This window comes from Panthera onca, chromosome A1 (genome assembly GCF_046562875.1).
Source record: "Panthera onca isolate mPanOnc1 chromosome A1, mPanOnc1 haplotype 2, whole genome shotgun sequence".
In the NCBI taxonomy this organism is placed as follows: Eukaryota; Metazoa; Chordata; class Mammalia; order Carnivora; family Felidae; genus Panthera; species Panthera onca.
Window position 1 is genome coordinate 240,516,695 of NC_138339.1, and position 67,761 is coordinate 240,584,455.

The 67,761-nt window shown below is 46.1% G+C and overlaps 1 protein-coding gene and 1 long non-coding RNA gene across 3 annotated transcripts; both read right to left on the reverse strand.

Annotated features, from left to right (window-relative positions):
• Positions 1–32,559: 32,559 nt before the first annotated feature.
• Positions 32,560–46,907, reverse strand: LOC132680616 (peptidoglycan recognition protein 4-like). The gene is made up of 8 exons (XM_060634249.2): positions 46,862–46,907; positions 43,020–43,108; positions 42,014–42,228; positions 40,491–40,609; positions 39,096–39,248; positions 37,360–37,558; positions 34,052–34,170; positions 32,560–33,004 (listed from the first exon to the last, which is right to left on the reverse strand). Exons 1-8 carry the CDS (start codon positions 46,905–46,907, stop codon positions 32,826–32,828), a joined length of 1,119 nt encoding a protein of 372 aa, XP_060490232.1. The 3' UTR covers positions 32,560–32,825.
• Positions 46,908–49,768: 2,861 nt separating this feature from the next.
• LOC132682319 (uncharacterized) lies at positions 49,769–54,828 on the reverse strand. 2 transcript variants are annotated; one of them, XR_009611614.1, is made up of 4 exons: positions 54,495–54,828; positions 53,939–54,029; positions 51,970–52,122; positions 49,769–51,244 (listed from the first exon to the last, which is right to left on the reverse strand). It is a non-coding gene; the product is annotated as an uncharacterized LOC132682319 (long non-coding RNA). The 2 variants fall into 2 exon arrangements; XR_013557016.1 differs by having other exon boundaries at positions 49,769–52,122.
• Positions 54,829–67,761: the final 12,933 nt, after the last annotated feature.

Genomic DNA, 67,761 nt, shown 5'->3' on the forward strand with positions numbered 1-67,761 from the left:
TGATCTTCAGTGTACACGGATATCTCTGGAGTTAGGAAGACGGAATAACATATCAGAGTCGAGTTGGCCTCTAAGCATCGGTAGACCAAATGAGAACATAGATAGAACACCCCAGGGGTTGAACATGGGTTGTATTCCTCTTTAAGGTTATATTTCTTCCGTAGAGAGAGGTACCATTCATACCTTCAGGGACCGTACAGGTTAGATTGTCGGCATTTGTGAGATGGATCCCAGTGGCCAGGGATCCAATTAAGACAGAGGTGTTGGTTTTGAGAATTTCAGGAGATTCCCAGGTCAAAGGGAGAGGAGTGGCTAAGTAAGCCCTCCAGCTGAGGGGCAAGCACATCCAGCAGGTTTGGGTGTGATTGTCTATTTTATGGAGGACTTGTAGTGTTGACCCAACACTGGAGTGGGGAATTGGTAAGCATCTGATTTAGGGCTGAAAGGTTCAAACCCTGGGAGTCTGCTGGGGGAGTGGTCACCTTTATGGCTTGTATTACCTTGTCCTGGGTATGCTTAATAAGGACTATGCCCTTTTGAAGGGCCCTGTCTTGCCTCCCTCCCCTGTCCAATATCCCTCGAGATCCCCCATTGAGGAAGGTAAGTGTAGCAAGCACTCTGGAGGCCCTTGTTGTGACATGGGTTCCTGACATTTTGGGTTATCTTTACAGTCCAATACTTAGTCCTTGGGGCACCAGGTGACTGACAGAGAGTGGCTGTTTTTCCCTTGTAGCACTCTTTGTGGAGGGAGGTGAAGGCACTGAATGCCCTTGACCCCCCTTATTGTCGTATAACAATCCTGGGGGCAAAGTGGGTAAGTGGCAGTTGTGAGGGTGAGACAGGTTATAATATACAGGTAATACTTAATAATCCTCCCATCCAGAGGAGGTATGTGAGACCCGGCATGCATCTTTGTCCCATGCCCAGCTTGTTGGTGCAGTCTCTATCAACCCAAAAGCAAGAAGATCAGGGCTATGACACCAGTAAGGGACAAGGGCTGGCAGAGTTGCATCCAAGCCCCTGGGCTCCGTCCATATGTTGATTCCTCAAGCTTCTGCCATGCGCAGGCCAGCCAGCTTCTGGGGTGTGACTGGAGCAGGGCTGGAGATCTCAGGAGCCAGTGTCTTTTTGAGGGTCAGTTTAAGCGGGTTGGCTGGATGTGGATCACTTCGCCAGGTTGAGGGTTCCTCTGAGTTGGCCTTCTTAGCTCTGGAGTGATGGACCCATGGGGTGTTACCTGAAACTGAATCCTCTATTTGGTTGTATATCTGTAAAGTCCACTTCCAAGTCTTCGAAAGGGGCGGGTTTCTGGTAACTGTCAGATCAGGTTTAGGGAAGATATGGTTTGCATATTTAGAGATCCATCCTGTTTTCTAGTTGTTTAAATAATCATATGCTCATGGGGTCTTATTATTATCCCCACAGAATAACAAGCATAGAAGATTGCCTATACATGAAATACTGTGACAATTTTCTGAAGTTTACCTCAAGTTGTCTAGTTTAGGCAAACAACAAACATTTAAATGCAATCATAACTAGAATTTAACATCCATAATGGTGCATTGTTGAAACATAGTTGTTCTCTCTAAACACTCCCCCCCCCCCCCTTTCCAGAGATAGCCAAATTGAGACCAATGCATTTGTAGACCAAATGCAGTCTTAACAAATCTGGCCTAATTATTTACATAAGCTCAGCAAGAATAGCGATTGATCATGAGGATCTCTTAAAGTTTACTTTGTTGGAACCTTTTATAAGGAATCTCCAGGTTGAACTTTTAGTAGCCTCTCCAGGCCAGAAGCCAAGCCAAATACTTCTCATCAGACAGGCCTGCAATACCTGTAGAATTGGGCGAATTCCTCTTCATGAGGTCCCCAAGATATCCTGAAGTTCCTGCACCTGCCAGGAAGTGACCTTCTTTACCTATCTGGTGAGGCTGCTGGGAACTCTGTAAGCAAGGCACCAGGCCCACATTTCCAAGGGGCTTTATGGCTCCATGTTTTATAAAGCCAACCCTAATTCCTTAAATCTGTCTGGTCATATCTGAGTCTATGAATGTCATCCTCAAATATGACATTCCAGTCAAAGCTTTGGTAAAATAACCAGTATTTCCAGTGGTGACCTGTTACAAGATGAACAGATTCTTACTGAACTTATGCAAACAATTGTAATTGCCATGAAAGAAAGAATACTCATTGAGAGTTTTGAATTTCAGGGGAGTTATGTAGAGAGAAGAGATAAATGCTTCAGTTTACAAATGCATACTTTATGACATTTTTGTATGTCATAGATATCTTAAGAGAAAGTTTTCTTAATCTGGAAGATGAAATATTAGAGAACCAGCAATATTTTCAACAAGAATCACAAAACTATAATCTTCCTCAGTTCATTTAATCCCATGTTCCTAATTCTTGTTCAATTTGAATGCAGCTTTTTAGTTCTGGAAATTTTTACCCATTTTAGTATTAATCTTAAAGATGTCAAATACCTGTATTTATCCCCAAAGTTCTTTTTATAAACACGTTTTGTGAGAGAATAAGAACAATTATAAATGGCAAAATCTCGGAAATAGACATCGTTAAAGATCTGAGAGTTCATTATGATGCAATTGACAAAGAAATTCGGTTATTTCTGTAGCACACAACATCTCAAGTAATCAGAATATTAAGTGATGACCTTATATCAAAACACTAAAATTTTAGGAATTGCATATATTCGGGCAGTTACAGAATTTACCTGTGCAATCTAAGGTTTACTATTGTATGACAGCTTTTCCAAATAACTTAACATCCCAAATAAAAAGACCTAATTGGTCAAGAAGACTTCATTTACCATTTAAATCCTGAGAAGTTTGTTAAAGCCCCAGAAGTCATAAGTGCATCCTAAATAGGATTACAGATCATTACAAATCTTAGCATTTTATATATTCAACCAAAGTGGCAATAAAAGATCCCAAAGGTGAATGTATAGCATTATACAGTTGTTATCAAAACCTAGCTCCTTTAACATTCAGAAGTTTTAACTAAGTAATCAAAGACCTGATAGAGATGAGACCTAAAACTTTGATTTTCCCGGAGGATAAATCTTTGTTTGCATTGTCTTAACAAGAGCAGATCAACAGGTCAAGAAAACTTTGTTATTTGAGCAGAGAGAAAAGCAGGACTTCAACCTTATACTAGTGTACTTTTAAAATTCCATTCATCTCAACCTTCTATAACTTTCTTTTGCTTCTAAAATTTGGCCCAAAGCTATTTCTTTCCAAATAACCAGTCCCATTTAGGACAAAATTACTTTCTTCTACCCTCAACGAAACTGTATTTCCATTCCTTATATTTTTCTTATATATGTCCTATTTTCCTACATACAGAGTTGCTTTCTTTATTTTCATCAGTCTTAAGTACATTTAGCAGAATTTTAACTCTTAGGAAGCCTTAGTCTCCAATTGAGGACTTAGTAACCAGTTGAGAGGTGTTTACATCAGAATTTTTTTAGATGGTAAATTCATGAACCAATTAAGTACAAAGCATGTTTTCCAATAGGTCCAAATAGCCTTAATTTCTCAGCAATAAGAAGTTAAAAACGCAAACCTATGTTCAATAATCAAAGCTGTAGCATTCCATCCTATTTGGAAAGTTTCAGGTTACCAAGGACCTTGAAAGTTATCTTAACAATTACCCATAAAAACTTTGAGACAAAATTAAGTATCATTAGCAAACTGCAACAGAGATAACATGAGCTTATTTGACCTTTGCTGATAACTTTAAAGACAGGTCCCATAAACTTAAATTAGTTTAAACATCGAATATGTTTCACCTGCATCCACCTAAAAGTCAATCAATTTTTCCCCATTGTCAATTTTCATTTGGGCACCAGTGGAGATATCTTAAATGGGTGGCCCAAGGGGGAGGTACACTTTGCTCCTTGACTTGGAGGGTGGGAGGAGGAACCAATGGTACCTGAGACACTGAGGATGGTATAGGACCACACCCAAGTTGGTGCAGAAACATGAGGGGGAGGGGAAGGCAGAAGCAGCAACTGCTTGGGAATATTCCTTAAAGTCCCTGTCCCGAGGTAGACTAACCACAGTTGGCTCCAATTATAGCTGTTAACCTGGGAAATGAGGGAGAATCCCTCACATTTATTAAGCAGAGGAACAGGGAGAGTCAGTGTCCCCTTTTAGTCTGGTTCTATCTCAGCTAGACCAATAAGGTCCCCTTCTCCAGGTTCCTCCTGATCTCCGCTGGCTTTTTGGGACTTCCCCTGGTTGGGACATTTATTCTTTTTAATGTCCTTTCCCCTTGCAGCTGGGCATATTTATGGCCTTCTCAGCCACCTGCTCTGATCCTCCTGATAGCCTCTTGATATCAGCGGATGTGGACGAGCATCTGCAGAGTGCCTGCGCCTGGCCTTGTGGGGGAGGGTCTTTTGGCCTGGAAGGGGAGGAGAAATGGGCAGCTGCCCTGGCAGCACCCTGGCAGCAGCAGCGAGTCCACCGGGGGAGGATTTTCAAGCTCAGGGGAGAGGGGAGGGATCCTAAAGAGTCATGAAGTGGGGAACATTAGGGGAGCTGTGAGTCGCTTCTTTGGCTCCCTGGGTGAGTCTCTGGATAAAGCAGTTAAAACCTTTGCCTGGCTCTCATGGCTCCATCCTGACCCCACAATGCTCCTGTGAGGCAGAGTCACAAAGACAGAGGGACAGGGACGCCCCCTCCAGTGAGGAGACCAGCCCGATGCCCACCTGGCAGTGTCCTGAAGGAACCCAGGCGATGCTCAGCTCCACAGGTCCCAGCCCTGCGACCCATGATCAGAAACATTCTGATATCGCCACAGACCGAGCCCCATCCATCATGGAACCACAGATGGGCCCACTCAGACTCTGTAGCCCCCTGGGGACCCCAAGGGCTCCTGCCTGTGGAGCCACAGAATCGGACTTAGCAGGCAAGCTAGACCAAGCCGCATATTCACATTCACATCCACACCAGAGGTTATTATATTTCCTACCATAGATTCCCTACCTGTGAGACTTCTGAAGTATCAGGGAGTGATCAGGTCCGCCTTCCACCCTTGGGAGTGGGCCTGACTAGATTGGGCCCCAGCCTTACCGGTTCCAACTTCGGGTCCAGGTCCTTATATGCCAAGTCTCCTCAAGTCCATCAGGAACGGCGGAGCAAGGCCGGCCTGAAGAGGACAGAGAAGGTGACTGCCGAAATTTAGGCAGGGTGCGTGCTCTCCCTTGTGATCCCTCATTCCATCACCACCTCGCTGTTCTCCCAAACCAGTGGCAACAATGGGCCAGTGCGGTTGGGTTTCCCAGTCAGGGAACCAAGTACGTTAGGGAACCAGGCTGGAATGCTGGTGGAAAAACCAAGCGGCACTCGAGATCTTGGTGGATTGGAGATTTATTTTACACCGGCAGGCTCAGAGGAGACTGTTTCTCCAAAGGTCTGAGCCCGGAATGGGGAGGGTAATTTATAGCTGACACCTCCATATCTGTGGGGGTTTTCACGCACACAGCAAACAAAGGAAGAAGAACCCGGAGGAGGGGTCTCTAAGCTAGAGACCAGAGTTTGTTTTAGTCCAATCAGCCATCTTTGGTGTACTTTATCCACTTCTCCAACAATGTCAAAGGTCCCAGCCCCATTCCATTTTCACCTGAGGTGAACAACTTTGGTCCTCAGGGTGTTTCTTCAGATTTATTATTATTATTATTATTGCTATTGTTATTGTTATTAATAGTGTGAAGACCGGTTATATAATATGGGTTTGGGGAAGGTAAAGTCAAAAGGCAAGTTTACAAGGGGACTTTCACATGCTAAGCACTCACAGATTAGTGGAGGCCTAGCTATGTTGTCAAGCTAAATTTGTTTTGTTTTTCCCTGTGGCAAAACATTAACATTAAGACAGTAGAGAGTTCCTGGAGAAGCATTTTACTCTGACAGCCTCAAGTATTTGTCAATGGGCTGCAGGTGACAAGGAAATTACATTTTAATTTTTTTTAATTTTTATTTCTTGAGAGAGAGGGGGAGAGAGTGAGAGAGAGAAAGAGAGAGAAAGAAAGAGAGAATATGCACCAGGAGAGCAGGAGAGAGAGAGAGAGAGAGAGAGAGAGAGAGAGAGAGAGATATTATGAAGCAGGCTCCAGACTCTGAGTTGTCAGCAAAGATCCCCACATGGGGTTGGAATGCAAGAACTGTGAGATCATGACCTGAGCCAAAGTAGGAGGCTTAAGGGATTCAGCCACCCAGACACCCCAGGAAATTCAGTTTTATATGCCATTTCCTTCTTGCCTTTGTTCCTCCCATCACTATGGAGGACAGGGTGCTGTTGGGGCTGTAGAAAACTGAGTCTATAGGTTTCTGGATATTAGCCCTGCATTTTTCTTGTAATTTACTAAGATACTTGTAAATTAATGGAGGCTCTATCAGTTTACCCATTTGTTTTCTGCCCTTTCCTTTGTCCTTCCGCAGCCAGGAGTGCCTGAGGAATGTCACACATATCCCTCCTGGGGTTGGGGCAGGTAATGCTAGCTTGTGTTTGGTCCTCAGATTTCCTTCTGCTCCCTCATGAAGCAGATGGATGTTTCCCATTTACCTAGGCCACGTGTGTTTTTTCCTTCAGAAAACAGTGAGCTTGCCAGGAGATTGTGCTATTCTCTTTATTCCCAGAAGTATCCCATTCTCACCTGATAAGATCTTTAGCTTTCTGTGTATCCATTCCCATCCCCTTGCTATTTTTAAAAATAAGTCCCCATGGTGGGGAATTCAAGGACAGACCTAAGAGCAATGTCCCTTCATTTTAATTGGGGGGCTTGGCCAAGTCATCCTGACTCTGGCATAGATTGGACAAAAAGCCCCTTGGAACTTTCCTCTTAGAAATATTTTGACAATAAAAAGACAGGGCACTTGAAGCTTGCCAGACAAAATGTTGGTGTATAGGCAAAGCCAGAGAATTGGGAGGAAGCATCCTTACTTGTGGGGAGAAGAGCAGCAGAGCTAGTCACTTTCTTCTCAGTTTTGTCCCATTCTCTGCTGAAATGAAGGCCTTTGACCCATCATGTATCCATTTTGATCCCCTAGCTGTTTTTCTAAGGAGGACTTGAGTCACACTGAGATGTGATAGGGCTTTCACTCACATAGCGTATGTCCAGGAATTGGTGGTCAGCTCCCACTCCATTCATATGGTAGCCTAGGGCAATCAGTTTCTGATTTTGGGGATCCAAATAAAGATTAACTACCTGTTCTTGAGAATGTGGGGCTTGGCATTGATGGTTACCCAGTGTGCCTCCATCCCCTGGCTGCTTGAGAAAAGCAAAAGATTCCCAGATGGTCATTTAGCTCCCAGAACTGGCCAGTGCATTGCCTATTCCAGGAATACTTCCACAGAGCCTGATTCCAAACACATAGGTATCAAAACCCATTACATCAAAACCATTGGTGACTATCCAATGTAGAGCGGAATAAGAAATCCACTCAGTGTCAGAAGCTTCTCAACCCTTTCTGAAGTCTCAATGAACAATTCTTGCAAAGCTGGTTGCCAGGGTAGCCAATGATGGTGTCCTTTGCCCCAGCCACGAGGTTTTTCTTATTCTCAAGACCTCCAGCTTGCCAAAAGAATGTTCTGGTCACTTCATTCTCATATTTATCCCATTTGCATTTGATAAGGAGAACTTTGGCACTCCATGTATCCATTTCCATCATTTTACCCTTTATCAAACCAGGTCTTCCCAGTGAAATATTCACAGACAGCATCCACGAGATATCTCCTTGGCTTTTAACTGGAAGTCTCATTGAGATTACCTTACTCAGCCATAGGTTGAGCAACGGGGCCCCTTGAGACTTGCCTTTCCTAACTATGTTGACAAGGGGAGGCCTAAGGGTTTGGAAGGTGCCCAGAACAGAATTTCTGCCCATAGGCCAAGTCCAGAGGAGCTGGGAGGGAGCTGGCCTCCCTTATGGGGCCAGAAGAATCTTACCTACTCATTTCATTCTCAGCTTTATGCTATCCTCATTTGCAGTGAAGAACCTGGGCCATTGATGTCTCCATTCCTATCCCCTTGCACTTTTTCTACCTAGGCATTCACTGTGGGGATTTAGGGCCAGGATGTAAGAGCAATGTTCTCTCATGTCACGTGGGGAGTTGGGCCACGTTCTCCCAACTTTAAGAAAAGTTGGACAACATGGGCCCACCCACAGGGCTTGTCTTTCAGCCTTACCGTTGGCCACAAAAGACATAAGGTATCTGAAGGAACCCAGCACAGAATGTTTGCATGTAGGCAGGAACAGAGGGGTGGGATGGAGCTGGCCTCAGTTCTGCAGAAAGGGGAAATGAAGCTAGGCACCACATTCAAAGTTATATCCTATATCTCTCCGAAAATAAAGAACTCTGGCCCTCCATATATTACCATCCTCTTGCAGATTTTCTAACAAGGTCTTGGGTCACACTTAGGAGAAATGGGGTTGTCACTCACATAAAAGCACTCAGGGATTAATGGAGACCTTCCCCTCACTGCCTGTGCTAGCCAAGAGCAATCAGTTTCTGACATCCAAAGAGAAAATTGCTCTCCTTTGACTGAAAGTGTGATGCTTGACAGGCTGCAGGTGGCATGGTAATGTTTACCCTGATTGTGTCCCTCACTTGGCTCACTGAGCTGCCGTCATTCTGAAAAGCAGAAGGCTCTCAGATGGGCAGTTTACTCCCAGATATGAGTCAGTGCAGAAAGAGCACAGTCAAGGACTCCTGCACCAGAGACTTGTTCTAAACACTTGAAGGTCAGCAGGGAGACCATGAATCACTGAATGAATGTTGCATCTATAATTGATGGAAAGGGCAGGAGAAAAGGTAATGGCCAGAAGAATTCCTGGCTTACCAAATTTCTGCATGAACATTTTTTGCAGTAGGGGCATCATGTGTAGTCAATATACATTTCCCTAGGCCCAAACCATTGGTGTGTCTTACACTTGAGATTGTGCCAGTCACTTTTTTCTTTGCTTTATCCTATTCTCCTCTGTAAGAAAGAACTTTGGGCCTCTGTATATCTATGTCCATTTTGGATTTTTTTTTCAAACTAGGTTTTCTCTGATAGGCATTTGGGGCCAGATTTTAGGAAGAATTCCCTCTCATTTAACTGAGGACTTGGGTCAAGTTCTCTGGACTCTGGAATACTTTGGGCTAAAACTTGTGTTTTAGAACTATGCATATATGAGGAAACCTAGGGCATTTGAAGGTGCCCAGCATGGAATGTTTGCATGTAGGCAAGCCCAGAGGAGTTGGGAGAAAACCAGTCCTGCTTATGGAACAACGAAACACTGAGCCATACAGTACATTTTCAGTTGCATCCCATTCTCATTTGAATTTCAGATGGTTTCCTCTGGAATGGGATTCCAGGTAAAACCAGTAGTATTTTCTCTTCCCCCAGTGCAGAGGTGCTTCCTATTCTGAAGACAGCCAGCTTCAAATAGATTATACTAGTCACTTTATTCTCAGCTTGATCCCAGTCTCAAAGGAAGAACTTTGGCTCTCCATGTGCCCATTTACATTCCATCACTGGTTTTCTTTCCTTTTTTAACTTTTAAAAAACATTCATTCTTTTTTTGAGTGAGTGAGAGAGAGAGAGAGAGAGAGAGAGAGAGAGAATGAGCTGGGTATGGGCAGAAAGAGGGAGGCAGAGGATCCAAAGCAGGTTCCACACTGTAAGCACAAAGCCTGATGCAGGGCTTGACTTCACAAGTGTGAGATCATGACCTGAGCAGAAATCAAGAGTTGGCTGCTTAACCAACTGAGCCACCCAGGTGTCTCATCCCTTGCTGTTTGTCTAATTATTTCTTGGTTCCCACTAGGCACAGTGGGCCTGTCAAGAATTCAGTGAAAAACCAGGGATTGGTGGAAAGCTCCCATGTTGCTCCCATGCTAACTGAAAGCATTCAGTTTCTGATACATAAAAGGATTCATTGAGCCCCTGTCACTGATAAATTGATACTCGAAAGCCTGGAGTTGGCATGGTAACAGTTAGACAGCAGAACTCCAACCACTGGTTGCTATCAATGTCTTCATCTGAAGAGCAGACAGTTCACCCATTTGCAGTATTCTTCAGGACCTGCAGAATGTGCAGAAACAGCCCATTCAAGGACCAGTGCTCTAGAGCCGCTTTCCAAATACCTGAGGGTCAGCCACAAGACAGAAACTGCTAACTATGTATTACGACTGCCTCAAAGAACAGGGCAACAGAAAAAAATCCAATGCCAGAAACTTTCCCCCTCCTTCTGAAGGAGCAATGCAGGAGGTTTCCCTTGGTCCTAACCCACACAGTGTTCTTATTCCTGAGACAACCACCTTGCCAGGAGATTGTGCTAGTCGCTTCATTTTTTTTGCTATATCCAATTCTCTTCTGTTAATAAAGCACTTTGGCCTTCTGTGTATTCTCCTCCATCCCGTTGCTGTTTTTAAAGCTAAGTTCTCCCTGTTGTCCATTCAGGCACAGTGTCCCAGGGCCATTTTCTCTACTTTTAACTAGGAAGTCTGGCCAAGTTCTTGTCACTCAGGGGTATGCTGGTACACAGGGTCCCTTAAAAATTGCCTTTCAGTACTATGTTGACAAAGAAAAGCCCAGGGAATTTCATGGTGCCCAGCAGGAATGCTCGTGTGTAGTCAGGGTCAGAGGTTTCAGGAAGGAACTATCCTCACTTCTGGGACAAGAGGAACATGGAGCTAGACAATTCATTCTCAGCTTTATCCCATTCTCAGCTGAAATGAAAACCTTTGGCCCTGTGTGTAGCCATTCCAATTCCCTGGCTGTATTGATAACTATGTCTTGGGTCCCAGGCAAGGCTAATGAGGCTGTCCCCCACATAGTGAGTGCCCGGCCATTCCTAATGAGCTCTGACTCTGGTCTGTCCTAACCAAGAGCAATCAGTTTCTGATATCCCAAAGGAAAGATTGCCTTCCTGGGAGTACTTAGTGTTTGCCTGGCTGATAAAAGAAATGATGGTTAGCCAACTTGCCTCCCTCTCTGGCTGTTAAAGATGCTTTCACTCTGAAGAGCAGTTTATTCACCCATGTGCAGTATTCTCGGTGACCTGTTTACACAGAAAGAAACCATTCAAGAACTACTGCACCACAGCCCAGTTCTTTTTTTTTTTCTTTGACTTTTGATTTTACTTTTTTATTTCTGTTTTCATTCCTTTCTTAAAACTTTTTTTTTCAGTTTTACTGAGACCACAGCCCAGTTCTAAACACTTGTGCACAAACCCACTACTCTTTTTTAAAAATATAATTTATTGTCAGATTGGTTTCCATACAACACCCAGTGCTCATCCTAACAAGTATCGTCCTCAATGCCCACTACTCTTGAATCACTGCTGCCTCTATCCACTGATAGGATGGGAAGGGAAAACAATGAACTCCAAAAGCTTTCCCTCTCTTCTTTCTCAAGTAGGCATACAGGCATCATGCCATGAGGGCTCCCACTGTAAACGATGGCATTTTCCCTTTGCCCTAGCCCATATGTGTTTCTTATTCCTGAGACAGTCAGTTTAGCAGGAGGTTTTACTAGTCATTTCATCCTCAGACTTATCCCATTCTAATATTTCATAGGAACACTGTCCCTCTGGGTATCTTTCCATCCTTTTACTGTTTTTTAATGTTTATTTTTATTTTTGAGAGATAGAAAGAGAGTGAGAGAAAGAGTGCAGGCAGTGGAGGGTAAGAGAGAGAGGGACAGATGATGCAAAGCAGGCTCCGTGCTGACAGCAGAGAACCTGATGTGGGTCTTGAGCTTGCAAATGAGATCATGACCTCAGCCATAATTGGATGCTTAACCGACTGAGCCACCCAGGAGCCCCTTCCTTTTTCTCTTTTTATTTTTTTCTTTTTTAAATATTTATTTAATTTTGAGAGAGAGAGAGAGACAGAGTGCGAGTGGGGGAATTGCTGAGAGAAAGGGAGACGCAGAATCCAAAGCAGGCTCTAGGCTCCGAGCTGTCCCCACAAAGCCTGAATTCCTCTACCACAAAAGTGTGAGCTATTAGATATTTGTAGGTTTGTTTCAAGGTGTGTGGATAATGCTGTCAGAGAAATGGATAACTAGCAGTCTACTAGGTCCCAGCATCTGCTCTATGCTCCGCTTCCTCCCTGCCTCTCCTCTCCCAGGATCCCACAGCCACATTTTCCACTTTCCTAAACAAAATCAGCATCTTTATGTGACTGATATGAAGGCAGTGGCCCTTTAATGTTCCAGGATAAATCTCAGGAGCTACAGGCTCCAGGGCTGTGCAAGGGATCTCAGGCTTCTGCCATTTCCCTTTCTCTGTTCATCCCTGGTTAATTCTCTGGTTCATCCTCTTTACTCATGAGGCATCCTCATGTCAGCTGGGACAATGACCCTCTATTTCCAAATGAAGACCCTGTGGGTCCAACAAGGAGTGGCATTGTACTTGGACTCTAGACTCAGTGTACAGTGCTCTGACATGTCCCAATCCCAGGTCCCCTATCCTAGGTCCTCACCTATCCCTAGGTCCTCACCAACCCAAGTCCCCAAGCCTCTAGGCTCTCAAAGATTTCTAGCAAGTATAAAGCATTTCTCTGGTATCTCAGAACACAGTGAGTCACTGATGTAGAACCAAGGCCAATTGACGTTTGTGATTATATGGAACTCTGGAGAAACCTACTTGTAACGTAACACTCTATGGGAGAACACTGAGGCCTTTTCTTCTGTAGCTATTGTCTAACCTAATAGGAGTTACTCATCCTAATTCCAGGTACCCAAAGAGTTGGACTGCAGGACCCTAGTCCTTTCCTCTGGAGGCTGGACCAAGGATGGCCCTGGGTCCAGCAGAAACCTATGAACATTAGGAAATCCTTGCCCATCTTTGGGTCTTTGTGCATGCAGCTAAGAAAATGCATGCTGCTGTCCCGTGGCAGAGCGTTCTCTAACTTCTTTCTTCTTTCTCTCTTGTCACTTCTCCTGTGTCTGCTCTTTCTTGAACACAACTTCAGTATGTGTGTGCCAGTGCACATGGGGATTTGGATAGTAAAATGACCCCAAATGGAGAGCAAGTGGGCACGATTCCTCCTCCCAGAATATTAGAGTCTCTCATTTCTAAAGCAAAGTAGATGGGGGAGGGGGGTTTGAGCCAGGGCCTAAAAAAAGGCAGAGCCCAGCCTTATCCTCTGGACTCTTCCAACCTCTTGTGATCTGGGCCAGTCTTAGTCCCTTATCATTTCAGTCACCCCACTGATTCTAAGAGGGTGCACCTTTTACCAAAAGAACAGATTTGGACCACATGATGGCCACTGAAATATCCATCAAGGATCCCTGGAGTTGACCATGGGATTTCTAAAGCCTGAAAGGAATTTCAGAAGGGGATCTGGGGCCAAGTGCTAAGCATGGAACACATAATGGACTGTCCACTGCACCCAAATCCTATGCCTGTCCAGCCACTAACAGTGGCACCCAAATATGCCCTGCTGGGAGATCACTGGACTGGTGAAATCCACATGACCTAACTATAATCCTAGTCAATGCTCTTTCCTGATGGGGGTACAATTCCTTGGTCTGAGAGCAGAATGGTTTTGGGGCCCATAACTGGTGCAGGAATATTCAGCATGGGATTTGGAAAATCGCTATGCAATTTCCAAAGCAGAGAAGGAAATGCTGACAGGGGATCATGAGGTCAAATCTAAGCTCTGACACACACAATGCCAGACTTTGAACTCAAAGATTAAGCCTGACCTGCACCCTACAATGCACACTCAACTCAGCCCTCTGGGGAGACCACTGTACTGCTGGGCATTCAGGCCCTGGTGCCTCTTGAGACCTAACCTGAACTCCTGGCAGGGCTCTGGCCCTAGGAGGGCCCCACATGGAGGTCTGGGAAAAGAACAGATTTGGTCCCAGTGGCCAATGGGGAATATCTCAGTGTGGAAGACAGAATATTGCCATGACATTTCCACAGCCAGAATAGAGATGCAGGAAGGGATCCTGAGACGTTGCCTAACCCTGGCCCACACAATCTTGTGGCTCTTAAAACCAAACTCTAAGCCTGACTGGTGTCAGACCATGTGCCCTCAACCTAGCCCACCTGGAAGACCACTGTGCTGCTGGTGGTTCAGCCCCCAGTGCCTCCTGGGTCCTAACCCTAACCCTAAACAGGGCTGTGGCCCTAAGTGGGCCCACCATTGAGGTCTGAGAAAAGAATTGATTTGTCCCAGTGGCCAATGGGGAATATCTCCGCGTGGAAGCCAGCATTTCACCACGACATTTCCACAACCAGGATGGAGCTGCAGGAGGAGATCCAGTGTCCTTGCCTAACCTTGGCACACACTATCTTGTAGATCCTGGATCCAAACCCTAAGCAGCTTAAGCAAACCAGGTTACATTTGCCAGTAGCTTGCTGTGCTATTTGGAAAGACAAAATAAGGATAATGAAGAAAATAAAAATCCTGGCATTCAAAGACAGTCACAGCCTATTTTTCTACATATGAGCACTATTTTCACAGAGTGGAATCACAATGTGAATTTGGTTATTTGGTTGGATAAACTGTTTTTGTGTTTGTGTTTGTGTTTGTTTTGTTTTCATTTTAATGGGGTAAACACAAGTCCATATATTTAAATATCCATTTATATTGGTTTTCCACCTTTTTTACTCTAGTTATCATAGGGAATAATCTTCACCTGCAGACAGTGACCTAAATAGTTCACAGAAATGAGAGCAACAAGTAACCATAGAAGGAATGCTAACATTTTCCTTAAAACAAACAAACAAACAAACAAACAAACAACAAAAAAAACCATAACAGAGTGCCTGCACCAGTTTGCATAAGGGGATCCTGTATTATTTTGAGAGAGTGGGAAAGGTATTGGAGAAGAAGATTTCTGTACAGTAAATATTCAGAAGATTTTATTCTTCTGACCTTTCAAGGCAATGCCAATTTTCATTTCTTCCTGTGATTTCATTAAAATAGCTTCCATGTTTGAACCAGTGAGTTTCCTCTTTTAAAAAACATCTGAGCTCTCTCACTACATTGACTGTTGGAGTCATAACTAAAGACTTTTAGGAAAACTTTTGCAAGAAGTTGGTTCTTAGGCAACATGGCTACTGGAGTTTTTCAATTCAGGTGAGAAGCTAACTTAGAAGTCTTTCCTGAATTGTGCTAATTCTACCCCACACATCAATTCTAAAGCCACAGCCCCTGACTCCATTTGTTTTGCCTCCATTTTCTGCTGAAAGCAAAATCTATTTTCATTGACTATGGATAAAAGAGGATGAACATACACACACATATACACATACATCCACACAGCTCAAGTTCAGCTCTTCTGGTCATTTTGTTTTCTTCACTGTGTCTATTCATTTGGAATGCTTTTACTTTTTTTTGGCTACCCTTCTCTTGGTCTCTTGCCCTGTGTCCAGAGCTCTCATTTCAGATACACAACAATGTAATAACAACAATGACAATTTACAAAGCACCTTCCATGGCTGCTTCCTATTTGACTTTTCACTCCTGTGAAGTAGACAGAGTGGAAATTATGCCATCTTATCAATGAAGAAACTGAGTCCCAGAATAGTTACACTCATTTAGCTAAGGTCACTGCTCAGGGCCAGAGTCAGATCTAGAGTCCTGGATGAGGTGATCTGGGAGACCCAAATCCCAGTGCAAATTCAAATGGAAGTCACATGTCCTCATACAACTTGCTAGGTGTCATCTCTGAACCTAAATGTCCTAGTTGTAAGAAAGAAGGGATAAACTAATCAGTAGCCCTAAATCTTTGTGTGTATATAAAAATTACCTGGAGTGTTAATTTTAGGTACATATTCCCAATTTTCACCTCTCAGAGAGTATGATAGACCTGAAGTAGAACCTAGGAATTTACATTTTAATGATTTCCCAAGGTATTTCTGATGCAGATGTTCAAAGTGCATTCTTTGAAAAACAGAATTATATTTTATCCGAGTCCCTCCAGCTCTGACAGTGATAAATTCTATGATATGACCATCACAAGGCAGGGCTGTAAGTTGTACTAGTATTTTGTGATTTGGCGACCAAGGTAGTCAGACACAGAGAACAGCACCCTGAACATGTCAATTTCCCTAAATTCTGCCATCTCCTTTCTCACACACAAAATGTAGATAATAATTCTTATGTGGGGGCAGGGAGTGGGGTGGGGACTGAAATCTCCAACCCTCTGTAATCACAGGGTTTGTGCCCCTGGCAACCTGCCCCCATCCTCAGGTGCCTCCCAAAAGTTGCCTCACTAACACATTACAAAAGACATCTTTATAGGTCTCTTCATAGTAAATTCCAAGAGTTTTAGGAGAGCTCTGTGCCAGGAACAAGGATGAAGACCAAATATATATTACTTATAAATGACAATACTAACTATCATCTAGACTGCTGTGGACTGAATTATGTCCCTTCCAAATTCATATATTGAAGCCCTACTCCTCAGTATGATGATATTTAGAGTAGGGCATTTGGGAGAGAATTAGATTCAGATGAGGTCATGAGAATGGGCCTTCATGATATTGCCCTTATAAGAAGAGATGTGTTCTCTATCTCCTTGCTATGTGAGGACACAGCAAGAAGGCAGCTGCCTGAAAACCAGGAAGAGGCTCTCAGCAGAACCCAACACTGCTGGTACCCTGATCTGACTGCCAGACTCCAAAACTGTAAGAAAATAATTATCTGTTGTTTAAGCTACACAATCTATGGTATTTAGCCCAAGATGACCAAGACATGGATTTTTTGACTACTCAGTAGATAACTAGCATTTATTTGATAAATGAATAACATAAGCCTTCTCTAAATTCTGCATCCAGACCCAGAAGAAGCAGTAACACCTGGACAGTTTCCTTCAAAGTTATATGTATGTGTGTGTGTGTGTGTGTGTGTGTGTGTAATGGAATATTACTCAGCCATCAAAGAGAATGAAATCTTGCCATTTGCAACTATGTGGTTGGGGCTAGAATGTATTAAGTGAAATAAGTGAATCAGAGAAAGACAAATATCATATGGTTTCACTCATATATGGAATTTAAAAAACAAAACAGATGAACATAAGGGAAAGGGGGGAGAGAAGAGAAGGCAATAACCCACAAGAGACTCTTAATGATAGAGAACAAACTGAGGGTTGATGGAGGGATGTGGGTGTGAGATAGGCTAGATTGATGATGAGTATTAAGGAGGGCACTTTTGACGGGCACTGGGTGTTGTATATTAGGGTTGGATCACTGAATTCTAATCCTGAAACCAATATTACACTGCATGTTAACCAAAATTTAAATAAATATAAAACTGAAAAAAATAAGCCAAAAACCCCCTAAATAAAATGAAATAAATCATTGTTTTTGTTTTTGTTTTTTTTAAATCTGCTCTCTCTGCTCCTGAAGAAAGCATTTCAAGGTGGGGAGTTCTCTGTTGCTGGAAAGTCTCACAATATTCTAGTGTGTGTGTGTGTGTGTGTGTGTGTGTGTGTGTGCATGTGTTTAAAATTGTCTGACCTACCAGTGTGATGTGCCAGAAAGAGCCCAAGATGTGCAGCAAAATAATCGGATTTGGGGACACAAGTTTTGTAAGCCTGTGTGACCGTAGATAGATTATTCAACCTGAGTCTCTGTAAAATAGGGGCAATAAAGTCCATCTCACATGACTGCTGTGGCACTCTTAGTTATAAATCCCTATCAAGATAGAAGGAAGTCATTGTTGCTGCTTTACAATTTCAACCTACTTGAGAGTCCCTGACTCAGTGTTCCTGCTTCCTGCATCCCACACTGGTGAACACAAACAGACCCTCCTGCCTCCTACTAGTAAGCAGTAGCCCTGCACCTTCTCTATATGTCATTTGGAGCGAAAGTTTGGAGGTTTCCTTCCTAGACCTGCAAGCGTTTGCCTACATTTGACACTTTACAGGTACCCTTGTGGTATTTTCTGACAAGGGCTCACAGGTCTTTGTCATAGTTTCCACAGAAGAGTGGTAGAGTACCCCTGTATCTCAACTGGACGTCAGATTAGAAAAAAGTACGCTGGCTTTGAAGTCAGATGGGCTTGTTTGCAGAACCTAGTCTGTTCCCTTACCAGCTGGGCCATCTTGGGCTCCTCATTGGCATTTATTGAGACCCACTTGGTCATTACCTTTATGAAGCCACTTTCTTTTTTTAAGAAAATACAAAAATATTAAGAGAAATAAATTGTGTTAATTAAGACCAACAAACAATTTCATACTACTAAAAGGATTGTCATTCCATCACTGTTGTAAACAAAATGAATCTCCCACAGCAACTATCTTATAGATACAGATGAGGAAACTGAGGTTCTGAGAGATTAATCTATCCTGAGACACCAAGTTTATTTTTATTTCTATTATTTTTGTTGTCTATTTTAACATCACCTTAGAATTGAGGAAAAACCCATCATGGTAGAGGAGGAATGGATAGGTGTAGGGACAGGGGTTGGAGGGAAAAACCAGGAAGTCATTCCCATGGACTAAGGCAATTCTGCTTCAAGGAACTTCCAGCAGACTCCTAGATCTTTTTGCTGGGATCTAACCCAGTCTGATCCCCTCACACTCTAGGATCATCCATGCAATTTTAACCTGAGGGCATCCTTTTACCCTTATTCATGGGCTCATTTTCTCACTTTCCTGCTCAGTCACACAAACTATTAAGCAATTACCACATTCAGGAATGGGCTCTACCTTGAAGACACAAAGATAGATGGACACAGGTCCTAGCCCTTCTGGAACTCAACTTCTAGTGGAAAAACAAATAGATAACAATACCATTAGTTTATGAACCATGGCACAGATGTTTATTGATCCCTTATAAGCTGGAGGAGCATCTCAAAATAATACAGAATGTCACCCGCCTCAAAGCCCACAACTTCATAGGTGATATTGGGAAATAAGGTAAAATCCTAACACAGAATGAAAAGCAAGAGTTCCCAGGGTCTCAAATCAAGGACCTCTGTCTTAGAGGATGGAGGAAGGATAAATAGAAGATGTGATGTTTGTGCTGGGTTTTTAAGGACCATCAGGTTATCAGGCAGAGGAGCAAGGGAAGGAACACCTAAGGAGATGGAACAGCATGTTCAAAGGCAGACCTGAGCATGGGTCTGGTATATTCAGGGAACAGGTGTGTTGGCTTAGTCAAGAGAGAATCAAGGGGATGAGGAAGGAAGGGAGGGAGGTCTGAGAGCAGAGAATGAAATGCCTGGTATCCCAAGATAAGAAGTTTTTATATCATCCTATGGGTAACAAGAACCCAACAAGGGCCTGACAGGTCACACTTTGTTTCTTGTTTGATTGCTTTCTTTGTTTTAAGAAAGGTTGCACCATCAGCACTATGAAAAATGAGGAGGCAATAACGTGCCTAATGAAGTACTTGGTTGAGAAACAATGGCATTAACTCAGGTGTGGGAAAGGAAAGGAGAGTTTAGAGTCAGGAGACATTTCTGAGCTCAAAACCAGAAGACTACAGCTAATTGCTTGTAAGCACTTCATCTGCATTATCTCGTGACGTCCTCATAATAACTTGGGGCTTAGATGTGGCCCCAGTGTCAGTCCAGCTCCAAACTGTACACCCTGAATCGGTAGCAGTACTGCCTTCCATACTAGCTGTGGATGAAGAGGAGGAGGAAAGAGAGCCATGGAGTTTTCCATCTATGGAAAGGCTTTGGGGGAAAGGAGGTACACTTACTGCTGGACACTTGAAAGCTAGGATGGTCATTGCTCAGTCCATTGCACAAATGGATCTGGAGCTCAGAAAGGGATCACCATCTATCATTAAGGAATTGCAAACTAAAACAGTCATGAGAGGGGTGCCTGGGTGGCTCAGTCGGTTGAGTGACTGACTTCGGCTCAGGTCATGATCTCACGGTTTGTGAGTTCGAGCCCCGCATCAGGCTCTGTGCTGACAGCTCAGAGCCTGGAGCCTGCTTCAGATTCTGTGTGTCTCTCTCTCTCTCTGCCCCAACCCCACTCATGCGCTGTCTCTCTCTGTCTCAAAAATAAATAAAACATTAAAAAAATAAAGAATAAAACAGTCATGAGATACTACTACATATCTGTTGGGTTGCCTAGAATCTGAAAAACAAAACAAAACAAAACTGAGCTGGAGAAGATGAGGAGCAACAGGCACTTTCATTCACTGAATGCTTTGGAAACACAAAATTGTATAGCTCTTTTGGAAGATAATAATCTCATAAAGTTAAATATAGCATTACAATATTAACTAGGAGTCATGCTTCTAGGGACCTGATTTGAAAACTTATATACAGACAAAAACTTATAGCAGTTTTATCCGTAATCTCTAAAAACCAAAAGCAACCAAGATGCCCTTTGATAGGTGGCTATGTCACCTGTGGTACGTCAGTTACCCATCAATTAAAAAGAAATGGACATGGGTGGCCCTTAAATGCATATTGATAAGGGGGGAAAGCTAGTCTGAAAGGGCTATCTACCATATGATTCTAATTATATGGCATTCTGAAAAAGGCAAAACTACAGAGATCGTAAAAAGATCGGTGGTTGCCAGGAGTTCAGGGTTTGAGGGGAGGGTTGTGTAGGTGAACCAGAGAGGATTTGGGGAGAAGTGAAACTATTCTGTGTGATACTGCACTTGTGCTTTGTCAAAACCCTTTGAACTATACGGTAGCAAGAACGATCCTAAGTGTATGAAACTAAAAAAAATAATTTAGGAGGTAAGAAGAATTCCAAAATAGAATGCATAGTGTAATTTTTAAATCTAACTGTATTACAAATGGATGAAACAGCATCACTGAAAGGAGTGTGTGTGTGTGTGTGTGTGCGTGTGTGTGTGGTGGGGGAGGCCAGTAAGGCTGGAGTGAAGTGAGAGAGAGGAGAGGTAGTAGCAGAAGTGGCTGGAAGCAAAACAAAGCCAGTTTGTGTAGGATCTTTGAGGCCATATAAGAACTTGGGCTCTTACTCTGAGTGAAATGGGAAGCTTCAGAGGGTTCGGAGTAGAGGAGAATTGTGATCTAACTTGGATTTTAATAGATCTCTCTGGCTTATGTGTTGAGAATAGGTTCCAGGGATGAGGACAGCATATTCAGCAGATCAGTTAGGAGACCAGTGCATCATTCCAAGTGACAGATGGTGGTGACCTGAACCAGAGTGGCAGTAAAGGAGGTGCTGACAAGTGGCTGAATGCTGAATGCACTTTGAAGGTAGAGTTAGCCAGATGAAGAAAATGAGAGAAAGAAAGGTGTTTCCCAAGGGCTTTGGCCTGAGCAACTAGAAGCATGGTATTTCCCTTCACTGAGCTGGGGAAGACTGGTAGGAGAAGTTTTAGAAGTTTTATCTGGATCTCAGTTTCAGGCATGAATGTTTATGATGCCATTAGATATCCAAATGGAGAAAAGCACAGATTTAGAATTGGAACTTTGTGTTCAGGAAAGATGTTTTGTCTATAAATACAAATTTGGGAGGTAAAGTGATGAGTTAAAAAGATCCCAGGGGCGCCTGGGTGGCTCAGTCGGTTAGGCGACCAACTTTGGCTCAGGTCATGATCTCACAGTTTGTGAGTTTGAGCCCCGCGTTGGGCTCTGTGCTGACAGCTCAGAGCCTGGAGCCTACTTCAGATTCTGTGTCTTTCCCCCTCTCTACCCATCCCTTGCTCACACTCTGTGTCTCTCTGTCTCTCAATAATAAATAAATGTTAAAAAAATCAAAAACAAAAAGGAGGATTCCAAAGGAGCACAGCAGAAAATCAAGGGAAGGTGTAGAAAGTTGGACCTTAATGAAGAGGGGACTCATCACCCCAGAGGCTGATGTGAAGAGAACTTTGGGAATGGGGTTGCAGGCATATTTGCAAAGTTGCAGGAAGGTGACAGTAAGAGGGTGGGGAGCGAATCCTGGAGAAGGCAGTGGAATGTGGGGCTGTTTGTGAGGGCCCAGGAAGCAGAAGCCAACCAAAGCAAGCAGATTTGCCCCAGGGCAGTGCTGGGAACCCACCAGGATGGCAGGCAGGGCTCCCCTGTGACCTCCATCTCAGGAAAGGCCACCTTGCCACTAGTCATCTGATGTGCCAAGAAGTTTTGTGGCCACAAGTACGAGATGCCAACACGTGATACACCGTGATAGGCCCCTGTAGCAACTGGCCCAGGAAGTCTGCACGCATCTCCAACCATTCTCCCTTCCTCCCTGTGCCTGCGCCTGTGCCTGCCAGGACCCTTACGCTGGCTCCAGGTACTCCAACTCCACACCCACCAGGGCTGGCATGGCCCCTGCCCTGGCCAGGGAGCCAGCCCGCCTGCACCCCTTCCTGGTCAAGCTGGGGCAGGATTCCAGCTCCCTTCTGCTGTTGTTCCCTCACCCACCTTCTACCCTAACCTCTACTGGAGTCAGAGCACACACTGGGACCCTTATAACTGGAAAATACCGGGGTCACCTAATTCAACCTCACAGCTGCAGAGAAGATACCAAGAATATTCATTCATTCCACAAATACATGTTGGACTGCCATTATGTGCTACTGTACCTGACACTGTCTCAGGAGCTAGGGATACACTGGGGAGGTCCCTGGCCTCGTAAAACTAATGTCTAGTGAGGAAAACAGTATAAAATGAAGATCGCAGAATTAAAAATATAGTCCCAAATCATGCAGTGTTGGAAAGTAGCAAGTTCTGAAAGAGTATGTGGTTAGTGGATGGTAGGGAGAGAGTTCCTCTCTGAAGACATGATGTTTAGACAAGGAACTAAAGAATGTATAGAAATTGGCCAGGCCAAAAAAAAAAAAAAAAAAAAAAAGGAGGAAGGTGTGGGAGAACATTTCAGGCAGAGAAGGCCCAGAGAACCACAGCCCATGACCAGTAGGATCCTGTCTCAACTCATGTCACTTCCTTAGTGTATCCCCCCTCCTCCTACCTCCAGATGGAAACCTCCGTAAGTGAGGTTACTCAAGTGTGAGAATATGTGTTTTATATTTCCACTTAGTTGTAACATTGCAAGTTCTTCCTCTTTTCTCTTTTAAATACCAACCCAGAGAATTTCATTACCTAAATTTGACAGAATATTTGTTTTTCAGGTGTGGACTTTGGTGAGTTCTTTATAGATTTTGGATACTAGCCCTTTGTCTGATATGTCATTTGCAAATATCTTTTCCCATTCTGTTGGTTGCCTTTGAGTTTTGTTTACTGTTTCTTTTGCAGTGCAGAAGCTTTTTCTCTTCACAAGGTTCCAATAGTTCATTTTTGCTTTTAATTCCCTTGCCTTTGGGGATGTGTCAAGTAAGAAATTGCTGTGGCTGAGGTCAGAGAGGTTTTTTCCTGCTTTCTCCTCTAGGGTTTTGATAGTTTCCTGTCTCACATTCAGGTTCTTTATCCATTTTGAGTTTATATTTATGAATGGTGTAAGAAAGTGGTCTAGTTTCATTCTTCTGTGTGCTGCTGTCCAGTTCTCCCAGCACCATTTGTTAAAGAAACTGTCTTTTTTCCACTAGATATTCTTTCCTGCTTTGTCAAAGATTAGTTGGCCATACTTTTGTGGGTCTAATTCTGGAATCCCTTTTCTATTCCATTGGTTTATGTGTCTGTTTTTGTGCCAATACCATGCTGTCTTGATGATTACAGCTTTGTAGTAGAGGCTAAAGTCTGGGATTGTGATGCCTCCCACTTTGGTCTTCTTCTTCAATATTACTTTGGCTATTCGGGGTCTTTTGTGGTTCCATACAAATTCTTGGATTGCTTGTTCTAGCTTCGAGATGAATGCTGCTGCAATTTTGATTGGGATTGCATTGAATATGTAGATTGCTTTGGGTAGTATTGACATTTTAACAATATTTATTCTTCCAATCCATGAGCACAGAATGTTTTTCCATTTCTTTATATCTTCTTCAATTTCCTTCATAAGCTTTCTATAGTTTTCAGCATACAGATCTTTTACATCTTTGGTTAGGATTATTCCTAGGTATTTTATGCTTCTTGGTGCAATTGTGAATGGGATCAGTGTCTTTATTTGTCTTTCTGTTGCTTCATTATTAGTGTTTAAGAATGCAACTGATTTTTGTACATTTACTTTGTATCCTGCTACTTTGTTGAATTCATGTATCAGTTCTAGCAGACTTTTGGTGAAGTCTATTGGGTTTTCCATGTATAATATAATGTCATCTTCAAAAAGTGAAAGCTTGACCTCATCTTTGCCAATTTGGATGCCTTTTATTTCCTTTTGTTGTCTGATTGCTGATGCTAGAACTTCTAACACTATGTTAAACAACAGCGGTGAGAGTGGACATCCCTGTCGTGCTCCTGATCTTAGGGGGAAAGCTCTTAGTTTTTCCCCACTGAGGATGGTATTAGCTGTGGGCTTTTCATAAATGGCTTTTGTGATGTTTAAGTATGTTCCTTCTATCCCAACTTTTTCAAGGGTTTTTACTAAGAAAGGATGCTGAATTTTGTCAAACGCTTTTTCTGCATCAATTGACAGGAAATAACCCAGTGAAGAATGGACAGAAAACATGAATAGACACTTCTCTAAAGAAGACATCCAGATGGCCAACAGGCACATGAAAAGATGCTCAACGTCACTCCTCATCAGGGAAATACAAATGAAAACCACACTCAGATACCACCTCACGCCAGTCAGAGTGGCTAAAATGAACAAATCAGGAGACTATATATGCTGGCGAGGATGTGGAGAAACGGGAACCCTCTTGCACTGTTGGTGGGAGTGCAAACTGGTGCAGCCACTCTGGAAAACAGTGTGGAGGTTCCTCAAAAAATTAAAAATAGATCTACTCTATGACCCAGCAATAGCCCTGCTAGGAATTTACCCAAGGGATACAGGAGTGCTGATGCATAGAGGCACTTGTACCCCAATGTTTATAGCAGTATTTTCAACAATAGCTAAATTATGGAGAGAACCTAAATGTCCATGAACTGATGAATGGATAAGGAAATTGTGGTTTATATACACAATGGAATACTACTTGGCAATGAGAAAGAATGAAATATGGCCTTTTGTAGCAACGTGGATGGAACTGGAGAGTGTTACACTAAGTGAAATAAATCATACAGAGAAAGACAGATACCATATGTTTTCATTCTTATGTGGATCCTGAGAAACTTAACAGAAGACCATGGGGGAGGGGAAGGAAAAAAAAAAAGTTAGAGAGGGAGAGAGCCAAACCATAAGAGACTCTTCAAAACTGAGAATAAACTTAGGGTTGATGGGGGGGGGGGGGGAGGGAGGGGTGGGTGGGTGATGGGCATTGAGGAGGGCACCTGTTGGGATGAGCACTGGGTCATTGTATGGAACACAATCTGACAATAAATTTCATATGAAAATAAATATAAACAAACAAAACAAATAAATTTGACAGAATAACAAACCGAAAGAGTTCAACAAGTATCCTTGGCTTCACTGGGCTAGAATCCAGACCAAGAGTCTCTGATTTTAAGTAGCAACATACCTTTAATTTCCTCAAACACCAGAAGTCTACAGATCATGAAGCTCTATCCACCTTCCACAAACCACACATCACTCAGAAAAGTCCTTGGAGTTGTCATTTCTGGCTTACTATATACATACACTATTCCCTGTGTGCCTGGGTCAGTAACATGGTGGGGTACCCAAAGATAACTTGAAGAGTTAAGGGGCCACATCCAGATCCATGGCCACCAGACCAGAAGATGCACACCTAAAATGTGAATCTCATGACATGTATGTAAAAAGAACAAGAAAGGAGAATAGTTAAGAATGGAGTTTAATTTAGTAAAAAACAAGAATAAAAACTCCATATTGGGGTTCATAAGAATGCTGACATAAAATGAAATAATGTCTATGGGTGCTCCATAATGAAATGGACTAATTGATAGAAATGAACAATGACATTGTCACACCACACACACACACACACACACCACATACCACACACACCACACACATCTTCCACACACACGCCAGCCATACCCACATATACCACATACTACACACACATATACACCACACATACACCACACACACATACCACACACACACACAACCACACACACACGTATATACCACACACATACCACACACACCCACCCCCCCACATACCCCATGAACCACACACACACACACACACACACACACGCACACACTTTAGCCACAATTTGTGTCTCCCTTTAGCATTTGCAGAATTATAGGGAATGAATGATCAATAGCACTTGCTATCTATCATATTTGTAGTTTCTGCAACAAACAGCAGAGATTTGTGGCTAGAAGATGACTGCTAGATGACTTAATTGTCCTTAAGGTAGATTTCTGGAAAAACTATACAAGGCAATGGTGGTGCAGGGGGAAGGGCCTCAATCTAGGTTCTTGACCACATCTCCTCACTTATTCATCTGGGAAATGGGAGCACAGTGTCCTCCTTGCACCTTTTTGCAAAGGTAAAATGGGGCAATGTATGTAGGAGTGCCTGGATCTGGTTGTACAATGCCTGTGGATGTCTGGGAGGTGACCATGAAGGATTTGAATAAAATGCTGAAGAAGAAGAAGGAGCTATGACTCATAGACAATGATGAAATAAAAATCCAAAAGATTTCAATAGATTTTAACTATGAGGAAATACTGCTATTACACTAAATCAGGACAAACTGGAGTCCCACATTTAGGTTGAAAAATGGGCCTGATGAGGGCATGAAGGGGTAAGAGGTGGGTTAGTAGCAGTTGTGATGGAAAGACCCACTGGGCCAGTGGAGCAGATGGTGTAACCAAAAGGCAGTCTTGGAATGCATTGCTAATATTATTTTTTTATTGAAGCATAATTGACATGCAATGCTATATTAGTTTCGGGGATACAGCATCATGATTCAACAATTATGTACATTACTCAGGGCTCCCCACAGTAAGTATAGTCAACATCTGTCACCACATGTTACTACAATATTAGTGACTATATTCCTTATGCTGTATTGGCATCTCTGTGACTTATTTACTTTAGAACAGGAAGTTTGTACCTTTTAATCTCCTTTATATATTTCACCCATACCCCCCCACCAACCTCCCCTCTGCCAACTACCAGTTTGTTCTCTGTATAAGAGTCTGTTTCTTTGTTTGCTATTGCTATCACTATTACAACATGAATTCAATACTACACCACTTACACAGGATTTTTCAGGTATCACCTTATAAATTAAAGAATATTGTTGGATCAAGGGAAGTAATTGTTCCAATGAACTTTGTCTGAGTAAGGGACCCCTGGGTATTCTTTCCACCCATTGTAAAAGGAATGTGAGCAACCTAGAGAACAGCCTGGAGAACAGAAACTCACCTCAGTGCTGGCATGCGCTAGCTATGTGACCTTAAGAAGGTGACATAATCTCTCTAAGCCCAGCCTCAATTTCCTCTGCTGTCAAAGAGCCCTATAGAGCTTTCTTGAAGATTAAATGAAATCATGTATATCATGTGCCCAACAGAGTCTGGATAAAGAAAAGACCACTGAGTATATTAGGCACTCAGCTATCTCAATTATCCACATATGGGTGTCCACTCTGTGACTCTGCTGTGATCTGGTTTGACCCAGGTCAGTTTCCTTCTGATCCCCCCCGCCATCTTCACACCCTGGCTCCTTCTCCCTCTCCCACCCTCCATGTGATGAGCCAGTGGAAGGGACCCCATCCAGGACAGACCAGACAAACTGCACTTGCCACTTGCTCCAAGACAAGTCATTAAACAATCACAGCACTAGTTCCCCCTTGGAATTCTCCATGTCTAAAATGCAGTCTCCTAGCACTGACTATGCACCAGGAGGAGATAGAGACATGAATGGGGGAAACATGGTCCCCACTCTCATAACACTCAGAATCTAGTGGGTCAGACCATATAAAACATATATACACATGAGTACACACACAGATTTATAATTATGTAAAAAATAATTACAGATGAACAGAGTGCCAAAGAAGAACTGAATAGGAGAATCCTAATTCCGGGGCCTCAAGAGATGGATTCTGAGAAGAAGGAACTCACGAGCTGAGCCTGGAGGATGAGTTAAGAAATTTCCTAGCTTGCCGCACATGCAGACAGCTGCATCACTCTTGGGTACCAAAGTGCTCCCAGACACCCTGAGAAGGATCCTCCAGCTCCCTACCATGAAGAGGCACTTCTTACTCTAGCTTCTGCAGAAAGTCCCCCAGAAGTCCCTGCCACACCTCACAGGACCTCCCACCCCACCTACCACTCTTCCCAGATAATAACACCTTCCCTTCTCTCCCAGCCAGCATTTCTAATTAAGGCCTTGCCCTTAGTCAGACCTGCCAGGAAGAACCTGCTGGGCCAGAAACACCTGTCCCACCTCTGCTTCTGTGTGGCTCTAAGCTCTGGAAAATGTGTGCATTCCCCAGAGCCACCTGGCAGCCCTGGGGCAAGGTGGGGTGAAGTGGCAGGGGTCTACAGTCTCAGACCCCTTTTGGCTGTTTCTTTCATGCTGCCGTATTCTGCATGCTGGAGAAAGCAAAAGAGAAAGGGAAAAATCAGGGCAGACACAGAAGTAGAAGCGCAGCAAGAGGCAGAAAATGAGAAGCACCAAGGAGAGAGGGGGAGGCAGCATGAGAGAAGGAGAAAAAGAGAGACAGGCACTGGTGGGAGGAAGACATACAAAAGCGAGAGAGGAAAACATAGCCAAAGTGGGGAAGAAAGAAGCCAAAGAAATAGAGGAAGAGCCAGGGAGCACAGGTAGGGGTTAGGCAGGGGAGTGGTGCCCCCAACCCTGGCTGTGGCCTCCACAGTGAGAAGGGCACAGAAGACTCCAAGAGTGGCAAGGGAACTTTGATGGTGAAGAATGTCTTTCCCCAACTCTCACTGATGGGGACGGGGCACTGGAAGGTGGGAGCAATGAATGGCCTGGAAAGAAGATGGAACCAGCCTGTGAGAAATCACAGGGCTGCACCAGTGGGTAGTTTCAGTCAGTGTGAAGACATGGGGATTTTCCAGTCTGAGAAATATCTCAAGCCCAGCTGAGGGAAGAGCAGCTGCCCTCCCAGGCTGGGAATGCTGCCTGTGTTCACTCAGCCCTGCCCTGGTGTGGCTCCTGCCCTTCCTTTCTTGCGCAGACAAAAAGGTGCCCTCAGTGTGCTCCTGGATATCCTGAGCCCTGACAGGTGAGGCACAGCCTGGAGAGTCAGGGCTGGGAGGGAGATTGCGGCGGGGGGGGGGGGGGGAGCAGTGACGAGCCACCAAGAGGCCCAGGTAAAGTTCATGGGCACTTCGGGGAGGAAAATGTGATTTCTGGTCTGAAGAGGCAAGAAGGCTTCTGGAAGAACTAGCCTGGATAAGTGTCTTAAAAGCTGGTGGAATTGCAGTAGTCAAGAGCAGGGAAGGGAAAGCGTGGGCAAAGGCTCCAAGATGGGCAAACCCAAGAAGCAAGCCCATACCTTGACCACTTGGGCTCATTCTATGGGAAAAGGTAACTTGGAGTGAGATTGTAGAAAGCCCTGGTTGCTGTGCTTGCTGAGTTGTTTACATTACCCTGTCAGAAAGGAGGGACCATAAAATGATTTTGACCAGAGTTATGAAAGAAATGGTGCCATGCTCCTTCCTTTCTTTAACTCACAGAGTGAACTTGGAACAGGTCTTCTGGCCCTCTTGGATTCAGTTTTTAATAACATGTGGGGCATTAGCCAGATTAGTATTTTGTTCTGGAATCAAAGAAAACTTTATTTGGCTTTTTGTCCCCCAAGCTTACAGTTGTTGAAAACAACTGACAAGATGACCTTTAGAGTCCCTCACAACCTGACAGCCAGGGACTGTGAAAAAGGTGTCCCTCCTTCACCATGGGCTCCTTCAGACCTGCCAAGACCTGTGCTCAGCAAACTTCAGGCCAGCCTGCTCTCCTAGGGAGTGCCAGACTCCCAGGGGCTGCCTCAGCTGGTGCCTGCACAGGCACATCCTTCCTGTTGCAAATAGGACTAATAGATACTGAAGGAAAGAGAAAGTTCTTCTCTACCCTGAAGGTCTTCGCTGGACGAGCAATTACATTTACAGGACACAGATTAACAGTAGGAAAAAAACCAAAGTTTTATTAAATGTGCACAGAGGCCCAGGAATGAAATTAAGACCAAAGAAGTGACCAGGCAGGCAGTTTTTATACTTTTCAGACAAATAGACAATAAGTCTGTGAGGTACTGACAGGACAAAGAAAACTTAACACTGGGAGGCTTCAATTCATAAGGGATTTTAAACAGATTTTGGGCTGGGGTAGTAAATTAGTAAAAAGTAACAAGGGTTGTTATACAGCCTCCTCTTTTCTAAATTTCCCACCTCTGGTGATAAGGGTGTCTCTTTCCCTCCTGCATCCCTTTTCACATGGGATATGTATTCCTTCTCTCGGGGGGCGGAGGAGGGTTTGAGTGTCCTTCTTGCACAGACTGTCTCTGAAGTGACTTTTTTAATGTTTATTTATTTTTGAGAGAGAGAGAGAGAGAGAGAGAGAGAGAGAGAGAGAGAGCACAAGCAGGGGAAGGGCAGGTAAACAGGGAAACAGAGGATCCCAAGCAGGCTCCATGCTGACAGCAGAGAGCCCAATGCAGGATGTCAAACAGGCAAACCTGGAGATCATGACCTGAGCGGAAATCGGCCGCTTAAGGGACTAAGCCACCCAGGCACCCTGACGGGACTTTCAGTTAAAATAATCGGTATGCCCAAGAGGCACACTTTGGGGCAGCCTGCTCTTGACCCCTACACAAGCTATTGCCTGGTGCAAAATCACAGCAATAACAAGAATAACCATAGCTCCACAAACTTTAATGGAAACATTATCACATGCCAACCATGAGGTCTAAGACATTAACACATTTTAATTCACTTAATCCTCACAGCAATCTTCTGATGTGGCAAGGGGCACTATGAACCCCGCTTTACATGATTGAGGGGAGTTGGGAAGAATTTTTCTATACTGAGGACTCAGAAGGGCCAACTGCACAGAATGGGCTGCCTCAGAATTTGCCTTTAAAAAAGCATTTGACAGTTGAGTGCTCTGCTTTTACTCAGATTGTGTGGGTGAGACCAATAAAAGTCAATAATATGGAGGAGACAGTAATCCAGACCACACAGTTTTGTTGATTTGAGGAGGCCTTGATGAGTGCTGGGGGAGATGGGGAAGTCAACAGCCCTGTTCACAGCCTGCCTGGGGTAGGGTGTAGGGGAGGCCAATGAGACTCTGAGGCCTGGGGATCAGGTTTGAATCAAAGGCACAAGACCCTTCCTCAGTCAAAGGGAGGATTGTAAGAAAAGTCAAGAAATTTGAAGGATAATTTTTATTGTGAGACTATTTCTTAGCATCTTATATCCACCTTATTGGGTCCTCCCTGTGTGAAGGCTGGGAAACTCATCCTCAATGTTTTAAGAGATAGAGAACCATTATGTTCCTCTGGGAAGTTGTGCCCCCAAGGAAGGAGCCTCTAGAAGAGAGAGCCCAGGGGGTTCTCCTGGAGCTACCTCTGATGGCTGGGTAAGTCAGGAAGGGGCACTGGGCCTACTTGACACTTCAGATAAATAATTCCTTCCTTTGCTTACATGCCAGGTGGCCTGAGGACAAATGACAAAAGGACAGCAAATCCAGTAAGATCACAGACAGTCTCTGAAAAGAAAAAAGACTGTAAAAATGAGAGGTTGTTAAAACCTGCCTTATTGAAGAGATGTAAAACACTCTAAGGGCAAGGACACAGTACAAAGGTGGGGGGTGCAGAAGTCCCTATTTCTGGCTACTTCTATTTATCCCTCCCCTTCTTCTTCCTGTCCGCCCTCCCCCCGCCCCCCCCCCCCCCCGCCTTGTTTCCAGATCAGGAGAAACAAGATCCAGCTGATATACTTCCAGTGAACAGCAAAATACTGTCTCCCCCAACTGAAAGTATCTGGCTTCCCTCTGGGCAGCAGGAGACCGGGCCAGAAGGGCTGCAGAGTGCCGTGCTCTGGGTCCCCGCTGAGTCCCAAGGCCAGTGGGCACAGCTGGGCAAGGGAAGGCTGCAGGTACAGGTGGCTTGTGTGGACACAGCCCAGTTGGACCTGGAGGAGTACTGTCTCTGCCCTCGGGGAACTTGGGGAGGACAGGACACAGGAGCCTAGAGGCACATCAACCATTACAGACAAGTGACCAGAGCTGGCTCTGAACCTCAGACTGGGAGGGGCAAGAACAGAGAGAAAATGGCAGGATGGGGGACAGTCCCAGAAGGTGTCCCCAAAGAGAGGGGGTGGTGGAACAGACTGGAAAGGGAAGCAGGGACTCGACCCACATATTTGTTTATTCATCCACATCTCCAACAAATATCTGTAGCACACACAAGACTCCAGATTCTGCTGAGGAACCAAGGACATGGGGGCAAATAAACCTGGAAACCCTCACAATCCAGTGGAGAGAACAACCACACCTGTAAGCAATGAGCCCTGAAATAAGGGCTGCATCCACATGGGGACAAGTGGCTGTGTGAGCAGAGAGGGGTTTTGGGCCTTGACCTGGGTCCTGTGTGAGGCTTGGGGGCTGCTGGGCAGATGGCAGGGGAAGTACATGGGGAAGAGGGGCAGCCAGAGAGGGAACTAGAAGCCAAACAAGGATCAGCCCATCTTCCCACCTGGCTTAGGAGCTGGGTGCCCAGGGGAGGGGAAGATGAGGAGTGAGGAAGGTGGGGCTCACTCAAAGGGCTGGTAATGCCCAGCTCCAGGGTTTGGGGCTGCTGGGGGGTGGTGCTAGCAGGAGAGAATCATCCTAACCTGAGAAAGGAGGGGCAGGATGGGGCTGACATGGAGGGGACACAAGGTGTTGAGTCAGGATGGAGGGTGAGAACAGGGGAGGCCCAGCAGCCAGGTGGGACAAGCAGTCTCAGAAGGAGCAGGGGTTCCTTCAGTGTTTGAAATGAGGCCAAGTCTTAATGATGTTGTACAAAGCTTCCCCAGGAGACAGTGTATTGACAATATCACTGTGCCCCACCAGCAGGTAGTTGGGAGTTAAATACCCCTTGTCCGCTGCACACTGGATCAGGTTCTGGGCTGCCTCCAGGGCTGCAGCATTGGGTGGGGTACCTGCAAAACAGAGTTATCCATCTGTTCTAGGATTCCAGGGCACCCTGCCTAAGGAAGGACCCATTCCAGAATCACCCCTAACCCACCCCTACCACCAAGCTAATATATTCCACTATTGCCACCCTATAGACAGAAAACCAAGTCAAGACTCAGATTTCTCAGCACCAAAGTTCTTCCCACATGAAAATAGCAGAGTCTGGGATAAAACATACAATTATCTGGGGATGTAAAGAGCCTTTGTCTGCTGTAAATACGTCTGCCTGATAGTTCCCTACTGGGGGAATTTAGCCTCCCATAGGATATTTGGCACTGTGTAGAGACATTTTTTGGTTGTCACAGCTAGGCAAGGGGTGATACAAGCATCTGGTGGCAGAAGCCAGGGATGCTGCTAAATGTCCTACAATGTACAGGGCAGCCCCTATACAAAGAATTACCTGATCCAAGATGTCAATAGTGCTGAAGCTGAGAAACCTTGCTTTGGCCACAGATATGCTTCCTGCACCTTCACATGCTCAGCCCCATCTGCAGGTACCTTCCTGGGTCACCCCTTGCCCCACTCAATGTCCATTTTAGTATCAGCCTGAACCAGCCCCAAGTGGCAAAGTCTCCTCTTCCCAGAGGTTCAGCAAAAGGCCTCTGAGTCTAAACAAACTCTGGTCAAGAGCTGGGAGCAATGACAAATCTCAGTGTACACTTTGGATGCAGAGACAGGGGCTCATTCAGGGCTGTGTCAAATAAGGCAAGGGTCCCTACATTGGTGCCATCATAAAAAACTTAGCAAAACATATGCACAAAGATATTTTCCCCTTGTCTTGTCAGAAGAGAGAGGCATTTGGTTGGATGTGTGTGGGCATTATGCCTGGGGGATGGGGGTCATTCCTGGTCACACTTAGCTTTGTCAAACATCAAATCAGAAGCTTGGTAAGTCCAGGATATGCAGGCTCTCAGTGATGCCTGAGTTTGATGCTGTTGTTGTCCACGTGAGACACACTCTTTCAGACACCATACCATGAAAGGTCATTGTCACTGCCCAAAGCATCCACTTACCCAAGAAGGTCCCCATGAAGGCAATGCCCAGGGCAATGTCATTGTAGCCAGGAGCACGGGAGCCTTGGACATTCCAGCCCACTCCTTCATAAATGACACCATCCTGCCCCACAAGGAAGCTAAAGGACCATGACAGGAGAAGGAAATCAGCATGACAGGCACTCTGCGATTGTTTCATTTATTCATCCATTCACTCATTCATTCAATCACTCATGCCTTTACTTAGCAGACACTGATTAGTCATTAAATTCTAAGCACTGAGTTACAAAAAAGACAGTCTTTTCCAGAGGTGTGCTGGTAAACCAGCTCTCATCAGAAAGGGGGAAGGGCAGGAAGCCCTGGTTTATGCCCTTTATTGATTTCTGTGGTGTAAAACTCCCACCATGGCTGATTTTAATCCACCAGTGATTTAACAAAGGTTCACAAAATTCCTGGATCTCCCAGGAATCCCCTCTCATGAGCCCATCCAGGTCTAGCACACTGCTGCTTCCCCAAGGAGCTCACAGACTAGGGAGAAAAGAGTGACAGCTGCCATCCCTGCAACCTGGTTTTCCTCATACCTTGCCAGTGTTTCCCTGGTGATCTGTGGCCACCTTACCACTAAAGACAAAATACACTTCTCCAGCCCTACCTTGCTGATCCCTCTGTATCCTCAAACATTCTCTCCCCTTTACTTCCATCGCACCCTACTCTCCCAGTTGTCTTCTGTGGCTGTCCCTCATTCCTCTGCACCTTGTCTCCCTGTGTCCTTTCCTTAAATGTGGGGTACCTCAAGATGCTGCCCAGGACAAACCCATCTACCTTCTTGAAGATAACTTCAACTGCCATTGAGCAAAATTCATGTGTCCACAGCTGTGCCACCTTCTTCCCCACCAGTTCCCCTTTCCAGGCTCCCCATCTTAGTGAAAGGCACCACCTCCTGTCCTTCCATTGGTCCCAGCCAGGAATATGAGTATAAGCCCACCGCTTCATCCCTCAGTAACCATGGATTGTCCATGGCATCTTGCAACCACTGTCCCTGATCAACCCTGGCATCCTCATCACTAACATTACACTAATCTCCACTGACCTCTTAGATCTGTCTGCTTCTCCCCATGACAGCCTCATCACCACCCTGGTCTTGCTTGAATTGATCTCACCACCTGCAGATTTGTCCTTTTCCGTTCCATTCCTGAAGCTGTGAATGATCTTCCTGATACAAATCTTATCTCAAACCTGCTTTTATGCCCTTGGCACACAGTGGGCACACACTCCCCAGCTTAAGTGAGAAGATCCCTCATAATATGCCCCCTTGTTTGCCTCCTTACCTTCCACCATCCCTCTCTTTGGCATCTGTTTTTGTCATTATTATTATTTTAAAAATTTTAAATGTTTACTTATTTTTGAGAGAGCGAGAACACAAGCTGGGGAGGGGCAGAGAAAGGGGGAAAGAGGATGGAAGTAGGCTGTGCACTGACAGCAGCAAGCCTGATGCAGGGCTCTAACTCACAAACTGCAAGATCGGGACCTGAGCCAAAGTTGGACACTCAACTGATTGAACCACCGAGGCATCCCAGCATCTATTTTTATTATGATAAACTTCCCTCAGCTTCTCAAAGACACCATTATCAGGCTGGCATCCAGGACTTTCCACAGAGGTCCTTTCTCTCTGCCCAAAACACTCTTCCCCCTCCTCCGATGAGCTCACTCATTTCTTAGATCCCAGTTGATATGTCATCTCTTGAGTAGTGCTTTCTTCACACCCAATTCCCCCACAAGCTACCAAGAGGTAAAAATGTCTCCTGTTTACACTCTGCACCCTCTATCATAACACTTAATGTACTCTATTAGGCTTTATTCATTTAATTATCTTTCTCCTTCAGCAGTTTTAGCTCCATCAAGGCAAGAACCATATCTGTGCTACATCTGCTAGTGTCCCCAGAGTGTAGCCTCATGCCACAAAGAGTAGGCACTCAGTGTTCTCAGTGAATTAATTTACAGCAAGTGGGTATTTACTCCTGACTACAGATCGCCTCAGGGTGAGAAAATGGCAGTGCCATGAAAGTTATGGCACAAGGTATACAATAAAGGTCAAAGTCAAGGGACAGGAAACTGGCTGCTGAAACCTGAATGGGAAAAGGGAAAGGTCCTCTCTCAGCACCCATCACTTTCCAGGTTAGGTTCAAAACATAGAGTCAATATTCAGGTATCTATTATGATCAAAGAGAACAGTCCTGTGAATAATCCTGCACTGCATGATCTAGAAAAGCACTTGACAAGTCTTAACAGGTGAAAGGTGTTGGAGGAAGCTTTCTCCTATTTTGAAAGGGTTGTAACTATAACAGGATGGAGAGAGGAGAGGCCATCACCCCAAAATCACATACTAAGTAATGGTAAATCCAGCCAAGGAAGGGCCATTGCACACAGCTATGCTTCTTGCACCCTGCACAGAGTGCCTGGCCAGGAGGCAAGGAAGGACTAAAATCCAGCTCCACTAGCTAATCCATAAAGTCTCTAGAGGAATGGCCTCCTTGATTAATGTGTACAAATATGCTATCTAGGCTAGTGCTATCTATGCTAGTCCTTCCTGAGACTTAACATTCAGTGTGATTGTTCCTGATGGATATGAGATGGTGTCTAACTTACCTGTGAACTTGGAAAGCATGCTGCAAGAAGTTTCTATTCTCCCATTAGGTCAGTGTGCTTTTTATTAAAGGATTACAGATCTTGGCATTAGAGCAATCAGAGGATATTATCTGGTGCCTCCCCCTGCCTTCAGACAGGAAGATATTCTCTATAGGCTTCACAATCTTGCATGTGTATGACTTCTAATATCTTGCCAGCAGTCTTGACCTCCATCATATCTATATACAATCTTTAAAAATGACACATTTTGAGGGGCACCTGGGTGACTCAGTTGGTAAGGCATCTGACTTTATTTCAGCTCAGGTCATGATCTCATGGTTCATGGGATCCAGCCCCTTGACGGGCACTGCTGACAGTGGAAAGCCTGCATGGGATTCTCTCTCCCTCTCTCTCTGCCCTTCCTGCACTTGCACTCATGCTCGCTCACTCTCTCTAAAAACATATAAATAAACTTAAAAAAAAATAGATACATTTTGAGAACATTTTCAAGGAGAATGACCACCCCATTAGCTATATCCTAAGTAAGGCTCACCTAGGGTTGTGTGAAAAATCAACATGGTCATAGATGGAGCACCTTTCATATGGCAGGCACTCAGTAAACATTACTTTCCTTTCTCTCCCATTCGAAGGTTCAGAGTCTGCTCCGAGGTAAAAGAAGCCCATATATCCTCAGGTCCACTTACTTATACCCAACGTCACATGAATTCAATCTGTCTATGAAGAAGGACTGGATATCTTGGACCAGCAGGTGGCACTCATCAGACATGATGCAGGTTCTCCCAGCGGTGTGGAAAATGACAACATACTTAGCTGGGAGGTTCATCTTGGGACAGTGCGTCTTCCTGGCCTCCCATGCAGATCGAGGGACAATGTTGGAGCAAGCTGGGGAGGGGAGCCAGAAAACATCAACGTGTGGACTCATGCCCACTCATGCCAACCACCCCAATACTGAACATCCCCATGCCATCTGGGCATCCTGACCTAACTCTGACTGTGGAATTCAGGAAAGCCCACCTGGTAGTGGGGTATATCTGCATGGTAGGATTGGATTCAAAAGGCAGGAATCATAGACATGGGATCTAACCTTAAAATAGAACCCAGAGGAGTGTGTGAATGTTGATCCTAAGGGTACATGGATACTCATTCCCAAGAGCAAAGGGTACTTATTTATCTGTATGATTGTCTTGTGTATATGTGGATGTACATGCATAACAGGGTCTTTTGGACAAATCAGTTGAATTTTCATCTGAAAGCATGTCTTTGAGACTCACTTGTAATCCCTAAAACTCTGTCAGTGTAAGCAATTATTAATATTAGCAGATGGCTAATCCAAGGACAGAGATCAGATTTACTCAGAGCTTTCACATAATAGAGCTAATTATCTTTAAAACTTTATTAAGTCCAGGAAAAGGCCAAAAGTGGTTATTAACTACACTGTCAGTTTTGGGTTTCTTTGAAAGAGAGAGTGAGAGAGAGAGGGCTAGAGCACACCCTTGCACAGCATGAGCAGGGAAGGGACAGAGGGAGGGAGACGGAGGGAGGGAAAGAGAATCTTAAGCAGGGTCCACGCCCAGCGCAGAGCCTGATGGGGACTCAATCTCATGACCATGAGATCATGACCTCAGCCTAAATCAAGAGTCAGATGCTTAACCAAATGAGCCACATAGGTGCCCTTATTTTTTTTTTTTTTTTTGAAGTAAACTCTACTACCAACATGGTGCTGGAACTCATGACCCCAAGATCCAGAGTCACGTGCTCTACCAGCCAGTTGCCCCTTAACTATACTGGTTTTGATGTTGTAATTTGTTAAACCCCAAATCTACCTTTTATCTAGTGTTTATTACCTGAATTTCACTAACCCCTTCCTGTGAAGTCAGTATAGGTGGTGACTTAAGCACTTCAATCAATCAATGTTGTTCAGGTTCTTATATTCAGAAAGATGCACATTTGTGCTTTTGTGCTTGTCTGTGTTAGATGCCTATCCCTCTCCATGTTTTCTTCCTCCACAGTACTTTTCACCTTATAACATATCAAATATTTTACTTGCTTATTTGCTTATTGTCTTTTTCTACTCTCTAGGTTGAAACTTTATAAGGTTACTGCTTATGTGTTTTATTCCATGATATCTCTTCAGTGACTAATTGTTGACTGACTCAAGAAATTAGTACACATATATTATACCAGGCTAATGCCATAGCTCTATCATTCTCAGAGTCTGAGGTATAAAGGGGTGACCTGGAGAGTCTGTCTCAAATTTTACCAGCCCCAAAGTTTCAGAGTTGGATGACCAGTTGCCTATCAGAAGGGATCCAATGAGAGCTTGGCTAAAAAAGTCACTCTCAATGGCATTTGGAAGTTATAAGGGCATGGGGTGGGTGGGTAGGTTTAAAGGGAGGCCCAGTAGGGTTGAAAGTCTTACCTTTCTTAGGACTTGCCTTCTGCAGAGGGGCCAGGCAGTTTTCACCTTTCACAAGAAGTGGCTGAACATACACGGAGGACAGGTGGCCCTTCAGGATTGCATAGGAGATCAGACCCTGCATGGCTGACAGGGCAGCAGGGCTAGGACCGTGGCCTGAAAGAGAGCCATCTGTGGTAACCTGGGTCTGGCCTGAGTCTCAGGGTATTGTGGAAGAAGGATGAGAGGCCCTGCCAGCCCCTACATAGCTGTTGGAGGGGAACTGGCTCATCCCCCAGGTTGGAAAGCCTAAAAGTCAAGGATCTACCTGGTCTAGGATGAAGACCTTTCCCAGTGACCTGATAAGACTTCATTTATTGCTCTTTCTCCGTGGAAGAGCTGGAAGGCAGCACTATGCTCTGGAGTGCTCAGCTGGCCGGGCCAGGGTTTCCCATTGGCAGGCACCCTTCCAGGCATGTGCCAGCCTCTTTACCTGCATTAACTTCTTTGATCCTCACCACAAACCTCTGAGGTGGATGCTATTATTAGCCCCATATTTACAGAGAGGAACTTGAGGCTCCAAAAAGTAATGTGCTCAAGACCCCAGAGGAAACAGAGTGACACCGAGATAGCAATGAGTGGTCACAAAAACAAACCAAGCTGAACACACAGTCCTCTGGCATGCTGGAAACCACCCTGAAATTAGAAAAGAAAAGTGTGGCCTTGCCTTCTGATTCTTCTTCTTGGGTCACTTCCTCTCTGGAGCTCAGGTTGTACTCTGTATAACAGCAACCAGGAAACTTGTCTGGATTTTCTCACAGAGTATTGGGAGGGGACAGTGAGAAACTAGCTGAGCAAGAATTTTAATAGTAAGAGTGCACAAACTCAGTGGAATGGTCCTGGAGCATGTATGCTAGGACATGGGCTGGGGGAATGGGCAGCAGTAAGAATAAAAGAAAGTGGAAGGGACTCAGGGATTGGAGGCCTCAGAGTGGTTTTAAAAATTATACAGAAAATCTTGGGGTAAGAGAGATGGGAGGAGGAGGTTCCTGGCAAGAAATGGGAAACAGGGCCTGGCACTGAAGAAGGGTGAGAGCCAGAGAGGAAGATGTGAGTCACTGGTAGAAGAGAGCAGAAGCCCACATTCCTCCATGATGAGTGCATAATGGTGACAAGGCTGCAGAGAGAACTCTGGACAGCACCTCCACTGTGAGACTGTCAGAGGGAAAGGAGCCAACTCAGAGACTGAGAAGGAAACCAGAGCAGGAGGAAGAGAACTAATACCATTCATTCATGGAAGCCAAAGGAGAGGGGAACTCCAGGAGAGTGGATCATTGGGGAAGTAGGAGGTCGAAGAGTCAGTGTGGAAACAAAGAAGTGGGTAACTCTTTGGAGAAGGGCAGCTGGAATGACCATTACCTTCCTTGGTGCCAAAGAAAGCAAAGCCCAGGGAGATGTGGTTGTAGCCCTGGGTGTGCATGCCTTGGATGTTCCAGCCAACACCTTCATATACTCTGCCATCGTCTCCAACCAGGAAGCTGTGAAGCAGGGAGATACAGGCTGAGTGGCTGGCACCGTGGTGTATCCCACAAGAGGAACCACTTACCAACCTCCAAAGGGAGAAGTGCTCAAGCTGTGCTCACTACAGGGAATTTGCATGGACTTGTCCCAGACAATGGATAGTCCAAGTCATTTATATTCCCTTAGAATTCAGAAGCTACCCCCACACTGCCTACCTTCTTTGCTCAAATGCCTAGGTTTTATGTAAATCATCCTACACACTCAGGAGGAGGAGAGGTCCTGGTGCCATCACAGTAACTAACACAGACTCAATTACACTGTGAGATTCTTCTCAGCCTCAAACATGGCTTTCCTTCCTCTAAAATGCATGCTACCTGTGTCATCTCCACGTAAGCTGCTCATGTGATTTCTCTTACATAGATCTATCTTACGTAAATTTCTCAGGAAGTAGCTCCTCAGAAAAGCACATGGACACAGGCAGTTTATTTGATAAGGGGTCCCAGAAGCCAGAGTGAGGGAACAAGGAGAGCAAGTCAGAAGCAAGAAACCCAACAAAGCATGTGCAATGCAATTGGGCTGGCTTCACAATGGCCACCTGGGGCTTAGAATCATTACCCACTCCCCACCACTCACCACCCACCACCAGACAGGGTGAACTTCCAAGGAACTGAGTACATGGACCTAAGATTGTCCCTGAGAAGGGCCAGGGGCTGAGGGAGTTATCTACAACCCCTGCCTGCCAGGGGGTATTAACTCCCTTTCACCATCAGAAATGATGAAAGTCTGAAGTGGAAAATCAGAGAGATGCAGAGGGTACTGGAAGTGAGAAGCCATTACCATGCATAGGGACTGTCCATAACTGGGTGAGGTCAGAGATAAGCCAAGGGCACGTGGTCCTGGACACTAAAAGGGTCCACTGGAGTGGCCACTAGGGTAAGAGATGTCTCACAAAGTGGGAGCCCCCTGAATGTGGTGAAGTGGGACATGCAGCAGGCAAAGAGCCAGTTTTGAGCCAGTCTGGGCTCCACAACTTTGCAGTTGTGTGACTCTGAGCAAATCAGACAACGTCCTTGCCTCAGTCCCCTCACCTGGACCATGGGGATAGTAATGCATGCCTGACCAACCTTGGTGGAGCAAATGAATTCATGCACACAGTAGTCATTTGTAACTGTCAATGTGTTATGTGAACTAGGTTTGGGGGGGCATATACGTATAGTTATTACTTAACCTTCCTTGCTTTCTTTTAGATCTCACAGAAAATTCAAAAGGATTTGGAATTTTGTAGGGGTTTAATATTTTACTCATTATCAACCCAATATAACCTCAACCTGGTAAGTGGAGAGCAGAGATGAGTAAGGCCAAGAGAAGTGTCATAAGCAGTATCATTGATCACGTACTCTCACATATCCCTTGTCCCTTACTTGTAGGCCACATCACACCAGCTGTTGTTGTGCACATGATGGTCCCAGAGTTCCCACAGCCTCTGACTACACGCAGTCCGGTTGTGACACTCCAGTCCAGGGACATGGTGCGTGACAAAGAAATCCACAGGCCTGGTCAGTGGAGTGCTGCAGCCAACAGCTTCTGCCCCCCACTCCTTGTGAGAGACCACTGTGGAGACATCAGTGGGGTAACCACAAGGGTGAGGAGGTTATCACTCGGCGCATCCTGCTCCATCACTGCCTCACTAACCCCCTGGGCCATGGGTGCCATTCTGGGCTGAGTCTGCTTCTTGAGGGTAGAAGAGTCCTGGGAGGAGGCCTTCAGCAGGCAGGCACACCCTCTGCTTCTTACCTCCACATCCCTTCTGCTGTTCCCATTGCAGAGTATGCACCTGTCCAGAGAAGCCTGGATGCTCTGCTCCCTCATACAGGGCATCCCTACCTGGGACAGACTCCACCCTGCAGCTCCTGCCCTGCTCTGCTCTAGGACCTCTGCTTTCAGGAAGCAGCTCCTTCCCACTGCTTCCCCAGGGAAGGCCTGAGAGGCCCATCTGGGCAGCACTAATGCCCCCAGTGCACACTATGTTCACTGACAGTTTGCTCTGTGGCTCTGTGTCCTTTGTCCTGTTCTGAGTGCTTCCTGAAGGAACTACATCTCCTCCTCAGCCTAGGGACTCTCTCAAGGTATGGCCTGACTCTCCCTTTCAGTCCGACGACTCCCTGAGGGCAGGGTGTGGTCTCCACCTTCAGGCGAGGGGGCCCTTAGTGAAGAGGATGAATCTCCCTGTCCTGGTTTCTGCCCTCTCCCAATAACACCCGGACCCCCAAGGCCCGTGGCATCCTAGCAGGTGGTTTGCTCCGTCCACTGTCTCAGCCCCATGCATTCTCATGCCAGCCACAAGGGGCAGTGCAGACCTCAGAAGCACTGGTCACAGCAGATACCCAGCTATCCTTAAGCCTCCTCACCATTGAGACCAAGTCTTCCTTTATCAATAAGCTGAGAGATGTTGCCAAACAGATCCTGAAGGCCCTCTGATATGCGTTTGGCTTGTGTTTCATTCCAGGAGAAAGCACCTGCAGAGAAACATTCCATTTTGCATCAGTCCTCAGAGAACCCCAGTACTAGCCATCTCAGTGACAGACTCAGGCCAGATCACTGAGGCCCTTCCAGGAGACCCCATTATGCTGGCAGAAGGACTACCTCCAGTAGCAACATGTGCATGCTTTTCTCCAACACCAACTCCAGGGAATATCCCAGAACATAGTTAAATAGCCAAGAGCAGGAAGTTGGAAATATATCCGTTTCTCATGAGCTACATCTATACACACAATTGGGGGAAAAATGCAACCTGGAAATAAATGTGTCCAAGCATCTCAAAAGGACAAGGTCCTCTTTTGTATGGATTTTACTGAATAGAAACAATGGGAAGATGATATGGAGAAGGGATTAGAATTACTTGCACAAATCAAGTCTGTTCTTCCAGGGCTGATTTGGGGGCATGTGCTGTGCCCAAGCTCCTGTGTGTGGAACTGACATCCCTATCTCCGAGGACTTTCTCTTATTGACAAAAGCATAAACCCCTGATTGACTCTGATTGACATAGAAATCATACAGACAGAATCATTGCTCCCGTTGTGCAAGTGCAAAGTCCTTCATGTGCATTATCTCATTTAATCCTCAAAAACTTTTGGAAATCATAACATTATCTCAGTTTCAGCTGGGAAAATTAAGGTTTAAAGGACTGAATAGTTTGCGTAAAATCATTGCTGGAGGCAGGTCAAGGATTTGAAATAGGTTTACAGAGTCCAAATTCTGTGTTCTAAATGCAAAGTTATTCTTTCTCCCTAAGGAGAAAGCACATTCTCTGCTGTGAGATTAGATGATCCTTCTTAGTTACCCACTGTTCCAGTAAAAGAAAACTCACTCCAGCTCCCAAGACCCAGCAAGACAGGAAGCCACAGCAGCATCCTCATGTGGTCCCAGGACACGGACCTTGGCCCTGGGAGAGACACTGACAGTTAACCCAACTGTGCTTTACTCCTCAAACAGGGCACCCATCCCAATGCATGGAACCTCTGTCTGCTTCCCTGCCAAACTATGGGCTTCCTGTGGGCCAGTGCCTGAGTGGGACTCTCAGGGTCCCCAGCGATATCAGGTGCTCCTTGGATGGGTAAACACCCTCATCCTGTTTTCCTGGGCAACTAGATTTCATTGAGTAGCTACTATGTACAAAGCCAGTATGGACACTCACACAAGCAACCTTATTTAATCCTTATACTAACTGTGCAATGTAGGATTGTTAACCCCCATTCTTATAGAAAAGAGTTGCAAGCTCCAGCAATAAGAGAACTCAGAAATCCAAACACATATGGATGGGTCTTGTGCAGAGAATTCCTTCCCAGTTGGGAATGGTGTGAGGGTGAGGGAGGGCACAAGAGGGTACTGACAAGAGTCAGCAGGGGGTCCCCTGTTCTGGGGCAGAGGAGATATGGTCTTAACACTCCATGTGGTACAGTCCTCTTCCAAGGGAGAGGCTTCTCAACAAGAAACACACTCACACCCACACTCAGAAATACCTGTGGGTCCCGTGCTGTCCCAGTTCCACAGGTCAGGGTGCAGGCAGTTCCCCTTTCATTGGCTGGCAGTTCCTTCCTTCAGACTTGGCTTCTGGCCCTGCCCTCCTTCTCCAGCTGCCACCTCCCAGGCCTTTAGGATGCCTTTCACCAGAAGGCACTCCCTCCCTGGTAAGGGAGCACCTGGGCTCTGGCTCTCTGGAGAGAAGAAGAACACCTGGATTCCTAACAGAAGGTAGAGAGGGGGCAGAGTTCTGAGGCTCCCCACAGGTTCTGTCCACCCAGAGTAACTGGAAGAGACCAGACTCAGGCTGAAAGCAAGGCCTCACCCTGTGAATAAGCCCAGGTACCGCCTCCCTGGGAAAGGGCATGATTGCCCAAGTCTCCCTGAGCTGCTTCCTCATCCCCAGGCTTTGGGAAGCCCAGTCAACCCAATATCTGGGAATTCTTGGAATGCCCCAAATCCAGGGGTCAAACTTCGCCACCCCAAGATATGCCTCTTTGGCATATTGGTTATTCCAAGCTGGTTATTTTTTAAGGAAATACACAAGAACCACGAGAAGTTCTGAAAACCAAGAAGTCACCCTTTTGTAAGAGACACATGAATAGGGGAAATCTCCACTTGTAAGGGTGTCTCCTTCAGCACCAGGATGCAGGTATGACTGTCAATCTCCAGAAGCTGCTATCACTGGAGAAAGCAATAATTTATATATGCTTAACTTTGCCCTTGTTTGCTGTGCTTTTCCTGGGGACCTCCCACAACTGACTTCCTGTCCCCAACATCTTTTGTCTTTAGCTAATGATGGTATTTAAGGTGATGGCTTTGGCTATTTCAGGGAGTTACTCAGTTTTCCTGGGGCTCTGGGGCTCTGCCATATATCTATATCTATATCTATATCTATATCTATATCTATATCTATATCTATATCTATATCATCTATATATCTATCTCTATATATATATGAAGTATACAATTTCTTTCTTTTTTTTTATGTTTATTCACTTTTTGAGAGACAGAGTGTGAGCAGGGCAGGGGGCAGAGAGAGAGGGAGACACAGAATCTGAAGCAGGCTCCAGGCTCTGAGCTGTCAGCACAGAGCCTGACGCAGGGGTTGAACTCACAGACTACGAGATCACGACCTGAGCTGAAGTCGGACACTCAACCGATTGAGCCACCCAGGCGCCCTGGAAGTATACAATTTCTTAAGATCTCCTTGATTTTCTCCTGTTAATCTGTCTCATGTCAATTTAATTTTTAGTCCATCTAAAGAACTTTGAAAGGCAGAGGAAAACTCTTTTCATCCCCAACAAGACAAGACCTGCTCCAGGAGTGTCAAGGCTGTGGATGGGGGCCACTGACCAATACCCCACCCTGCCCTACCCTCCTTCCACCAGGGCCACATGCAGAGATAGGATGGAGGCAGAGGAACAGGAAGGTACATTCCAGAAGGCAGCACATAATGCGCTATCATCACTAGTACTTATTTTGGCTTGTGCACCCACCACCCCCACCAAGAACGCCTGGTCCCTCACCCACTCCAAGCTCACTTCCCACGAGGTGAGTATCTCCACAAAGACCTGCACAGTTCTCACCTCCCAAGGGGTAGCCTCCTGAGACTGCATAAAGGACGCTTCTGAGGGAATGCCCCAAATCCAGACAGGTGGCCCTTAGTGGGGCTGCAGTCTTACCCTCAGGCCTGTGGGATCCAGAAAAGCCCCCTCAAGGAGGGGGGCACAAATGAGCCACTTCCAAATTCTGTTCTCCTCATTTAACCAACAAGACCCAGGGCTGGGGAGAAAGGCCCCAGGAGCAGTGTAAAGGAGAGCAGGAGGTTGCTTTAGCTATAGGGGCCCCATCAGTTTCCCAAACTTTGCTGACTTCTGTTTCTCCTTGCCTCTCCAATCCCCACCTTGACTAGTAATAAAGTTCTTGCAATGAGAAGCTCACCTCTGGCTCATCTAGTTTCACAGTTGAGGAGACTGGTCCCCTTCTACAGGTGGGCCCTGCGAACTTCAGGGATGGGATTGGAATCCTGGGTGGTGAAGGAGGGATGGGAATACTAGGCAGTGGCTGCCCAGAGGTAGCAAATAGCACTCAGGCAGCAAATTCTTAAGGCTAAGGGGCCCATTCTATATGATGGCATCAGGAGGGAGGAAGAATGTGGGCTGTCCCTCTCTGGTTCTGTGCACTTAGGACTAAATGCTAAGGTTCTGAATGACCCAGGTCCAGTCATCCTCCACAGCCACACTCACCTCTCTTGGCCAGAGCAGCTCCTTTTCCTGAATGTTCTCTCAACATGGTTGTCTCAGGGAAAAGTGCTTGTGTGACTGCATGGTGGGCTGAATGAGCCACACCACTTTTTTTCATGTAGCACCATTTCAAGTATATTAAAAGAACAATTAACAGCCAAACCACGGAGGAGTATCTCAAATGAAGAGTGTACCTTTTACTTCAAGGAAAACAACCAATGAGATTTGTTAGCAATAATGAAATTGGAGCTTTCAAACAAAGTTAGAATTTTGGAAAATTTGTGTTGGCTACCATGAGCTTGAAAATCTCCCAATACTTTAAGACTTTTCTGATAAGACCAGTGATTACATTAATTTATCTGATTTATATATGTACATATTAAATACTGAAATGTGTCAGCATTTGGAAGGTGTGGATAACTCAGTGAATCAATATTTTTCAATGACCAATATTTGAACTTACAAAATGATGCCTTTTATTCAAAAGACCCATTCAAATTTCACAATAGACAATGGATTTTAATGTAACAGAATACAAAGGACTCATCGATAAGGTTTCAGATTCTACATTGCAACTAACATTAAGAAACCTCTACTTGTTAAGTTTTGGTGTCTTATCAAAGAAGAATATCCGCACTGATTTTTAAAGACTATTAATATATTCCTCCCTTCCTAACTACTCATCTGTGTGAGGCTGGATTTTCTTCATATTTTCAACCAAAACAACGTAGAAAACACATCAAATGCAGAAATGGATATGAGAATCCAGGGGTCTTCTTTCACCTATGCATTAAAGAGGTATACAAAAATGTAAACAATGATATCACCCATTTGCTTTAAAAAATAGTATTTTTCAGAGTCGCCTGGGTGGTTTTGTCGGTTAGGCGTACGACTTCGGCTCAGGTCATGACCTCACAGTCTGTGAGTTTGAGCCCTGCGTCCGGCTCTGTGCTGACAGCTTGGATCCTGGAGCCTGCTTCAGATTCTGTGTCTGTCTCTCTCTCTCTGACTCTACCCTGTTCAAGCTCTGTCTCTCTCTGTCTCAAAAATAAATAAACGTTAAAAAATTTTTTTTAAAATAGTATTTTTCATTTAAAAAATGTGTTAATATGGGTTTACTACTACTTTAAGTGAATCAGTATTTTAACTTTAAAATTTCTAATATTATACATATTAATACACATAACCCGCATAAACAAAAGCTCTGTGGTGTCAATTTTTTTTAGTGTAAAAGGGTTTTGAGAGCCAAAAGTATAAGAATTGGGATCCAAGGAACGTCATGGGCTGTCCTGTAGCTGGTAGGCCACAAGGGGGCAGCATGCTGCCCAGTAATAATCCACAGGGGTCTCCCCACATCCCTGTCCACTGCACCTCCCACTTCTTTTCTTTCCTTCTCTTCACTCTCCTGGGAGGCACAACCTCTCAATTACAGGAAGTAATCTCCTAAGCGTGGGTTCCATCAAAACCAAGGCAGGCACATATAATTCTGCAAATGTTTATCAGATGTCTCAAATGCAAAGCTTATCAACCAGGACTGGGTAAACATGAGAACCCCTTCTCTGGAGGAGTTAATAATCTAGTGAGGGATGCTGAGTCATAGGATCACTGCCTAGGGTGATAAGGGATACGCCTAATCTCAAGGGATAATCTGCATAAACGAGCATATTTTTCCTGAAGGCAAAGCTGGAAGATACTGGACTGTATTTCCAGAGCAGTACAGGTCAGCTAGGCAGTGATTTTTCCAATAAGAGTCCCTTGGGTTTTCTAATTCAGAAGAGTACTTGACCTGATCAGGCAACAAATCCAAATAGCTGACTGTTGTCAATTTGCAGCTGCTGCCTCAGGGTGATTTTCAGGGAGTGACTTGGGGACTGTGAACTGAAATCCAGGGCCCAAGGCACTCCCTACCTTGCAAGCCCTCTGAGATGTCTTGCAAGCAGATGAGCTCCGGATGAAGCCCGCAGGCTGAGGCTGAAATCACACATTTCCCATTCTTGGTTGGCTTTCATCCATTTTGTGTTCACGGCAAGTCTCCCCCAGTTGGGGTGCATGGGCCCCCTAGTGGGAAGGAACTAACCAGCTGTGCCCCCACTGCAGCACCCTCAGGCCTCCAGTGGAGGCTTCATGGTGCGAGGACCTAGGGTTTGCTCACCATGTGGCCAGAGCAGGGCCTGTCACCAGGTAGGCACCCATAAATGCTCCATGAAGGATACAGTCTGCCATGGGGCCTCAGGTGGAGTACTAAGAGCTCTACTGCAGACTCTTAAGTCCTAAAGGAACCCTGGAATGGGGTCGGGTGAAAAGTCTTTCAAATTGGCTGTTCTTAACAACTGTTCTAGCAGCTGTTTAGAACCAGGTAAAAATTCTATAGATATCTAGAGGGCCTCACCTGGAAAGACAGTGGGTTTCCTACTCCACCCATGGGAGTGCAGCAGCCTCAGTCTGAGTGTGCTGGTGGCAAGGAGAGGAGTAAATGGGAAAGTTGAAAAGGAGAAAGAAGGTGAGGGTAGGCAACCATGAGTAGGAGGGAGAGGGAGAGAGCAAGGGAGGGAAAGAAAGGGACAGAGAAAAGGCAGATTGAAGGAGGGAGGGAAGGAGGAGAGAAAGAGGGAGGAAGGAAGGCAGAGAGGGAGAGATTTGTTCAATTCTAGCTGCTACTAATCTCAAGTGCTGAGACTCAATTATAGCACTGAAGATCATGGGGGGACGCAGTGGTCATGGAAGAGCTGGTGTGGGGTTTGGAACTTTGGTAGCTTGGATTTGAATTCAAATTATAACAGAGAAAGAGCTCCCTGTGCAGGTGTGTGTGGTGCTGCCTTTTGGGCTTGGTGGCTTCCCCTTTCTGCCTGAGGAGCAGGAGGGTGAGGTAGTGTCATGAGCACACTAATAAGGCACACACAGAGAACTGTGTCTTTCCACAATGTCAGCTTTATTCGATCATAAAGCAAAGTTAATCACAACTATAAAGCACTTTCAGGGTTCCAAATTCAGTTTCACCACGTGATTAAACTTGGCTTCTTACCCAGCACACAGAGCAGAACATAAGACAAACCACACAACAAACAGGGTAATAGAAGTTGTAGAAGTCAGTCTGTGGGCACGCAGTCCTTCTGGCCTTGGTCCAGTCCAGGAAAGCTCGTGGCACTTATTGCTTATTTTGTTCAAGCAGTGAAGGATCTCAGTTCTGTTTGAGGATCAATTGGGCAAAGCCTTCGGTGGCAGCTGCCTTTTAGAAGTGGTCCAACATAGAGAGGTCATGTCTGAAGAGTTTGACAGTTTGCTGCAAAAATCCTCCCCTTTTTAAAGGTATTTAATCAGTCTTGGCCCCCTCCTGTTTCTAAGTATTGTCAGTTCTGAGGTGTCAGCTGATGCTAGTCCTGGCAGTACCTCCCAGCTGCATTATTTTTAACTGCTTGCTTTATTGCTTGACCCAGGCCCCTGCTTGAATGAGCTCTCTACAGGTGGAATGAGGCACAGCTTTCAGGGGCACCCATGGCCTGGAGTCAGCAGCCACCCCAGTCCCCTTCCCTTTTCTGACTTCTCACTTCTGGGCCATTCCCAGGTCGGGGGGAGGGCAGAAACCCTCCCTGTAGGGGCCTCAAGGGGTCTTTTGGTCCTTGCCTTTTGAGGTGGTTGCAAAGAACAAGGACTCCTGCTGGTCTCTAATTCCCTGGCCAGGCTGTGTGTGATTATCCAAGACCCCGGGCTGAGGTGGCCCAAAATAGGCAACCTCCTGTCACTGTTCATCTCTGACCCAAATATCCACGGGTGGCCTGTGGCAGGTGTAGGCTTCCACATCCAGCCCAAATATATTTTAGAATTGAAGTTGAGCAAAAGTAGTGTGGAAAGGAATAAATAAAATTATCTCTATTTGTGGAAGGCATCCTCCTATCTAAAGAAAAATCCCAAGTACTTCACAAACAAAAATACTAGAGTCAATAAACTAATTCTGTAAAGTTGCAGAGGACAAGATAGACAAAATTCGGTTGTGTTTCTCTACACTAACAAAGACCAATCTGAAAGGGAAATTAAGAAAACAACTGCACTTATAATAGCACCCAAAACAATAAAATATCTAGAAATGAACTGATTCAAGGAGGCAAAAACCTTTACAGTGAAAACTATAGAACACTGCTGTAAGAGATTAGAGAAAACTAAAGAAACAGTAAGACATCCTGTGTTCATGGATTAGATTTTATAGAGTGAGGGGGGCAATACTAACCAAAGGGGTCTGCAGATTCAAAACAAGTCCTATGAAATGTTCTTCTTCTGCATTTTCTGTTGCTGTCAACCCCTTGCAGTACATTTCTCTTCAGGCATTGTGGTTTTCATCACTTAACAGGAGATTGGGTCTTTTTCACATTTTCCATTTACCTGTTGAACATTCTGAACTGATGGAATGCAGTTATAAGAAACACCTTAGTGTCTTCCTCTGGTGATTCTCCCATCTGTGTCAGCTTTGGGTCATTTTCAGATGACTGAACTGTCTCCTCATTAAGGGTCATTTCTCCTGCTGCTTTGCATACCTCAAAATCTTGGATGGAATGGCCAGTGTGAATATTACCTTGTTTGGTTGCTGGATATTTTTTTGTGTTTTCTTTAATTTTGAGCTTTGCTCAGGGATGCATTTATTTACTTGGAAAGTTTGATCATTTCTGGTATTGCTTTAATGATTTGTTCAGTGGTCCTGAGCAGTGCTCAGCAGAGGGCTAATTAGGAGTTCCCAACCTTGTGGCAAGACCTCCCTGAGTTCTGCCCGGTGAGTTAGGAGGGTTACTTTTTTCAGTCTATCTGTTGGCAACAGGCTGTATTTCCAGTGCTGAGGTACAGGCTCTGTTCCCTCTAACGCTTTCACAAGATTGCCCCCTGACTTGCTGGAGTTGCCTCCCATGGAGGCACAGAGCAGGACTGTGCTGCATACTTAGGGCTCCCCAACAGCTCTTGCTAATTGACTTTCCACAGCTCTGCCCTCCCCATCACATTGTCCTGTGGACTCTCAGCTCAGTGTCCTCAACTCCACATAGTCCACTGGCCTCTTCAGTTTCCCCTCCCTGCACCTTGCTTGGAAACTGTCTCGAGGCAGCACACATGTTGTGTAGGGCTTGGCTCACCTGTGTGTTTCCAAGTGTGGAATTGCTGTCCTCTTTTGCCTGATGCCCAGCATCTTGGAAATCTGCATTTTGTATATCTTGTGTGGTTTTGTTTTATTGTTTCAGACAAGAGAGTAAATCCAGTTCCTGTGAGTCCATAATGGTGTGGCTCCCCTAAGTGAAAACCAAAGTTGGAAAACATCAATGTAAATTCTCAATAGAGACTTTTACAGAGTGAAAGCCAGAGCCCCAGTGAAAACAAAGCCAGAAAACCCTTAAAACATATATTTACAAATCAAGGCAGCATTGTAAGGACAGGTTTTGCTTAAGCCCTAGAGCAAGCACAGGGCCCACCACCTTCTGTCCCAGAGCTGATGGTGAAAACCCATCCTGTGTGCGCGTGGCCATGCCTCTTTAGAGGTGTGTCAATCTCATTGAATCTATTCTCCTGAAAGTCTTTTAAGGAAGGCCCAACACGAATGCAGTAGCCTGATAGGAAGTCTGGGTTTTGTCTTGAGATTTTTGGGGGGATTGTTGTACAGGTAACACCCAACCCCAACTAACTTCTCTTCCCTGCGAAGAGGAAGACACACAACAACTTCACCAAAGTTACACTTTCTTTCCTCTTAAAGGTGGATCTGTTTTCCTTGCTGTCAAAAAATAATAAAGCACAAAACACATTCAACAACTTTACAGCACAAAATTTGATCTCCAACTCTTTGACAACCAAAGAACAGCACAAACCCAGCACACTTCTGTCACAAAACACACAACCAAGTGAGGAAATAACTAGCACAACAAAACGCAACGGAGAAGCCCAGCCCTGGAAAAACTAACTACTACTTTTCGGTCTTAATATTTTTCCTGACTGGCTAGCATAACCTTAATTTCCTCCCACCACCATAGCTTCACATGCCTGACACTGCACACACGGTCACTTGCATCCTCGCACCCCAAAACCCACTCCTGTCTCAACCATCCTTACCCCCCACACACGTCTTCCTAAAACAATCCATGCAACAGCTCTGGGACTTCCACTGCCCCGCCCAGAACCGCCTGATTTACATAAGGCCAGGCCCCGATCAGGACTCAACAGGCCTCTCCTCCTCCTCCCCCCCCCCCCCCCCCCCAACGTCCGTCTCCTATCTTTTCCCTCCCAAAACTAGCGCGGGATGATTCCGCGTGGAATTGGGAAGATCTCCAGGCCATTTCCAAAGCAGCGTCGTCGACTGCGCCAGGAGGAAAATGAGGCCCGGACTATGCGTTACCCACACTCTAGATGGGCCCTTGAGCGTGGAGACAAAGCCTGACCAGCAACCTCCCATGCGTCCTGCACTCAGCACTCCGGGGAGACCACTACACTGTGGGGATTCGGCGCCTGGAGCCCCCTGGGACCTAACCCTAACCCTGGCCAGGGCTCTGGCCCTAAGGGGGCCCACCATGGATGTCCGAAAGAAAGAACGGATGGGGGCCAGTGATCAAGGAAGATCTCCCCGTGGAAGCCACATTTTCGCTATGACATTTCCACCCCGGGATGGAGCTGTAGGAGGGGATCCTGAGACGTGCTTCAGCCTGCCCACCCGCCAAACGTTTGGCTCCTTTCTTTCAAACCTACAACTGACTCGCACCTGCGCATGGGCCACCCAACCAGCTAGCGCCCCCTCCCTAGAAATAAATAAGCAAAAACGCAAAATCTCCTTTACCAAGACCAGGGAAAAACTAACTCGAATCATTTAAATACACTCCAAACTGCATCAGGAACGTTACTCTAAGTTATCTTGCACATAAACCACAAGAAAAACTAAGAATGAACCACAAACTACAAATAAAAAAGGAACAAGTAAACGAAATATACAAAATAAGGGCCATTTTGGTGATTATTCACAAGTATCTCTGAGATGCTGGGGCAAAACTCTTAAACTAAAAGGACAAGCAAAACAAAGATACAGCAAAACACCAAAACGCGTTTGATGTTTTAAACACCAGCTACCTCGAGAGAGCACAAGCGCAGCTCAACTGCGCATACTTGAGGAAAATCACAGAGGATCAGTAGGTCCTCGGCGGAACACACATGCCTCACTCTGGAAAAAAGTACGTTCCCGACGATGATCTCTCTCGCCAGATTAGCGTGACTTGCTTTCACGCCGCCCCAATGCAGCCTCACACTGTACACACACGGCCACTTGCCTCCCCGCACCCCAGAACCCTCTGCACCCACTCCTGTCTCAACCATCCTAACCCGACACACACGTCTTCTTCAGGCAATCCAAGCAACAGCTCTGGAATTTCCACAGCCCGTGGAATTCTACCGCCGAGAACCGCGCCCACCGCTGCCTCATCTCATAAGGCCTCCCCGGTTCATGCCGCAAACGGCCTCCTCTCACTCATCCCCGCCCCGCCACCCGCCCCACACACCCGGTCTCCCTGCCCCCAGCTCCCCTCCCACCTCGGATTTCAGGTCCGATGCTTCTCCTCCTCTTCCCGCCTCCCCCCTCCTCTCCTTGCGGGTCTCCTCCGTCTTCTCCCCTCCGCACTGATTTGCTTACCGCTCGTCTTCCCTCTCGCTCCGCCCGTCGGGGCGCCCACGCGGCGGCCAACCCCCGGCCGGCTGCGCCCGCCTGAGAGTGACACGCAGGAGGACGTCCCCCAGCCGGAGAAGCGCCCACACATCTCTGTGTCTCTCTCTGCTCAGAGCCTGGTTTCAAGGAGACACAGTGCGATGGCTCCACCTGAGGGGCTCAGCCCCCAAGCCAGTCCCCCCACCCCCCCGGCCTGGACACCCGCGCTGGGGGACCGAAAGTCAGGAAGCTCTGCGCGCTCGAACCCGCACCTGCCCGCTGGATCCCGCCGGCTGAGAACAGCCGCGTGCCTGCTTCTGCACAGGTGCGTTCGCAGGCGCGGCCGCGGCGCCCCCTCGTGGCCGCCTTGGAGGAGGCGCACCAGGATCCCCGGGTTGAGGCGAGGGCCTGTCCCATGGAAACCTTCCTTCTGCTCTCTTAGACCCTCCTCCCCCCGCCCCCAGAGTTCACAGCAGGGGTTAGCCAGGCAGGTCTCAGGCGCCCCACTCTGCCTCCGCCTTCCCTTCCTCCATCACTGCGCGCTTCCCCTTGGAGGAGATACCCGCCAGCAAAGTCCGGGAAAAGCCAGGTCTGGTAAAACAAAGCAGCACCTACTCGGAAGAGACTAGTCCTTGGGCAATTTTATGGCCCTGTCCCGCGAGCTCTGGTTTCTGATTTGCCTTTGTCTCGATTGTGCCTTCAGGTGTGTTTGGCTTTTACCAAACTGCTGAAATTAGAAAAGGGCGCCTGGCTGGCTCAGTTGGGCTAAGTGTTGGGCTCTTGTTTTCGGCTCAGGTCATGATCTCACGGTTTTGTGAGTTCGAGTCCCGCATCTGGCTCTATACTGATAGTGTGGAGCCTGCTTGGGATTCTCTGTCTCCGTCTCTCTCTGCCCCTTCTCCACTCGTGCTGTCTCTGTTTCTCTCAAAAATAAATAAGAAATTTTAAACTTAAAAAAATTAAAAACGAAAAGATTTGGGGGTAGGGGGCATCCAACATTAGTTGTCACCTGAGTTGATAGTGTGGTGGTTGGCAGAATGATGCCCCTTGTCTAGGAGGTCCCCAGTCTAATCCCAGGATCTGTGAATATGTTACATCATACAGCAAGGGGGACTCGGCAGAGGTGCTTATGTGAAGGACCTTGAGATAGGGAGATCGTCCTGGATTATCTGGGCGGCCCCCGGGGGGGGGGGGGGTGCTTAAAACTGGAGGAGGCAGAAAAGGAGGTCTCTACCTGCTGTTGCTACTGCTGAAAATGGACGAAGGGGCCCCCAGCCAGGAATGCAAAGGGCCTGTAAAAGCTGGAAAAGGCAAAGAGACAGATTGTCCCTTAGAGGCTCCAGAAGGGAGGCAGCCTGGTTGACACCTTGATTTTAGTCTCATAAAATTCTTGTTGGACTCCTACCCATAGAACTGTAAGATAATAAATGTGTGTCCTTTTTGTTTAATTTTAATTTCAATTAGTTAACATTAGATAATACTAGAATCTGGCATACAGTATAGTGACCCAACACTTCCTTGCAACACCTGATGCTCATCATGACAGGTGCACTCCTTCATCCCCATCACCTATTTAACACACCCCCCCACCAACCATCCCTCTGGTAACCATCAGAGTGTGCTCTATAGGTAACAGTCTGGCTTTTTCCCCCCACTTTATTTATTTTGAGAAAGAGCAGGAGTGGGGAAGGGGCAGAGAGAGAGGGAGAGAGAGAATCCTAATCATACTCTGCACTGTCAACACGGAGCCAGACTCGGGGCTTGATGCCAAGAACTGTGACATCATGACCTGAGTGGAAATCAAGAGTCAGACACTTAAGCAACTGAGCCACCCAGGCACCCCAAGAGTCTGGTTTTTTTTTGTTTGCCTGTTTTTTTTTTTTTTTTTTTTTTTTTTTACCATTTGCTCCCTTATTTTGTTTCTTAAATTCCACATATGAGCAAAATCATGTGGTATTTGTCTTTGTCTGACTCACTTATTTTGCATAGAATAATAACTCTAGTTCCATCTATCTATCTACCAAAATTTTTTTTCCCTTCAGAACTAAGATTAGGGTTCAGATTAGGGCTAGAATAAGGGTTAGGGTTAGTGATTAGTGGTTAGGGGTTGGGTTAGGATTAAATTTAGAGCTAGGAGTAGGGTTAGGGGGAGGGTATGTGCCTCCTATTCTTCAGTTAAGAGAACTCTCCAGAAGTTAGGTTTAGGGTTAGAATTAGGATTAGGGATAGAGTTTAGGAGTTACCAGTTAAGGGTGGATTTAGGCTTTGTGTCAGGGTTAAGTTTAAGGTTAGGATTAGGGTTAGGGTTTGCCCTTGTGCAGTTCAGAGACATCTACAGAGAATAAAACCTTAGACTTCCATTGGAGTAAGAATACACATGGCAATCATTCACTGATCTGAGGTAAAGGGGATTTGATGCTCTAAAATCTATTTCAATTTAAATTTTATATAACATACATTGCAATATTTGTTTCAGGAGTAGAATTCAGTGATTCATCACTTACATAGAACTCCCTGTGTTCATCACAAATACCCTCCCTTATATCCATCATCCATCTATTCCATCTCCCACACACCTCCCTCCATCAACCCTGTTTGTTCTCTCTTATTAAGAGTCTCTTGTGGCTTGTTTCTTTTTCTTCTCTTTCCTCACTTCCCATATGTTTCCCTGTTTTGTTTCTTAAATTCCATATATGATTGAAATCATATGGTATTTGTCTTTCTCTTATTGATTTACTTTACTCAGTTCCATCCACGTTGTTATAATTGGTAAAATTTCATTCTTTTTGATGGCTGACTTATATTTCATTGTGTGTGTGTATATATGTATATATATATATATATATATACATATATATATATATATATGTATGTATATATATATGCCACATTTTCTTTAGCCATTCATCAGTTGATGGATATTTGGGCTCCTTCCATAGTTTGGCTATTGTTAATAATGCTGCCATAATCATTAGGGTGCATGTACCCCTTCAAATCTGTAATTTTGTATCCTTTGGGTGAATTCCTAATAGTGCAATTGCTGGATCACAGGGTAGCTCTATTTTTAACTTTTGGAGGAACCTCCATACTGTTTTCCAGAGCAGCTGCACCAGTTTGTATTTCCGCCTACAGTGCAAGAGGATTCAACTTTCTCCGCATCCTCACCAACACCTGTTGTTTCTTGTGTTGTTAATTTCAGGGTTAGGGTTAGGGTTAGGGTTAGGGTTAGGGGTTAGGGTTAGGGTTAGGGTTAGGGTTAGGGTTAGGGTTAGGGTTAGGGTTAGGGGTTAGGGTTAGGGTTAGGGTTAGGGTTAGGGTTAGGGTTAGGGTTAGGGTTAGGGGTTAGGGGTTAGGGTTAGGGTTAGGGTTAGGGTTAGGGTTAGGGTTAGGGTTAGGGTTAGGGTTAGGGTTAGGGTTTAGGGTTAGGGTTAGGGTTTAGGGTTAGGGTTAGGGTTAGGGTTAGGGTTAGGGTTAGGGTTAGGGTTAGGGTTAGGGTTAGGGTTAGGGTTAGGGTTAGGGTTAGGGTTAGGGTTAGGGTTAGGGTTAGGGTTAGGGTTAGGGTTAGGGTTAGGGTTAGGGTTAGGGTTAGGGTTAGGGTTAGGGTTAGGGTTAGGGTTAGGGTTAGGGTTAGGGTTAGGGTTAGGGTTAGGGTTAGGGTTAGGGTTAGGGTTAGGGTTAGGGTTAGGGTTAGGGTTAGGGTTAGGGTTAGGGTTAGGGTTAGGGTTAGGGTTAGGGTTAGGGTTAGGGTTAGGGTTAGGGTTAGGGTTAGGGTTAGGGTTAGGGTTAGGGTTAGGGTTAGGGTTAGGGTTAGGGTTAGGGTTAGGGTTAGGGTTAGGGTTAGGGTTAGGGTTAGGGTTAGGGTTAGGGTTAGGGTTAGGGTTAGGGTTAGGGTTAGGGTTAGGGTTAGGGTTAGGGTTAGGGTTAGGGTTAGGGTTAGGGTTAGGGTTAGGGTTAGGGTTAGGGTTAGGGTTAGGGTTAGGGTTAGGGTTAGGGTTAGGGTTAGGGTTAGGGTTAGGGTTAGGGTTAGGGTTAGGGTTAGGGTTAGGGTTAGGGTTAGGGTTAGGGTTAGGGTTAGGGTTAGGGTTAGGGTTAGGGTTAGGGTTAGGGTTAGGGTTAGGGTTAGGGTTAGGGTTAGGGTTAGGGTTAGGGTTAGGGTTAGGGTTAGGGTTAGGGTTAGGGTTAGGGTTAGGGTTAGGGTTAGGGTTAGGGTTAGGGTTAGGGTTAGGGTTAGGGTTAGGGTTAGGGTTAGGGTTAGGGTTAGGGTTAGGGTTAGGGTTAGGGTTAGGGTTAGGGTTAGGGTTAGGGTTAGGGTTAGGGTTAGGGTTAGGGTTAGGGTTAGGGTTAGGGTTAGGGTTAGGGTTAGGGTTAGGGTTAGGGTTAGGGTTAGGGTTAGGGTTAGGGTTAGGGTTAGGGTTAGGGTTAGGGTTAGGGTTAGGGTTAGGGTTAGGGTTAGGGTTAGGGTTAGGGTTAGGGTTAGGGTTAGGGTTAGGGTTAGGGTTAGGGTTAGGGTTAGGGTTAGGGTTAGGGTTAGGGTTAGGGTTAGGGTTAGGGTTAGGGTTAGGGTTAGGGTTAGGGTTAGGGTTAGGGTTAGGGTTAGGGTTAGGGTTAGGGTTAGGGTTAGGGTTAGGGTTAGGGTTAGGGTTAGGGTTAGGGTTAGGGTTAGGGTTAGGGTTAGGGTTAGGGTTAGGGTTAGGGTTAGGGTTAGGGTTAGGGTTAGGGTTAGGGTTAGGGTTAGGGTTAGGGTTAGGGTTAGGGTTAGGGTTAGGGTTAGGGTTAGGGTTAGGGTTAGGGTTAGGGTTAGGGTTAGGGTTAGGGTTAGGGTTAGGGTTAGGGTTAGGGTTAGGGTTAGGGTTAGGGTTAGGGTTAGGGTTAGGGTTAGGGTTAGGGTTAGGGTTAGGGTTAGGGTTAGGGTTAGGGTTAGGGTTAGGGTTAGGGTTAGGGTTAGGGTTAGGGTTAGGGTTAGGGTTAGGGTTAGGGTTAGGGTTAGGGTTAGGGTTAGGGTTAGGGTTAGGGTTAGGGTTAGGGTTAGGGTTAGGGTTAGGGTTAGGGTTAGGGTTAGGGTTAGGGTTAGGGTTAGGGTTAGGGTTAGGGTTAGGGTTAGGGTTAGGGTTAGGGTTAGGGTTAGGGTTAGGGTTAGGGTTAGGGTTAGGGTTAGGGTTAGGGTTAGGGTTAGGGTTAGGGTTAGGGTTAGGGTTAGGGTTAGGGTTAGGGTTAGGGTTAGGGTTAGGGTTAGGGTTAGGGTTAGGGTTAGGGTTAGGGTTAGGGTTAGGGTTAGGTTAGGGTTAGGGTTAGGGTTAGGGTTAGGGTTAGGGTTAGGGTTAGGGTTAGGGTTAGGGTTAGGGTTAGGGTTAGGGTTAGGGTTAGGGTTAGGGTTAGGGTTAGGGTTAGGTTAGGGTTAGGGTTAGGGTTAGGGTTAGGGTTAGGGTTAGGGTTAGGGTTAGGGTTAGGGTTAGGGTTAGGGTTAGGGTTAGGGTTAGGGTTAGGGTTAGGGTTAGGGTTAGGGTTAGGGTTAGGGTTAGGGTTAGGGTTAGGGTTAGGGTTAGGGTTAGGGTTAGGGTTAGGGTTAGGGTTAGGGTTAGGGTTAGGGTTAGGGTTAGGGTTAGGGTTAGGGTTAGGGTTAGGGTTAGGGTTAGGGTTAGGGTTAGGGTTAGGGTTTAGGGTTAGGGTTAGGGTTAGGGTTAGGGTTAGGGTTAGGGTTAGGGTTAGGGTTAGGGTTAGGGTTAGGGTTAGGGTTAGGGTTAGGGTTAGGGTTAGGGTTAGGGTTAGGGTTAGGGTTAGGGTTAGGGTTAGGGTTAGGGTTAGGGTTAGGGTTAGGGTTAGGGTTAGGGTTAGGGTTAGGGTTAGGGTTAGGGTTAGGGTTAGGGTTAGGGTTAGGGTTAGGGTTAGGGTTAGGGTTAGGGTTAGGGTTAGGGTTAGGGTTAGGGTTAGGGTTAGGGTTAGGGTTAGGGTTAGGGTTAGGGTTAGGGTTAGGGTTAGGGTTAGGGTTAGGGTTAGGGTTAGGGTTAGGGTTAGGGTTAGGGTTAGGGTTAGGGTTAGGGTTAGGGTTAGGGTTAGGGTTAGGGTTAGGGTTAGGGTTAGGTTAGGGTTAGGGTTAGGGTTAGGGTTAGGGTTAGGGTTAGGGTTAGGGTTAGGGTTAGGGTTAGGGTTAGGGTTAGGGTTAGGGTTAGGGTTAGGGTTAGGGTTAGGGTTAGGGTTAGGGTTAGGGTTAGGGTTAGGGTTAGGGTTAGGGTTAGGGTTAGGGTTAGGGTTAGGGTTAGGGTTAGGGTTAGGGTTAGGGTTAGGGTTAGGGTTAGGGTTAGGGTTAGGGTTAGGGTTAGGGTTAGGGTTAGGGTTAGGGTTAGGGTTAGGGTTAGGGTTAGGGTTAGGGTTAGGGTTAGGGTTAGGGTTAGGGTTAGGGTTAGGGTTAGGGTTAGGGTTAGGGTTAGGGTTAGGGTTAGGGTTAGGGTTAGGGTTAGGGTTAGGGTTAGGGTTAGGGTTAGGGTTAGGGTTAGGGTTAGGGTTAGGGTTAGGGTTAGGGTTAGGGTTAGGGTTAGGGTTAGGGTTAGGGTTAGGGTTAGGGTTAGGGTTAGGGTTAGGGTTAGGGTTAGGGTTAGGGTTAGGGTTAGGGTTAGGGTTAGGGTTAGGGTTAGGGTTAGGGTTAGGGTTAGGGTTAGGGTTAGGGTTAGGGTTAGGGTTAGGGTTAGGGTTAGGGTTAGGGTTAGGGTTAGGGTTAGGGTTAGGGTTAGGGTTAGGGTTAGGGTTAGGGTTAGGGTTAGGGTTAGGGTTAGGGTTAGGGTTAGGGTTAGGGTTAGGGTTAGGGTTAGGGTTAGGGTTAGGGTTAGGGTTAGGGTTAGGGTTAGGGTTAGGGTTAGGGTTAGGGTTAGGGTTAGGGTTAGGGTTAGGGTTAGGGTTAGGGTTAGGGTTAGGGTTAGGGTTAGGGTTAGGGTTAGGGTTAGGGTTAGGGTTAGGGTTAGGGTTAGGGTTAGGGTTAGGGTTAGGGTTAGGGTTAGGGTTAGGGTTAGGGTTAGGGTTAGGGTTAGGGTTAGGGTTAGGGTTAGGGTTAGGGTTAGGGTTAGGGTTAGGGTTAGGGTTAGGGTTAGGGTTAGGGTTAGGGTTAGGGTTAGGGTTAGGGTTAGGGTTAGGGTTAGGGTTAGGGTTAGGGTTAGGGTTAGGGTTAGGGTTAGGGTTAGGGTTAGGGTTAGGGTTAGGGTTAGGGTTAGGGTTAGGGTTAGGGTTAGGGTTAGGGTTAGGGTTAGGGTTAGGGTTAGGGTTAGGGTTAGGGTTAGGGTTAGGGTTAGGGTTAGGGTTAGGGTTAGGGTTAGGGTTAGGGTTAGGGTTAGGGTTAGGGTTAGGGTTAGGGTTAGGGTTAGGGTTAGGGTTAGGGTTAGGGTTAGGGTTAGGGTTAGGGTTAGGGTTAGGGTTAGGGTTAGGGTTAGGGTTAGGGTTAGGGTTAGGGTTAGGGTTAGGGTTAGGGTTAGGGTTAGGGTTAGGGTTAGGGTTAGGGTTAGGGTTAGGGTTAGGGTTAGGGTTAGGGTTAGGGTTAGGGTTAGGGTTAGGGTTAGGGTTAGGGTTAGGGTTAGGGTTAGGGTTAGGGTTAGGGTTAGGGTTAGGGTTAGGGTTAGGGTTAGGGTTAGGGTTAGGGTTAGGGTTAGGGTTAGGGTTAGGGTTAGGGTTAGGGTTAGGGTTAGGGTTAGGGTTAGGGTTAGGGTTAGGGTTAGGGTTAGGGTTAGGTTAGGGTTAGGGTTAGGGTTAGGGTTAGGGTTAGGGTTAGGGTTAGGGTTAGGGTTAGGGTTAGGGTTAGGGTTAGGGTTAGGGTTAGGGTTAGGGTTAGGGTTAGGGTTAGGGTTAGGGTTAGGGTTAGGGTTAGGGTTAGGGTTAGGGTTAGGGTTAGGGTTAGGGTTAGGGTTAGGGTTAGGGTTAGGGTTAGGGTTAGGGTTAGGGTTAGGGTTAGGGTTAGGGTTAGGGTTAGGGTTAGGGTTAGGGTTAGGGTTAGGGTTAGGGTTAGGGTTAGGGTTAGGGTTAGGGTTAGGGTTAGGGTTAGGGTTAGGGTTAGGGTTAGGGTTAGGGTTAGGGTTAGGGTTAGGGTTAGGGTTAGGGTTAGGGTTAGGGTTAGGGTTAGGGTTAGGGTTAGGGTTAGGGTTAGGGTTAGGGTTAGGGTTAGGGTTAGGGTTAGGGTTAGGGTTAGGGTTAGGGTTAGGGTTAGGGTTAGGGTTAGGGTTAGGGTTAGGGTTAGGGTTAGGGTTAGGGTTAGGGTTAGGGTTAGGGTTAGGGTTAGGGTTAGGGTTAGGGTTAGGGTTAGGGTTAGGGTTAGGGTTAGGGTTAGGGTTAGGGTTAGGGTTAGGGTTAGGGTTAGGGTTAGGGTTAGGGTTAGGGTTAGGGTTAGGGTTAGGGTTAGGGTTAGGGTTAGGGTTAGGGTTAGGGTTAGGGTTAGGGTTAGGGTTAGGGTTAGGGTTAGGGTTAGGGTTAGGGTTAGGGTTAGGGTTAGGGTTAGGGTTAGGGTTAGGGTTAGGGTTAGGGTTAGGGTTAGGGTTAGGGTTAGGGTTAGGGTTAGGGTTAGGGTTAGGGTTAGGGTTAGGGTTAGGGTTAGGGTTAGGGTTAGGGTTAGGGTTAGGGTTAGGGTTAGGGTTAGGGTTAGGGTTAGGGTTAGGGTTAGGGTTAGGGTTAGGGTTAGGGTTAGGGTTAGGGTTAGGGTTAGGGTTCGGGTTAGGGTTAGGGTTAGGGTTAGGGTTAGGGTTAGGGTTAGGGTTAGGGTTAGGGTTAGGGTTAGGGTTAGGGTTAGGGTTAGGGTTAGGGTTAGGGTTAGGGTTAGGGTTAGGGTTAGGGTTAGGGTTAGGGTTAGGGTTAGGGTTAGGGTTAGGGTTAGGGTTAGGGTTAGGGTTAGGGTTAGGGTTAGGGTTAGGGTTAGGGTTAGGGTTAGGGTTAGGGTTAGGGTTAGGGTTAGGGTTAGGGTTAGGGTTAGGGTTAGGGTTAGGGTTAGGGTTAGGGTTAGGGTTAGGGTTAGGGTTAGGGTTAGGGTTAGGGTTAGGGTTAGGGTTAGGGTTAGGGTTAGGGTTAGGGTTAGGGTTAGGGTTAGGGTTAGGGTTAGGGTTAGGGTTAGGGTTAGGGTTAGGGTTAGGGTTAGGGTTAGGGTTAGGGTTAGGGTTAGGGTTAGGGTTAGGGTTAGGGTTAGGGTTAGGGTTAGGGTTAGGGTTAGGGTTAGGGTTAGGGTTAGGGTTAGGGTTAGGGTTAGGGTTAGGGTTAGGGTTAGGGTTAGGGTTAGGGTTAGGGTTAGGGTTAGGGTTAGGGTTAGGGTTAGGGTTAGGGTTAGGGTTAGGGTTAGGGTTAGGGTTAGGGTTAGGGTTAGGGTTAGGGTTAGGGTTAGGGTTAGGGTTAGGGTTAGGGTTAGGGTTAGGGTTAGGGTTAGGGTTAGGGTTAGGGTTAGGGTTAGGGTTAGGGTTAGGGTTAGGGTTAGGGTTAGGGTTAGGGTTAGGGTTAGGGTTAGGGTTAGGGTTAGGGTTAGGGTTAGGGTTAGGGTTAGGGTTAGGGTTAGGGTTAGGGTTAGGGTTAGGGTTAGGGTTAGGGTTAGGGTTAGGGTTAGGGTTAGGGTTAGGGTTAGGGTTAGGGTTAGGGTTAGGGTTAGGGTTAGGGTTAGGGTTAGGGTTAGGGTTAGGGTTAGGGTTAGGGTTAGGGTTAGGGTTAGGGTTAGGGTTAGGGTTAGGGTTAGGGTTAGGGTTAGGGTTAGGGTTAGGGTTAGGGTTAGGGTTAGGGTTAGGGTTAGGGTTAGGGTTAGGGTTAGGGTTAGGGTTAGGGTTAGGGTTAGGGTTAGGGTTAGGGTTAGGGTTAGGGTTAGGGTTAGGGTTAGGGTTAGGGTTAGGGTTAGGGTTAGGGTTAGGGTTAGGGTTAGGGTTAGGGTTAGGGTTAGGGTTAGGGTTAGGGTTAGGGTTAGGGTTAGGGTTAGGGTTAGGGTTAGGGTTAGGGTTAGGGTTAGGGTTAGGGTTAGGGTTAGGGTTAGGGTTAGGGTTAGGGTTAGGGTTAGGGTTAGGGTTAGGGTTAGGGTTAGGGTTAGGGTTAGGGTTAGGGTTAGGGTTAGGGTTAGGGTTAGGGTTAGGGTTAGGGTTAGGGTTAGGGTTAGGGTTAGGGTTAGGGTTAGGGTTAGGGTTAGGGTTAGGGTTAGGGTTAGGGTTAGGGTTAGGGTTAGGGTTAGGGTTAGGGTTAGGGTTAGGGTTAGGGTTAGGGTTAGGGTTAGGGTTAGGGTTAGGGTTAGGGTTAGGGTTAGGGTTAGGGTTAGGGTTAGGGTTAGGGTTAGGGTTAGGGTTAGGGTTAGGGTTAGGGTTAGGGTTAGGGTTAGGGTTAGGGTTAGGGTTAGGGTTAGGGTTAGGGTTAGGGTTAGGGTTAGGGTTAGGGTTAGGGTTAGGGTTAGGGTTAGGGTTAGGGTTAGGGTTAGGGTTAGGGTTAGGGTTAGGGTTAGGGTTAGGGTTAGGGTTAGGGTTAGGGTTAGGGTTAGGGTTAGGGTTAGGGTTAGGGTTAGGGTTAGGGTTAGGGTTAGGGTTAGGGTTAGGGTTAGGGTTAGGGTTAGGGTTAGGGTTAGGGTTAGGGTTAGGGTTAGGGTTAGGGTTAGGGTTAGGGTTAGGGTTAGGGTTAGGGTTAGGGTTAGGGTTAGGGTTAGGGTTAGGGTTAGGGTTAGGGTTAGGGTTAGGGTTAGGGTTAGGGTTAGGGTTAGGGTTAGGGTTAGGGTTAGGGTTAGGGTTAGGGTTAGGGTTAGGGTTAGGGTTAGGGTTAGGGTTAGGGTTAGGGTTAGGGTTAGGGTTAGGGTTAGGGTTAGGGTTAGGGTTAGGGTTAGGGTTAGGGTTAGGGTTAGGGTTAGGGTTAGGGTTAGGGTTAGGGTTAGGGTTAGGGTTAGGGTTAGGGTTAGGGTTAGGGTTAGGGTTAGGGTTAGGGTTAGGGTTAGGGTTAGGGTTAGGGTTAGGGTTAGGGTTAGGGTTAGGGTTAGGGTTAGGGTTAGGGTTAGGGTTAGGGTTAGGGTTAGGGTTAGGGTTAGGGTTAGGGTTAGGGTTAGGGTTAGGGTTAGGGTTAGGGTTAGGGTTAGGGTTAGGGTTAGGGTTAGGGTTAGGGTTAGGGTTAGGGTTAGGGTTAGGGTTAGGGTTAGGGTTAGGGTTAGGGTTAGGGTTAGGGTTAGGGTTAGGGTTAGGGTTAGGGTTAGGGTTAGGGTTAGGGTTAGGGTTAGGGTTAGGGTTAGGGTTAGGGTTAGGGTTAGGGTTAGGGTTAGGGTTAGGGTTAGGGTTAGGGTTAGGGTTAGGGTTAGGGTTAGGGTTAGGGTTAGGGTTAGGGTTAGGGTTAGGGTTAGGGTTAGGGTTAGGGTTAGGGTTAGGGTTAGGGTTAGGGTTAGGGTTAGGGTTAGGGTTAGGGTTAGGGTTAGGGTTAGGGTTAGGGTTAGGGTTAGGGTTAGGGTTAGGGTTAGGGTTAGGGTTAGGGTTAGGGTTAGGGTTAGGGTTAGGGTTAGGGTTAGGGTTAGGGTTAGGGTTAGGGTTAGGGTTAGGGTTAGGGTTAGGGTTAGGGTTAGGGTTAGGGTTAGGGTTAGGGTTAGGGTTAGGGTTAGGGTTAGGGTTAGGGTTAGGGTTAGGGTTAGGGTTAGGGTTAGGGTTAGGGTTAGGGTTAGGGTTAGGGTTAGGGTTAGGGTTAGGGTTAGGGTTAGGGTTAGGGTTAGGGTTAGGGTTAGGGTTAGGGTTAGGGTTAGGGTTAGGGTTAGGGTTAGGGTTAGGGTTAGGGTTAGGGTTAGGGTTAGGGTTAGGGTTAGGGTTAGGGTTAGGGTTAGGGTTAGGGTTAGGGTTAGGGTTAGGGTTAGGGTTAGGGTTAGGGTTAGGGTTAGGGTTAGGGTTAGGGTTAGGGTTAGGGTTAGGGTTAGGGTTAGGGTTAGGGTTAGGGTTAGGGTTAGGGTTAGGGTTAGGGTTAGGGTTAGGGTTAGGGTTAGGGTTAGGGTTAGGGTTAGGGTTAGGGTTAGGGTTAGGGTTAGGGTTAGGGTTAGGGTTAGGGTTAGGGTTAGGGTTAGGGTTAGGGTTAGGGTTAGGGTTAGGGTTAGGGTTAGGGTTAGGGTTAGGGTTAGGGTTAGGGTTAGGGTTAGGGTTAGGGTTAGGGTTAGGGTTAGGGTTAGGGTTAGGGTTAGGGTTAGGGTTAGGGTTAGGGTTAGGGTTAGGGTTAGGGTTAGGGTTAGGGTTAGGGTTAGGGTTAGGGTTAGGGTTAGGGTTAGGGTTAGGGTTAGGGTTAGGGTTAGGGTTAGGGTTAGGGTTAGGGTTAGGGTTAGGGTTAGGGTTAGGGTTAGGGTTAGGGTTAGGGTTAGGGTTAGGGTTAGGGTTAGGGTTAGGGTTAGGGTTAGGGTTAGGGTTAGGGTTAGGGTTAGGGTTAGGGTTAGGGTTAGGGTTAGGGTTAGGGTTAGGGTTAGGGTTAGGGTTAGGGTTAGGGTTAGGGTTAGGGTTAGGGTTAGGGTTAGGGTTAGGGTTAGGGTTAGGGTTAGGGTTAGGGTTAGGGTTAGGGTTAGGGTTAGGGTTAGGGTTAGGGTTAGGGTTAGGGTTAGGGTTAGGGTTAGGGTTAGGGTTAGGGTTAGGGTTAGGGTTAGGGTTAGGGTTAGGGTTAGGGTTAGGGTTAGGGTTAGGGTTAGGGTTAGGGTTAGGGTTAGGGTTAGGGTTAGGGTTAGGGTTAGGGTTAGGGTTAGGGTTAGGGTTAGGGTTAGGGTTAGGGTTAGGGTTAGGGTTAGGGTTAGGGTTAGGGTTAGGGTTAGGGTTAGGGTTAGGGTTAGGGTTAGGGTTAGGGTTAGGGTTAGGGTTAGGGTTAGGGTTAGGGTTAGGGTTAGGGTTAGGGTTAGGGTTAGGGTTAGGGTTAGGGTTAGGGTTAGGGTTAGGGTTAGGGTTAGGGTTAGGGTTAGGGTTAGGGTTAGGGTTAGGGTTAGGGTTAGGGTTAGGGTTAGGGTTAGGGTTAGGGTTAGGGTTAGGGTTAGGGTTAGGGTTAGGGTTAGGGTTAGGGTTAGGGTTAGGGTTAGGGTTAGGGTTAGGGTTAGGGTTAGGGTTAGGGTTAGGGTTAGGGTTAGGGTTAGGGTTAGGGTTAGGGTTAGGGTTAGGGTTAGGGTTAGGGTTAGGGTTAGGGTTAGGGTTAGGGTTAGGGTTAGGGTTAGGGTTAGGGTTAGGGTTAGGGTTAGGGTTAGGGTTAGGGTTAGGGTTAGGGTTAGGGTTAGGGTTAGGGTTAGGGTTAGGGTTAGGGTTAGGGTTAGGGTTAGGGTTAGGGTTAGGGTTAGGGTTAGGGTTAGGGT

Coding starts and splice junctions, on each gene's coding strand:
- LOC132680616 (XM_060634249.2), bottom strand. CDS start 46,907: ATGTTGAGAGAACATTCAGGAAAAGGAGCTGCTCTGGCCAAGAGAG. Junction 42,229..43,019: donor TCTCTCAGCTTATTGATAAA/GGAAGACTTGGT, acceptor CCTCACCCTTGT/GGTTACCCCACTGATGTCTC. Junction 33,005..34,051: donor CTTCATGGGGACCTTCTTGG/GTAAGTGGATGC, acceptor TCTGTTTTGCAG/GTACCCCACCCAATGCTGCA.